Source organism: Desmodus rotundus, chromosome 11 (genome assembly GCF_022682495.2).
Source record: "Desmodus rotundus isolate HL8 chromosome 11, HLdesRot8A.1, whole genome shotgun sequence".
NCBI classification, from domain to species: domain Eukaryota; kingdom Metazoa; phylum Chordata; class Mammalia; order Chiroptera; family Phyllostomidae; genus Desmodus; species Desmodus rotundus.
Genome location: NC_071397.1, coordinates 85,925,451 through 85,986,398, shown reverse-complemented (window position 1 = coordinate 85,986,398; position 60,948 = coordinate 85,925,451). Strand labels below are relative to the sequence as shown.

The 60,948-nt window shown below is 37.1% G+C and overlaps 2 protein-coding genes across 3 annotated transcripts; both read right to left on the bottom strand.

The window, feature by feature from the left end:
- Positions 1 to 1,283: 1,283 nt before the first annotated feature.
- VTA1 (vesicle trafficking 1) lies at positions 1,284 to 44,904 on the bottom strand. 2 transcript variants are annotated; one of them, XM_045188847.2, is made up of 8 exons: positions 44,751 to 44,904; positions 30,647 to 30,741; positions 28,117 to 28,244; positions 27,470 to 27,551; positions 16,648 to 16,756; positions 13,809 to 13,982; positions 8,108 to 8,188; positions 1,284 to 1,788 (listed from the first exon to the last, which is right to left on the bottom strand). In XM_045188847.2, the coding sequence occupies exons 1-8, from the start codon at positions 44,860 to 44,862 to the stop codon at positions 1,643 to 1,645; spliced, it is 927 nt and encodes a 308-aa protein (XP_045044782.2). In that variant the 5' UTR covers positions 44,863 to 44,904; the 3' UTR covers positions 1,284 to 1,642. The 2 variants fall into 2 exon arrangements, with proteins under 2 accessions (XP_045044782.2, XP_024407689.2); XM_024551921.3 differs by having other exon boundaries at positions 27,476 to 27,551.
- Positions 44,905 to 49,179: 4,275 nt separating this feature from the next.
- On the bottom strand, positions 49,180 to 51,197 carry GJE1 (gap junction protein epsilon 1). Its single transcript, XM_024551678.2, is given in 6 exon segments — positions 49,180 to 49,223; positions 49,226 to 49,331; positions 49,333 to 49,569; positions 50,120 to 50,169; positions 50,172 to 50,301; positions 51,159 to 51,197. Coding segments are annotated over 6 exon segments (606 nt in total).
- Positions 51,198 to 60,948: the final 9,751 nt, after the last annotated feature.

Here is a 60,948-nt window from a genome sequence, read left to right as displayed (position 1 = left end):
TCCCTCCTAGTGTGCAGCACGTTAAGATTTGTGTTAAACCTTTTCCCTCTACAACACTAGTGGTCATTCCAGCCACTTTTCCACTGCAGCAAAGTTCTGAAGCAGTGGGTCAGGGCACTGGATTGCTACAATGTTGCAGGAGTTAGTAGTGACAGACACAAACATTTTTCAGGAGGCATGTTAATTGGGGCTTCTTTTTGCAATAATTGACAACAGTTTATTCTGTCTGAATACCCACTCTATCAAACTTATCCAATAGCATTACACTTATGCAAAGAAAAACTGACAAATGATTATGAATTAATAATTCATTTTCTTTCAGATAGGCTGTGAGATTAGGGGTCATCAAACTTTTTTTTAGAAGGCCAAATATTAAATATTTTAGGCTCGTAGGGAATATAATTCTGCAGTTGTAGAAAGCAGCCACAGATAAAATGAATGAATGAGTATGGTTTTGAGACAACAGAACTTTATTTACACAACAGATGGCCAATCCATGGACCATAGTTTGCTGACCCACAGGTTAAAGTACTTCAGTCTTTGTGGAATAAATGAAATGAACCAGGTAAATTACAGGTAAATTTGCCAAATTTATCTCTCTCATAATGAAAATTGTGTCTTACTACAGAAATATCATATTCCTGTAACTAAAAGTAATGACTTAAAAATATGACAATTCTACCATGCAAATCAAAACAGACATTTGGCTCTGTAAGTAAGTTGAACTAGTAAAGAATCCTTGTATTTATTTTTTTACACAGCACAAATGCAGGTGACAAAACTTATCAATGTAACAACTGAGAATCTAATTTCTTAGAGTCTTCTGCATCCTTCCTAGCTACACACTCTAGAGATTCCATTCCATAGCAGCAGAGGAGGATCTTAACTTACAGCACCAAGTTTCCAGGCATTACTAAGTGTTTTTCATTCTCTAACACATGCGGTCAAACTGCCGGGGGAGCGAACACCCATCCATCTTAAGCTTCAGTGGATAAGGGAAAGCAGATGGGAAATCAACATTATGCTTAAGTCTAAAAGTGATTCTACCTCTTTATCTTACTTCTTTCCATAAAAATTTAAACTTTTAATGTAGTAATATTTAACATGAATATAAACTGAATTTTGGACATAATCTCTTTTGGATTCATCTAACAGTTTAGGATGTTCATATTTGTTTTATAATTTGTGAGGAAAGCAAAAAACATGTCTCATCTAGAATATTCTGGCAATTTTTATTAAAAGTTAAATTTAGAATTTTATAGCAAAGTAATCTGTTTGTCCAAATTATAGATTAAAATATTCCTTAATTTATGTAAATCAGGATACAAAGTTCATTCCCAATACAGTTTATAGAACTGTACTTTCACTTTTCCAAGCAGGGTTCAATGGGCATTTTCAGGGCCTCGCTAACATCAGCCCTGTATACCCAGAGATGACTGGACCCACTGAAGGGCAAGGAGACTGGGTGAGGCTGCCGATGAATGCTTCCCAGGAATCTGAGATGCAGACACAGATTTCACTGTACAGTCCATGGAACTGAAGTCTTCCTTAAGACCGTGCCGGTGCTCCTGAAAGGCTGAAGGTACAGAGTAACGGACGTTAGTTCTTCAGGCCAAACGCATGGATCTGCTGCACGAAGGCTTTATTCTCTGCCTGTAGTCAGTAACTTGAGGGCTTTCTGTAGATTCTGCACAGCAGTGCTGACGTCTTCGTACTGCAAAGCGCTGCCAGCGTATTTGCAGTATTTCTGAGCTCTAGCAAAGTCCTCTGGTGTAAGACGGATATCCCCTGGGAGAGAAAGAATAATTAAGATATTAATAAGAATATAAAGTATTCTGTTTAGGCTGGGTAAACGCTTAAATTCAAGATTATCGAAAGTATTACAGGTCATGTAACAACATAAAAGGATTTTTTTAATTCCAGTTGTATTTAAATAAATTTTCTCATGCTATCATTTTTTTTTTTTAAACTAATATAAACCATACACCTGGCTGGTGTGGCTCAGTGGATTGAGTGCCAGCCTGAGAACCTAAGGGTCACCAGTTCAATTCTCAGTCAGGGCACATGCCTGGGCTGCGGGCCACGTCTCCAGTAGGGGGCGTGAGAGGCAACCACACATTGATGTTTCTCACCCTCTCTTTCCCTTCCCCCCCTCTAAAAATAAATAAATACATAAATCTTAAAAAAACCCTAATACAAGCAATATATATACCAATACATAATAATTTCTATGAGCAAGATTTTTCTTTCAGAAGTAATAAACCAGAAGGCTTTATATTTTGGCAAATTAATTACAAAAACACTCTAGAGGATGAGGATAGCAGCTCTGGCACTTATGCTAGCATCACGCTGCCTCTCTTTTGTCATGGAACCACACACACAGACTCAATCACTCACCCCTTATTAGAACTGGAAATATAACCCTCTATTTAAAAAAACCAACAAACTTTTTACATTTTTGTGCTACCCATATAAAAAACTCTAAGGTTTAACAGAGTTTTCATATCATTAAATTACACAGTTAGACAAGTAAACCACCCTTATAAATTACTTCTCCAAAATTTATTTTCTCCACAAGTTTTCCACTTACACATGTGTGATATGTACAGTCCCCAACAAAATAATCTGGGTAAACAAACTACACTAAACACATTTCACAGAATCTAAGATTTGCATATACTTCAATACATAATTCTAAAGATGAAAGTAAATACTGACTTTGTATTTTGTCCTCTGAAATACCATTTTCCTTAAAACTTTTCTGAGGATTCTAGAACTGATCAGAAGGCCAGGGGCATGGACTGTAAGGAACTGATAATATATTTTGTTACCCATTAAATCTAAAAAGAATTACCCTGCGGTTTCTGTGGACAATTTAGTCAGGACTACTTCAGTTTTTATTTTTTGCTTCAAAATACCTACAAGATTCTTAATGGTTTTTTCAACATATATTAAGAGGCTCTAGCTACCCAGGTAAGAGAGACACTGAGACACCTTTAAAATTTTAGTTCACCGTAACATTGCTCATTTGTGTTTTAATAGTCTACCCTCCTTTCTCAGGGCAATCTTTAAATATCTAAGGCATCCATCCAGAATTTACCGGACTTGCTGGAAGAAAGCCCTAATGTTCAGATCTAATCTTATTTTTACAGCATTAGCTTTAGCACTGTTTTGCTGACCTATCACTTATATATTATTTTAGTTTCATAAACTAAACTTATCCACTAATGATAAAACAACTTTAGAACAGAAATATTGACTTTTCTTATAAAATAAGTATTTCAGTATTTATAAAATATGGAAGGAAGTATTTTAACAAAAATATAATTACAGATATGTAATAAATATAATAGACATGCATGATAAGTTATGTAACTTAAAATAACTATATAATAACCAACTTATAATTTAGATAAAATATGTAAGTTATATAGACTTAGAGATATAAATTGTTTTCCACAATCAGAAATATAAAGAACTTAAGCCATGTCAAATAGTTACTTCTAGTATTTTGTAACAGTTCAGGCTTTCTTGTATTTAAAAAATATAATGTATGTCATTAAAATAAAGCATTTTAATTATAATTTTTAAATAAAAATAAAATGTCCCCTAATTATTTTTCATTTAAATTAGCATTTAACAACTAAAGAAAATGGAAAAGACATAGGAAGGGAAATCAGTTCAATTTCATTTTATCTGATTTTATATTCAAAATAGTAAATACTGATTCATGCACAAAAATAAAACTTGCTTTTTTCTATCATTAAAATTTACCAGAACCCATAATTGGAACCAGAAATAGATATTATGACCCTAAAAGGTGTGTAAAAGATTAGAAAGATTAACACAGTATGTCTTTTATGAGATCTGTGCTTTTAAGTTCCAGGTGGCTTCAGACAAGACTGTCTGTATCACGGACCTAATTCCACCCTTCTCAGGGCAGGACAAGACAGGGACAGAGGGCAGCCAGAGCTACAATCCAGTTCTCTACTACACTGGGAAGAGCGCCCTGGTCAACATCGGATCAAAGGTAACATTATTTGGTGTAAAGAGAAATCCCTGCGTGCTCAGTTGGCATAAGCATCCTTTTCCAAGGTTGACTTACCAAGTTTCCAGGGAATAACACTTAATCGTAAGTATTTCCAAAATGGGTCTTTAGAGATTCTTTCCTATCCAACTAGGCAGCTCTGGAAACTCGCGTTGAGGACCTTGGACAATCCGATCCTGATGTATTCTATTATTCTGTGACTTACAGGATGCACAGGCAAACCATCTGACCTGCCGTCGGTCTGGGAGGTAAATGCAGAGCACGGCACTGCAATCACACCTTGTACCCCGGCACTGCCAGACACGTCACTTAATGATGGCAACAGCAGTGGCGATGATCACAGGTAGAATTTTACTTCATCGGTTACTACGCTAAATGCTTTTCAGATATTCCATTTATTTCTCAGAAAACTTCACAAGGTAAGTTGCTGTTCATACTCTGATACGATATAGAGGTATACAAGGTAAAAACATGAATACTGTGCGTCAAATACTCACCCTTCCGATTTCATCCTCCTCTCCAGAGACAGGCAAAATTTTGTTACAGAAGTATTTAAAAGATATTAATAGTAATACACACATTATATGGGGGAGAACCAAGATGGCGGCGTAGGTAGACAAACTGCGCCTCCTCGCACAACCCGAACTGACAGAGAATCGAACAGCAAGGGGGACCAACACCAAGGAAATAGAAAATAAACATTCATCCAGACTGGTAGGAGGGGCGGAGACGGGCACCGGGGTGGAGAGGACTCCAGTGGCTGTGGCAGGACTGAGACTGGCGGAGTGTGGGACAAATGGCGCAGGCAGTCCGAGCACTAGCAGACCCTGCAGCCCCACATTTGCACAGATAAACCCAGAGGGCCAGACTCAGAGTGGCAGAGAACGGGGCAGGCAGAGCAGTGGGTAGCACCCCGAGGCACCACAGTCACCCACAGATATACCGGACAAACGGCGGGGAGCGGCGGGGAGCGAAGCAGACCTCGCAACCCAGGGCTCCAGCTCCGGGAAATAAAGCCTCAAACCTCTGATTGAAAACGCCCGTGGGGTTTGGGGCGGCAGCGGGAGAGACTCCCAGCCTCACAGGAGAGGTTGTTGGAGAGACCCACAGGGGCCTAGAGTGTGCACAGGCCCTCTTACTCGGGAACCAGCACCAGAGGGGCCCAGTTTGATTGTGGGTACTGAAGTGAAAGATTGAAAGACGGAGGAGAGTGAGGCAGGCGCCATTGCTCCCGCTCGGCCCCTCCCCCATGTACAGCGTCACAGCTCAGCGACCAGCGTTACCCCGCCCCGGTGAACACCTAAGGCTCCGCCCCTTAAAGTAACAGACGCGCAAAGACAAAAAAAAAAAAAAAAAAAAAAGGCCCAAATGACAGAACACTTCAAAGCTCCAGAAAAAATACAACTAAGCGACGAAGAGATAGCCAACCTATCGGATGCACAGTTCAAAGCACTGGTTATCAATATGCTCACCGACTTGGTTGAATCTATTCGAAAAACAGATGAAAAAATGAAGCCTATGCTAAGAGAAACAAAGGAAAATGTACAGGGAACCAATAATGATGAGAAGGAAACTGGGACTCAAATCAATGGTATGGACCAGAAGGAAGAAACAAACATCCAACCAGAAAAGAATGAAGAAACAAGAACTTGGAAAAAAGAGGAGAGGGTTAGGAACCTCCAGGACACCTTGAAACGTTCCAACATCCGAATTATAGGGGTGCCAGAAGGAGAAGAGGAAGAACAAAAAATTGAAAACTTATTTGAACAAATAATGAAGGAGAACTTCCCTAATCTGGCAAAGGAAATAGACTTCCGGGAAGTCCAGGAAGCTCAGAGAGTCCCAAAGAAGCTGGACCCAAGGAGGAACACAACAAGGCACATCATAATTACATTACCCAAGATTAAACGCAAGGACCTACATCCAAGATTACTGTATCCAGCAAAGCTTTCACTTAGAATGGAAGGGAAGATAAAGTGCTTCTCAGATAAGGTCAAGTTAAAGAAGTTCATCATCACCAAGCCCTTATTATATGAAATGTTAAAGGGAGTTACCTAAGAAAAAGAAGATCAAAAATAGGAACAGTAAAAATGACAGCAAACTCACAGTTATTAACGGCCACACATAAAACAAAAACGAGAGCAAACTAGGCAAACAACTAGAACATGAGGGTTGTCATTAAGGGAATGGGAGGGGGAGAGGTGGGGAAAGGTACAGAGAATAACTAGCATAGATGATAGGTGGAAAATAGACAGGGGGAAGGTAAAAATAGTGTAGGAAATGTAGAAGCCAAAGAACTTATTAGTATGACCTATGGACATGAACTATAGGGGGGGAATGTGGGAGGGAGGGGGGTGGGCAGGATGGAGTGGAGTGGGGGGGGAAATGGGACAACTGTAATAGCATAATAAATATATTAAAAAAAATAAAAAAAATTAAAAAAAAATACACACATTATGTGTGTAGTGTTAAAAGGCAGTTAAGTACAAAACGCTAAGCAGGAAAACGTAACAGGAAGGGAGTATCAGAAGTACTAGCGGCGGCAGTGACGGTGGAGATGGTGGTTACGAAACCACTAATTTTGTGGACTTTCTAGACTTTTCCTATGCATTTACACATACAGGAGAATACGGTTTTGTTTTAAATGTTTTCTTCCCCTAAACAGGGCCATACTATATAATGTCCTGCAAATTGCTTTTTTACTTACTATGTCTAGATCTTTTCACATGGAGTTACCACATTTGTTTAAATATGTGCACAGTATTCATTAGTACAGATAGGTCATAATTAATTAACCACTTTCCTGGTAATAAGCACTTAGATTGTTTTCTATTAGTATGAATGATGTTGACATAAATACCTTTTTAAATACATTTTATGCCCATGTCTAAGTATTTTTAAAGATAGATTCTAAAAAGTATAATAGGTGGGCCAAAAAAAGTTACATTTGTGATTCTGATAATGACATAATGCCTCTGAGAAAAGCTTTACAATTAACAGTCCCACCAACAGCACATAGAAGTCACTCCCTGTTTTCAATAACAATGCAGCTTACACATCTTTTAAAATCTTTTTGCATCTATTTAAGTGGATAGCCACCAACACAGTCCTTGGTGCATAGAGACACCACTACCTTCAGCAGAGAGTGCACTGCGCTCCATTTCAGACAAGCACAGATTTCCAGCCTCTTATCTTCCCTAACTTTCATTAAATTCCAGACCAACTACAGATCAATCTTCTTGCTGTCGTGCCAGTAAGCCAACTAGTAAAACACAATTCAGGCAGTTCATATTATGTTCATGATGGTATCAGCAAGGTAGATGTGATACCTCCTCCCATTCCCCTCCCAAAAGAGTTCTCTTCATCCCATGACTGAGAGGCAGGTAGCTTAATGTCCAGTTCCCACTCACACAGGGAACCGCAAAATCACGCGGGAAAACACACCTGCAGACACAGCAGCAGGACAGACCCAGTGACACGACTAAAAATAACAGAGCAAGGTTTCATTCTAAATAAAAAGAACTACATTCCCTCAGCCATATGAAGAAAACTGAGTAAAACCAAAATAAACACAACAATGGACTGGGTGAACAATAACACAAAAGTTGGAAAAGTGGGGAAGATTAACATCAACAAACCAGTCACCTAGCCTATGAACCAACCAATCTGCATAATTATCCTCAGAGATTTTTATTTTCAGTTATACTCAGTTCTTCTTGGATAATCTAATCACAGTGCAGATGAGAAATATCATGATCACAACACAGGGTAATAGTGAACTAATCTAAAGTTTCTTGATCTCTTTGACTACATGTTTGTTCCACTATAATACAGCAGTATAGAGAAAAGTAATGGGAAAAAAAAAGAAAAAGAAAAGAATATGTCTTTAGATTTAGGTATTTTGATAATATGAAACTATCTTGGTTTACTGGAGAATATAGTAAACATGGACATTCAAAGAAATGTTTCAAATTACCTAGACACTGCAAAGGTAAAATTACACAACCATATCCCAAACAAAAGATACATTATTTCTCATAAAACACACAGCTGACTTACCCTGGGAAATGGTACTGAAAAGCGCAGGATCAATGGCCGGAATCGTTTGTGGAGTAGGCTGGATGGTATTAGTTGTTACACCTGCAAATCAGAAAAACACAAATGGGTATTAAAATTTTACACCTCTTTAATTATATAGTAGGAAAGCACTTAAAGGATCACAGAGGAATCACATTACTTCACTTCCTTGAACCTTTAATGGTTTCTAATTTGATATAGTTATTTGATGTTGGGGACTGGTGTAGAAAATACGCAGGAAAACACATTTTGAGTGTTTACATAAATGTACTGGCTACACATTTCCTATTATGTATTTTGTTTGTCACATCTAAAGCTTCTCAATTAAAGCTCAAGTATCTGTAGAAGTAATGAGACTCCTCTCTTACCAATTAATTTCTTGGTCAATTAAATAATTTGGGGTCAAGGCAGGATACAATTATGACTTAATTTACCTTACAGGATAAATCTCATTTCAACCCCCTGCATTAAATTAAAAATTATACATTCCAAATTTCCAGTTAACACGTTTTTAAGATGGCATTTTTATATATCCAATAAGAAATTAGTTTTGACTTACTATTAGAACTTGTTATGACTGTCATATTTAGCAAATTACTAGCATTCTTGACTAATGCTAAGTGATATGGGTTGAAGATTACTAACCATTTAAAAAATTAACACACACTGTTGACTCTTCCCAGAGACTTAAATGATTTCATCAGCAAGACAGCAAATGAACAAAAAAGTTGATGGCTGTATATCAATGCGTTCAGGTAGAAAACAGGATTCATTTGCTCTTGAGCTAATAGGTTAAATTCAAATAGGCAATTCATAGTAAGAGTAAAATGGGAAAATAATGAAATAAAAAGAAGAAAATAGAAGGGAGCAAACAAATGGGCAAGTTTCTAGGAAAACCAAAACCTAGCCAATGAGCGTTCTAGCACGATGGTTTCAAAAAGGCGGACTTACATTCTAAACTACAGTCTGCAGTTCGAAGTTTTGACTTTGAAAGACTTACTACCAACCCAAAAGACAAAATGGCTTAAATATATACTATTTTATCTCATTTAATTTCGATTTAGGGCAAATTAGCTCCATTGTATACCTTTAGAACTATTAAGTCATAAAAATACTACTTTCTAACTAAAAATTGAAATAATAAAAAATATAGCTCTGGCTGGTATGGCTCAGTGGATTGAGCACTGGCATGGGAACCAAAGGCTCACGGTTTGACTCCCAGTGTAGGGCACAGGCCTGGGTTGTGGGCCAGGTCCCCGGTAGGGGGCGTGGAAGATGCAGCCACACTTTGGTGTTTCTCTCCCTCACTTTCTCCCTCCCTCCCCCTCTCTACAAATAAAATAAACAAATAAAATCTGTTAAAAAAATTAACAGTACAAAGGGATAAAGAGTCAAGTATAATTTTTAAATAGTAAAAAAAATGTATATGAACAGCCTACTTCTTATTCCTACTCAAGGCCACTTTAGGGCCATTTTATAATATAAAATTTACAAAATAGGTAGTCTGCATTTGATGAAAAATTCTGGTCACAGTCACTCAACTAAGAGTTGAACTAGCAACACCGGCTGCTCAACATGCCCCATACGGCAGGCAGAAGACACTGCGTTGGGTCTGTCTGGACACCCACGAGCGAGGCCGGTGCTGGTGGCGACCATCGTAGCATGTCGCCGGGGCCAAGCGTACTGGTACTGCTTCACCACAAGTGCATGAACACCAGCCAGATTCGCCAAACTCGCTTTCAATGTATTTTCATTATTTTTGGAGATGTCCCAATCTAGTTCTTCCCCTTCTCTTCTGATTTGGAAAGGTCTCATCTGTCAATTTGGAAATGGGCTGCAGCACCCTATACTGCAATAGGTTGGAGTGAAGATTCCTGGGGAGTTGGCAATGTTTTTATTTCTTTTATTTAACAAAAAAAAGTATTAAAAAGTAATTTTGGTTAATTTTAAAGTAGATGGTTACATATCCTATTAGATGGGATCAATAATACACACTTAAGATTTAAACACTGCAAGGTTTCTAATTAAGTACTAAATTGTTCTATTCACTAAACGGTGTTGAGAAAAATAGGTATTCGTTAGAAAACCAGAGAAGACTATCCAAAGAAAGTGAACTTAGACAGAACCCTGAAAGGTAGCAGCCATCGGGAGCGGCAGAGAAACAGGCAGGAGGACCTGCTATCTATTAGGAACACTCTAAGTACAGATAGAAGATAGGAGGATTCTGGTTGAGTAAAACTTCGGTACAATCGCGGAAAACAACATTGATACAAATGATCTGGCCAGAATATAAACAAGTTTGAAAGCTGTGTAGAACTCAAATGCAGTCCTGCTGACATTTAGAAAAACAACAGAAGTTTTTAATACACACATGAGATGAGCTGCATTTATAATTAAAAGGCTAGCATTAATTATAAAATTATTTAATCTATTCAGATTATTCACTGAAACCTTCCTCTATATTTACCAACTGTAGAAGTGAGTGTTTCAAGAGAAAGAGATCAGGACACCGTATTATTCCCATCTGCTCCTACGGTGGCTAAAGCACAGGAGCAAACTCATGGCCTCTTTAAACAATCGCTATCCCTGCTCTCACTGCACCCCCGTTACTTTCTTGTGGAAGAACTAAAAACCGTATATTAGTACATACTATTCTTTTCAGCTATCTTAAGGATTTCCCTTTGATAAAAGTGCATCCTGGACCTTTATATGAGAGAGAGTAAATCATTCTTCAAGTGAGTAAGAGGGGAAACATCTGCTATATTTATAAACTAAAAATCTTATTTCATTTTCTATTAGGCAACTATAAACTGATTTTTTAAAAACTGTTTTAAATAGAATAGAAAAAAACTCTGCTAGCTAAGAGAATATTCCAACATTTCAAATCAATCTTAGGGGGGAATATATATCAGAAAAGTAGGTTTTGATTTGAGAATATTAGCTCCTTAGAGCAGGGGTGTCAAACTCATTTTCACTGGGGGCCACACCAGCCTCACGGTTGCCTTCAAAGGGCCAGATGTAACTTCAGGACTGTGTGAATGTAACTGCTCCCTAACCAGGGGAAAGGAGCTCGGGCGCTGCCGCTGGGTAGAAACAAAGGGCCCGGCTGTATAAACCAAGGTGGAGGCCGGATTCGGCCCGTGGGCCTTGTGTTTGCCACCTGTGCCTTAGAGGAAGGAATGAAAAAGGAAGGTGCCAAAAACATGAAATCAGAGTGACTTGGGTTCAAACTCTAGTTCTGTTATTTACTAGGTTTAACTTTGTATTTCAATTTTCTTGGGATAATTGCCTAATTTCTTTACTTTTTTTAAGTTTGTAAATTAAGGACAACAAATATCTAATACAGATTCCATAAGAATATTTATAAAATAGCTATAATTATTTAAATGCTATGTCTGTAAAAGTGTATAAAGTAACAAGATTGGACCTTATCCCAAGAAAGGTCACATGTTTTTAGTTTTATTGCTCCACTCTGAGGAAAAAAAGAGAAGGAAAAAAATAAGGTCAGAACATGACTGGATGAAAATTAACTGTTCATGCCAGAAAATCTCCTAAGACCATCTCCTAATACCTATTTGCAGGTGATACATTTCCAAGCAGGAGACATTGTCTGTTAATCTGAATGTCTAAAACTACCAATATTCTATCACTTTTGATGGACAAAGAGCAATTTCATATGGTTCAAGCTGACAGAACCCTTTTATTAGAAGTATACGTTCCCTCACATATGTGCATAGAGGATACCTACATATAGAATAGGAATACAGGGCTACAGCACTAGTGTGCTCTAAGATACGTTGTCTGAAGCAATACCGCCAGGCAATCTTTTAAGGCCATATCCTATCCCCAGATGTGACACTTCCTTTGATTCACGAAATGATTTTAAGTGTTCATTAACCTGCTAATAAAGACCGTCTTTCTTTGGCACAGAAATAGGAAGGAAGAGACAAAAAAAGGAAAGGAAGTTAATTTGCTGATTTGCTATTTTATGTCAGGCATGGTACCAGACAATTTTCATTCTTTTCCCCTTTTAATAATCACAACCACCATGAGAAGTTAAGTATGATTGATTTCATTTTAGAAAGAGGAAAAACCGAGGTCAAAAGAAGGTGAATAACAAGTTGAGCTTGTGGGTCAGCAGGGGCAGAAACTAATATCCAACACTATTTGACTCCAAAATGCATTTTATTCCCACTTCACTCGTCTACAGGGACGCTTCTGTGCAGCTCTTGATTATTGTTTAACTTTAGTAGTATAACTCAAACAGTATTCCTTTAAGACCAATACCCCTAAGTAGCTGGTTTTGCTTATATCATTCTACAGAAATTTTCAATATTTCTAAAAGATAAAATATTTAAAGCAGTGTCCTATAAAATTTTACTTACAAAATAATTTGAATTGGTTTGCTTATTAATGCCATCACAGACAACAAAGTAATAAAATGGCAGAGTAAAATACACAGAATGACACCCATATACAGGATGACTCAAAAGAGAAGAGTGTTAAAGCTATTACTCATGCAAAAATAACCTGAATGGTTTGTATAAGCTGAGGCTGAAGGTCAATGAAGTAATGGGGTATTACAGAATAGAAATGGCAGAAATCAGGACTCAAAGGATGACTCGATTTAACGATTAAATGTTTTAAAATGTTTGTATAGTTTACTACTACATATTACCCTTATGCAGGAAGTTAAAATTTTAACAGTAAAAAATTTTAAAAAGCTAAAAGTTAAAGAGTGAAATTATGGTTTTAAATACCCTTCTATTGGGAAGTAGGAGTGATGCTATGTTAACAATACAAGTACATGGAAGAGCATCTCTTTGCAATTTGTAAAAATATCTTTACTGATACCAGTTTATCGGAGACTAGTTTTGTCAGATCTTTTTTCTATGAACACACAGACATACAGTCCTGAATTATTCCAAGATGGCAGATATCACATCCCTGTTTTTAGCCACATATTTGTAATCTTAAAAAATAAAAACAAAACCAAATCCTCTTTCACTGGCCTGTGCCCCCCCCTTCATCAATAACACGAGGGCAGAGCAGGGTCCCCCGTTAACGAGGGAGAAAAGTCGCATCTCGCTATCACAGCGAGACGCTGCCTGACATCCTGTAGGAAACCCCGCTCACCTCAGTGCTGCTCTTGCACAACAGTGAAGGGGAAGAACGGGAGTGGAAGAAGAAGAAATCAGCGCCACACATGCAAAGAATAGAAGCTATTCTTATTAATAAAACGTAAGGCATATAGTAATCAATATATGTACATGTTTATCCTTTCTCATGAAACTAAAATACAGTCAAACCTTGGATCTCAAACGTCTGCCACCTCAAACAATTTGGTTCTCAACCAAGTCCGTGGAAAAAATGTCTTGGCTGTCGAACAAAACTTTGGTTCTCGACCCAACAACCCTTTCATGCTAACATAGCATTTCTAATGGGAAAGAATGATTCGGCTTTTGAACAAACTGCTTCTCAAACAGCCTTCTGGAACAAATTAAGTTTGAGAACCGAAGTTCCACTGTACAACTGAGATTAAAATTTCAATGAAAAGAATTTAATGATTTTTTTCTGTGGGTCCCAATGGAACTTAAAGGCCTTATCATGAGGTGTGGAAGCGATAAGCAGTGCAGCTCTCCCTTCTGAACGGGCTCCACACTCGCCGAGCTCTGACCCCTACCTGTGCCGTGGGGCACTTCTGCCGGTGTATTCGCTGGCGCATGGGCCCCGGGAGGGATCTGGACCCCAGTGTAGCCACTCGGGGGCATGCTGCTGGGGTCGTAAGCCGAGGATGACGGCGGAGGTGGCTGAGAGGGCAGCGAGGCTGCCCCAACATCTTCGCTGTCTTCAACATCTATTAAAGAATATACATGCAAGGTCAAACTAGGTATTCGGAAATGAAAGTGCTGAATATTCTTATTTTGCTATACAGGCATGACAGGTCTTCAAATGCAAATCTATCTAATGCTGCGGATGAGCAGGCTCTACCTTTTAAAATACTAGTTTTAAGTATTTTCTAAACACTTGGTTATGACAGACAATATGATTATCACTTCTTTTAATTCTAATTCCAATTCTATAAAATCTTTGCATATAGTAAATTTTTCCTGAAAATGTATTTTTAAATCCATTCCTTAAACTTATAAAAATTGACATTTTTGGCAAAACATGTCACTTATGCATTACCCTGTCAGAAGTCTATCTTCCGAAGCTGCCTTTTCTATTCAATAGCCATTATTTATTCGCTATTAAATGACTATCTGTGGTTTGTTGTCCAAATTATTAAGTCAATCAACAACAACAAAAAGAAATGAAATTTCACATTCAGCAACCTACATAAAAAAGAATAAGAGACTTTGTTTTAAAATGTAGATTTTAAAAATATACTATATATCATTAGCTGAATTTGAAAACTATTTTGAGAAAATTAACTTTTGATAGTCTATTTAAAATGTCAATGAGTCACTTTTGGGAATCTTAGCACTTCAAAATAAAATAAATGCAAGCCAGAACTACAGATTTCTGAAATAGATTTGTTTCCTATTAAATTTTTAAATAATTTTTTGCCTGATCATCAACATATTACATGTTCAATATAGATAATTTTAAGATTAAAAAAAAAATTAAAATCTTAAAAATTTTTTATTAAAGATTACATTTATCTTTAGAGAGAGGGGAAGGGAAGGAGAAAGACAGGGACAGAAACATCCATCCGTTGCCTCTCGTACAAGCCCTGACTAGGGACCACACCCACAACCTAGGCATGTGCCAGGACCAGGTGCTGAACTGGTGACCTTGGCTCTGCAGCATGACTCAGCCACACCGGTCAGGACATCATGTCAAAAAATATTAGCAGATACAACAGGATATTTCATAATGATAAGGTTAGGTAATTAACAAAAAATAATTACAAAGGTGTATGTGCCTAACAAAGTTTCAGATAAAACAAAAACAGAACAAGTAAATCCTCACCATATTAACTAGTATATATTTTACAAGGCTTTACAGACATACATACATAAAGTAGCTCTGCACAAATGCAGAAGAGAGAGATCGTCAGGTAGGCAAGACTCAGGTAAAGAAAGAACAGCATTTGAGGAGGATGACGTAGTTTTAACTAAAGGAAGTGAATAGGTACTTTCTGGCTCCTCTGTGGTGGCAGTAAAGGGTTTCACTAGCTGCTAGGGAACTACACAGTGTTGTCCCCCACCCCAAAATTCATATGATGAATCCTTAATCCCCAGTGTGACTATCTGGAGACAGAATCTTTAAAAGGCAACTAAGGTTAAATGACCTCGTAAGGGTAGAGACCTGATCTGATAGGACTATGGCCTTATAAGAAAAAAGATTTCTCTGTCTCTCTCTCTCCAGCTTGTGGGAACAGAGAGAGAAGGTGGCTGTCTGAAAGCCAGGAGGCTTACTCGTACCAACAACCAACCAATCCCTGACAACCCCTGAACTTGGACTTTCCAGCCTCCAGAACTGGGAGGAAATAAATACATGCCTGTTCCTTAAACCACCACACTGATGGAGTTTTGTTATGGAAGCCTAAGCCAACTAAGACAACAGCAGACAGGAGTAAGAAATAAAATTGGTAACGAAGGACGGTGCCAAATTGTAGAGAGTCTTGCTTAGCAAGTTAAGCATCTTGGATCTTTTCTTGTGGACACTGATGTGCTCACAGTAGGACTTACATAAAACATTCCTGACTGTAGTCAGTACTAATGTAGGAAAAGAAGTATGTAAAACATTCTCAAATATTAAATGAAAAAGTGAGAAATTGTACTGTGGCAATTTACTTATAACCTTACTTACTTATAAATTCATAAAAAGCATCTCTGTAAAGATACACAAAAACCTAAAAAAGAAGTATTTAGTGACTGGGGTTACGGCAGGATCTGGGAACATGAGGAATATGGCGGAAATGAGAAATTCACTTATTTTTTATATACTCTATACATTTTGAACTATATGAGTGTATTATCCACCCCTTATCCATTAAAAAACTCAAATAGATACAGAAAATATAAATATAGTGTCCTTTGGTTTTTATCTTTTAAAAGATTTTATTTATTTTATTTTTAGAGAGGGGAAGGGAGGGAAAAGAAAGGGAGAGAAATTTCAGTGTGTGATTGCCTCTCACACACCCTCTACCTGGGACCTGGTCAGGCATGTGCCCTGACTGGGAATCGAACTGGCAACCCTTTGATTAGCAGGCCCACGTTCAATACACTGAGCCACACCAGCCAGGGCTGGAAATATTTTTTAAATTACAAATGGGGTGTCTGTTCCATGTAGGAATGAAATCTCATTAGAGGTGGGAGATAGGCAGCCATTTTGTTGACAAAGTTTGACATTAGAGGAATTTGCCCTGAAATTTATGATTTTATATCCAATTTTCATGAATTTTGGAACTGATGGGGGAAACAAAATAGTACAGTTCCTTCAGAAAACTTTAAATAAGAATATAATGCACAATTAAGATTCTACTAAATCATTTTACTTAGACAAATACATACCATTCTCTTCCTCAATTCCAACAGGCCCTGCTTGAGGAGTCTCTCCATTCTTTAAACAATTATGGATATATGTTGCCTTCCACCTTGCATACTTTCTGTGTTTCACATTCTGAAAGACATTTTTGTATCAGTTAGACTGCAGTAAAAAAAGTCAAGAAAATGTACATACATTTTTGATAACTGGTATCATAGTTTTTAAATAAAATGCATTTCTGCGCTGAACAGCTCTGAAAGAGGCTGGCACCCACCCCACCCAGCGCAGCATTCTACCAACTGTCCAGGGCTCGACAGGCTTCATGAAAAGCTATCTTCCTCAAAACACAAGCTTAGTTCTCTTCCGGTTCTGAGTTTCAGAAGTCGGCAATGGAAACATGGGAGCGTCTTTCGAGTAAAACTCGCAACTTTCACGCACAGGGAGAGAGAAAACTAGGCTAGACGAAATTCTAAAAGGAAATGTGAAAGACAGTAACAACAAACTGAACTACTTTCACTAGAGGGGAAAAAACTGATTTGCACAAATCTAGGAAAACTAAGATGATGCAGTGGTTAAAGCAAGCAAACGAACACTAGACAGAGTTGGGCAACCTGCACCTTTAACCTGCAGCGTACTGTCTACCAGCCCTGAGTCTCAATTACTTCAGGTCCAAAAGGGGGAAAATAATACCTCATGGAACTGTTGTAAGAACTGAAAAGATCAGTGAAGAATCTGCTAGTTGCTGCTGCTGCTTTCCTGCTTTTAAAATTTATGCTATATGCCATAAAATAAGATAAAAATTTGCTTAAAAAATACAAGAGTAAAACCACCAGAATTTTGGATGGAGTAGTGATCTTTAGTTCATCTAGTTACTGGACCTTTGTGATACTCTTGGACCAGCAGTACTGGTATCCACTGGGAGCTTGTCAGAAATGCAGAATCTTCGAGCCTGCATCAGAATCTGTACTGTAAGAAGACCCCCAGAGGATACACATGCACATTAGAGTTCGGGAGAACAGCTTTATTATGTTGAAAATGACTGTAATTTGCCTTTTGTAAAGATCCAGTCTCCTATGACTACAAATATAGCATACAGTTCAGATACTTAATTATTTTATGTGAGATTCTCTAGATACTACGGATAAGTACCACCCAGAAACGTAAAAAGTAACTCCCCAAATTACTGAATTTGTGCCATACTTAACTTCCCTTTTCTTGTCGAACAACCCTCTTATATATCCCATTTTAAAAAAGGTTCTCTACATTGATTCCCAATTTCCAGGTATGATTATAATTTGTTCTACTTCGCAAAGAAGCTTTTCAAATCAAGTATCCATACTTAAAGTCTTTACTTCATTCAGTTCACTCTAGGGAGAAGTTTCTCTTTATTCTTGTTTATTTGGGTATTTTTGTAAAAAAAAAAAAAAAAAAAATCAGAGCATTTCAATGTGCCCATGCCTTCCAATGCAGGGATCTCACACGTACTAGCCTCCTCCCCATTTAAGTCATCGGTTCACGTGAAAAGCCCCCGTTGTGAATTCCCCCAACAACCTACTCACACCGGTAAAACCAATGGACATCTCTCAGGCATCACATCACCAAAGTTCTCAGTAGCACACTGAACACTGAGCCATTCCAACATTTGTGAAACATTGTCTATTCCTGTTGTTTATGACACTCTCGTCTCCTGGTTTCCCTCCTATGTCCTTTCTTTACTAATCCTCTGACTCCAAATATTCTTGCATACCCTGTCCTAACAAAGATTTTAAACTGCTGGACTCAAGCTGTGCTGACTCACATAGAATTTCAAATAGGCACTGTATTCCACAGAATTAAATAATAGACAAGTCAAAGGAAATCCAAATTCCTAACTTCTTATAAAAAATGAAAGATCCAGAAACCTGGGGCCCCGTGTATTTGGTAATCATTACCTGAACTAAAGAGGCAGTCTCCTCCAGCGGATGCCATCCATTCACATTCGTTCCCTGTTCCAGTTCCCAAAGCCCATCAGCCGCATATCAGCCGCATATCACAAAGCATAGGGCCACTTTTGTTCTTTTCCTCCCAGTGGGCTCTTTACTGCCTACCAGACTCCTACAGCGTTAGCTCTTTCTTTAATAGGTAACCTTTACCATCTCAAACCTCTGCATTTACTCTTGCCTCTTCCTGGCATCTGTATAATTCATTCCCCTATTTTCTTCAAGGATTTGCTAAAATGTTGCCTCTTCAGTGAGGCCTTCCTCAACCACCTTATTTAAACTGACTCTTCTATCTCCACCTTGAGTTTCTCCACGACACTTAGTATTTGACATACTATATATTTTACTTATCAATTTGTTTATGTTCTATCTCCACCACAGCGCTATGATTCCCATGAAGGCAGGGGGTTTATGCATCATGGTATTACTGGTGCTTAGAACCATGCCTGATTTACAGTAAACAAATATTTGGTGAATAAATGGACTTCATGGTTTTCTTAAAAAAAAAAAAAAAAATCAGTGCCCCGTGAAGATGGCTGTCCTAAAACCATACAATGAAAAACACTTAACTGGAGTAAAACTTTTTTTTTTTGCCCCTAGAAATGTGACTGGTAGTCTTGAGCACAGTTTGACCTAGGCTTTCAGGGGAGGGTCAGTGGGTCAGTGGGCAGGGTTGAGGGTGGCTGTGAAACTCCCTGAATTATATGCAAGAAATGAAATATACATGTACATGGGAGAGAATCCATAGCTTTTATAACATTTCAAAGTAGTTAGTGATACAATAGAAATTAATAATCTCTAACTTGGTGGTAATAACACATTTATACTCTTAGCACCCCAATTCTGCCAAGTATATTAAGCAAACTACAAGGCCTCTATATAACTCCCAGGAACACTGGACATAATATAATGAAAAATGTTTGAAAAACACATATTCAGCAAGTTTATTATCATAATGATTCAAATACTCAAGTATGTATAATCACAAATTACATGTATTTCCTAATGGAGATTTATTCAGCATTTTTAGACTTTTATATTTTTCGAAGCAACTAAAATTTTATAAAGTAAGTTTTAAAAATTAGAGTAACACTATCAAAATACCCTAAACATAATACACAAATACATAAATTTAACTACACTATTTTTATAATAATATTTGGAATGTACATTTCAATTAACCAAAGATGGTGGAAACATTAACTGTTTAATACAAAAATCTACTGGGTAAGAAAAGGAACCAATGTTATCTTTTGAAACAAACAAAAAACCAACAAAAATCCCCCAGAGTTTTATGAAATAACATTCAGAGAAAAGTTTAAGAACAGTAAAAAATACTCCCATATACTTCTCATTGAAACCCCCCAATTGTTTACACTTTTGTTTTATCAATTTATCAATTTACATATACAGGGTGGGGCAAAAGCAGACATAGTTGTGAATACAACAAAGTTTAATCTTGTATTTATTAATTGTTGTATTATTTTCCATATGAACTGTAAAGCTACTTTTGCCCCACCTATACATATAAACATAGTACTTATGATAGAATAATAAGCAATCTGCTTAGTCACGCACAACCTTTTTTTTCTGTACCCATTAAGAGTAAGTGGGAAGTCACGGTGACCCTCATGCTTTCATTACCCATTTTCTAAGACCAAGGACAACCTCATACACAATGGTTATTAAGATCAGGAAATGTGACACTTAGGGAAGAATGCTATCTGATCCACCATCCCAATAAATTGTCAATTGTCCAAATAATGCTCTTGGAAGCTACTCCTCCCCTGGGTCTACTTTAAGAAGCGTGCATTATTGAGTTGACATGTCTTCTTAGTCTGTAATCTGGAACAGCCTTTGTTAGTGTTTCTGGACCCTGACATAAAAAATAAATAGCAGCCTAGTTGTAAAATGCCTATCAGTGTGGATTTGTCTGGTGTCTCCTCATCCACTGTTAGCAGGATCGGCACTGAGGACGCGTGCCTTTCTCAGCTGGTCCTGACACTGGTTGTGCCAGGTGTGATGCCTCAGTTACAGTGGTGTCCGACAGGCTTCTCCATTCTCCTCTAGCTCCCCCTTTAAAGTTAAAGAGCAATTTGAGGAAAGGTACTTAGAGACTACTGTAAATATCCTCTTCATCAAACTTTCAACTCACTAGTTTTAAACTCCACTAATGATTTCTAACTTCATCTTTACTGCTACACATATCAGTTAGAATTCTACTGTGAAGAACCTTCTGTTATTCCTTCATTTCATTTCATTGTGTGTTTCAGCAGAGACCCACAGATTCTTATTTTACTCAATGGTTACTGTCTATTAATACCATCCTTATTTTGATGCTCAAATTGTCCCTGACCTGGACAATGGAAACTCTTTCAGATTGGCTTCTGGATCCTTTTGACATGTTCCTGTGATTATGCGAACACTTCTTTAGTTTCCGGTACAAAAAGGTCCAACTTCATTTAGTACTTGTCCTGACACAGTCCTTTTTCAGTCCTTTCTACAAGAATCCTGGCTCCTTTAACAGGTGAGGGCATTAGAACCCCAAATCAGGCACTCCGGGTGCTCAGTGCTATTGACGCGTTCCTGCTTCCAGGTAGGTTCAGTGCAGAGATACAGGAACTGTGTGTCGTGGGCATGTGTACACACAGGTATGATATACACTGTACACACACAAATGCATGCATTACATATACACACATCTGTAGTATACATATATACCATCTATATACGTATATCAATTTTGCCCCATTTAATATGTTTAAAAGCAGAAATTATTATGGACATATCCAACCCAATACAATAAAATGTAGCATTTTCCCATCCTATATTTTAAGTTCTTTCTCCAGAAGTGGGAAACCTGGCTCTCAGTATTTACTCATTTGCTCAATTCTAGTAAACGGAATAGGCAGTTTTAGAATTGACAACCTAATACCACCAAGAAAAAGCAAACCTATAAACAACAGTTCAATATTTAACTTCTTTTGTAGTAAAACTGACATACTTTGATATGCATAAATCTTAAATGTATAATTTGATGAGCTTTGACAAATAGACATGCCTCTGTGAAGCATACTCCTATCAAAATATAATATTCCTGGCTCCCAAGAAAGTTCCCTTATATCCCTTTCCAGATCAATTTTCCCTTGACCCCGCCCTCAACAACCTAATTTTTTTCACTAGAATAAATCTGTCTTTGTATGAAAGGAATCACACAATCGGCATTCTTTTGAGTCTTCTTTTCCTCAGGATAATAACTACAAGACTCATGTTGTAGGGTATACAAGTAGTTCCCTTTTTACATTTTGGTAACAGCAACATTAATTTATCAGCTCTTCTGTAGGTGGGTATCTGGGCCGTTTCCAGCTTTGGGCTATTATGAATAAAGTTCCTATGAGTACTCTTGAACAAGTCTTTCTCTGGACATATGTTTTCATTTCTCTTGGATAAACACCAAGCAGGAATTACTGGGTAAAAGGGTAGGTGTATGTTTAACTTTACAAAAATCTGCCAAATCTTTTCCCAAAGTGGTTATAACGTTTAACATTTTTGCCAAGCAATGTATGAAAGCTCTTGTTTTCCCACATTCTAGCCAATATTTGATGTGGCCAGTCTATTCATTTTAGTTAATTTTGCTGTTTTTAAACTACTTATTCTACTGATGACTAAGGGGGGGGGGGTATTAAATCTCCAAGTATGACTATAAATTTATGTATATTTTTCTTTTATTTCTATCGATTTTTGTTCCATATAGTTTATAACGCTGCCATTCAGTGCATACACATTTTCAACTACAATATCTTCTTGATGAACTGAACTCTTCATCATTACAAAATGTGCCGCTTTACCTCTTGTAACACATCTTCTTAAAGTTTACTTTGTCTAATATTAATATGGTAACTTCGAATTTTGCTTACATAGTATTTGCATTGAATATTTTTTCCATTCTTTCATTTACAAAACATCTTGTAAACGATATAAAGTTAGAGCTTATTTTTTATCTGGTCTGAAAATCTCTATTTTTATATGGTAGTGCTAGCCCGAATTTACATTTATGGTACTTACTGATAGAGCTGTATTTGGGTCTAAAATTTTCCACGTGTTTTGTATTTGTCCCGTCTGTGTTTGGTTCTCTCCCCCCCTCACCTTGCCTTCTTCTGCGCTGAGCAAAAAGGAAAAAGGGCTCATGGCCACGGACAAGAGTGTGGTGATTGCTGTAGGGAGAGGGGTGTATGGGACTAAATGGTAACGGGAAAAAATACTATAAAAAGCAAATATATACATATAGGTATAATAATTTTTATTTAAATAGGTTTATATTTTTAAAAAAATATTTATAGTTAAAAAAATATATATATTTACCTACATACTATGTCCAATGTACTTCACTCCTCCCTATAAATCCAAGTTGTCACCTGGTATTATTTTCCTTCTGAAAAATTGAAAGACTGAAAAATTTTCTTTCTGCTCTTTAGTTCTTTAGATCTTTAGTGCACATGTGCTAGCAATGAATTAATCTGCCTGAAAATGTCTCAATTTACTTTGCTTTTTGAAGGATACCTTTGCTCTTCAGAGAATTCTAAGTTGACAGAGTTTATTTGCTTATTTTTTCTTTTAGTACTTTAATATGTCAGTGTCATCATCTTCCTGCAAACACTTTTTTAGAAAGTGAGAAGTCAACGGCCATCCTTCAAGTCATTGTCACCCTGTGTATAATGTACTGTTTTCCAAGACCGCTCTTTCAAGATTTTCTCTTCTATCGCTGCACCTCATTGGTTTGATGATGATGTTCTCAGATACAGTTTTCTTTGTATTTATTTTACTTGGGGTTCAATGAGCTTCTTGGATCCATAACTGTTTTTTTACCCAATTTAGGAAAATCTATGGTCACTATTTCTTCAAAATCTTTTCTTTTACATTTTATTTCTGTTCTCTTTTTTGGGACGCCAATCATACATGTTGGACCTCCATATAGTTAACAGCAATATATAGTGCAAATTTATTTGTAAGTAAATTCATCTAATATATAAGATTGAGCAGTTTTAAATAGTTTCCATTAAAATTTTCATGTGTTTGCTGATTTCCTCTCTAAACGCATTACACTAGAACATTATCCATCAACTAATAAACTTAAGAATGAAGAGTTTTGATGCATTTGCTGCTGCTAGGTACTTTGCTACAGGCGTTATATGCATTTTCTCATTTTATACACATTTTATACTTGATGAAGTAGGTATCACAATTTTCTTCATTTTACAGATGCAGGAACAGGCTTACAGAAGTCAAATAACTTATCCAGTTATGAAGGGGCATGTGGAATTCGAAGCCAATGCCTGTCGTGTTCTGAAGCACTTTGCACTGACACTGCACGCACAAACAGTCCATTTACAATTAAGTAACGTCAAGTGCAGGTGTATGTGCAGAACACACGCCTTTGTACTTAGATAAAACCCTCCCACTTTTTCATGGCTTTCTAGGATAGCAGTAAGATGGTGCATGATTCAGAACTTACAGTGTAAAGGGCACCTTAAACAGACTACCTCCTTCCAGATGGCTACGTGTCACACAATTACTCCAGTTGTGTTGCAGCCCTGTTTCTCCAGAAGCAAGAGTCCGGACTGGGATACAAACAGGATTCACTGGGGTCTTCCACAGAGGGATCTAGGTCAGTGCTAAACAAAATACGGTTCCAGAACAAGTGCTAGTCTGCATAGTGCTCACCAGTGTGTGATAAAATAATAGAGAAGTTGAGAGTATTTAGGAAACTTAGTGCAAACCAGGCTTGTATTTTGCATGTCTTTTTTAAGTTTCATCTTTCTAGTAATTCAATTATTACTTGTATTTTATAAAACAGTCAGTCTGCAACAGACTGCAAATTAAGGGGGACAAAGCTGGATCTTTATCTCAGGGTTTGAGAACTGTTCTGGCTACAGCATCTAGAGACAAGGTACTTACACTTTTCTGGCCCTCAGTTCTCTCACTGTACCTCGCAGTTGAAAAGATGACACCAAATATATTTAAAGCGTCTAAGTACAGTGCTGGATGGGTGGTAGGAGTGCATCCCTTCCCTGTATTTTATCACTACCAGACCACCTATCATTGTAGTTAGTTATTTTGCTTCTTTTTCCAAGTTAGAACACAAGGTCTGTGAGGGCGGGAACACATACCATATTCATTTGATTCTTTCAAATTAGCAGAAACTCAAGAGATATTATCTTTAATAAGTGATTTTCATATTCTTCCTACATTAGCAGTATTAAGCCTAAACCAAAAACTATAAAGGAAAAAAGGTAAAAATGATATGTGTTCCTTAAGACATTGCTAGAAATAATATAAATCTAAAATACAAAAGACAGCCTATCAATAATTGACAATAGAGTAACGAAGAGGTAAGAAAACAGTAAGAAAATGAAATATGTTTTGAACATTTCTTTCTCTACAATACAAAGTTAAAGTTTATTCTGGTGACTCTATAGCTAAAACTGGGACACTGAATCCAAAAAGCTACAGGAATGCTATAAGTTTGTATGACAACAAATTTAATTAAATACTGAGATGGAATTATATAAGGCACAGTTAAAAGAGTTCAATATGTATACCTCAAACAGAATAGGAAAGTTGAAAAACAGGACAGTGGCAGATAAAATACATATAAACAGTTAAAGACTAAAGATATTATAGACTTTATTTAGTTTTGTGGAACTTTGAGTAATGACATGAAATTAAAAGGGGAAAAAAATTCAGGAAATAGACCAAAATGCTGTGAGTAGTTGAGATCTACTACACTTTGGAAGAGTTATGAATGTTCTGTGTAAACAGGTCTGAACATTATTTCCATCTACAGATAGAAAAATGAAAAGCTAACCTATTAACAGCTTTTGAAATTCTAACTAGCCACTGTATTTACTCAGTGTGCAAACTGCACTCAACCTCAGGTCAATACATTTATTGTGTCCTATTCACAGAGTCAAGGCTCTGAAGGTGGAGGAGCTGAGAGAATGGGGAAATTCATAGAAGGTCCAGAACAATGTAGCTAAGACTCAAAGAGAAGGTAAAACTTAAAGCAAGCGAAAAGTACAAAGTTCCTGGAGGTGAAAGCTAGGGGGATGGTAAGCAGACTGGCCCGATAAACACGAAATACGATGAACTTACAATGGAAATGAAAAGTCCCTAGGTTCTTCAGAAAATGATGACAGTGAGAACAGGTTGCACAGAAAGAGAAGTGGAAAATAATTATGTAAATCACAGTAATCTAGCTGGTGAACCAGTGGCTTTTGCAGAAACAAACAAGTAAAAAAAAAAAATAACTCTATTTTTTTAAAAAGAATTTAATTAGGAGACCAAAAGTTTCATGTAGAAACGTCATAGAGAAGGCCTCAGGTGTTCAGTGTGCTCACTCCGACACTGACTATGCCAGCTTCGCCTTTCTTCTCCCTTTTTCCTGGTAGGGTTTGTCCTGACTTGACTTACTCTTCTAATCTGAGGTCCATTATTCTGTTTTGCGTGCCTGATACTTTCCAAACTAGACTGAACTATATAAAGCTTTCCATAATACCATGTTTAAATCACCACCACACCCTCCAGTCGCTAATGTAGTGCCCCATACTACCACATCAGAGTGAAAAGGAAATCCAGGTCAGTAGCAGGAGATGGGAGTAGAAAGGGAACTAAACAGTGTGGATCCACCAGGCCTTCAACACAGAACAGGCCACCCGTGGGGAAGCATTTCAGTTTCCCCACTCCAGGTCTCAGTTCCCTCTCCTACCACTCCGTCTCACACTGCACAGCAGTGGTTCTCGGTGGGCTCTGTGCTGCACACTAAAAGGAGTTTTGGAAATACCTGGGGGTGCTTTCTGGTTGCCTGAATGCTGGGGAATGCCGTGGAGGCAAGGGCCAGGGACGACTGGTGTTTTGAACAAAAGGAACAATCACAGAAAAAGCTGTCCCTCATTCAGCACAATTTTCAAATGTCCAGAACAACTCTGCCAACGCAAAAACCCAGCTTTCAACCACTGAGCCTTTATTTTACAAACAAACATGAAGAATTTTTTGTACAGTTTTGATAAATTGTTTTTCAAAAATGCAAGTATCTCACAGATTATATACTGTTTTGTTCGGAACTTTACTATGAGCTGTTCATCATTTTGAAAAATAATCGTATCCCCAAAAGCAATGTTTTTCAGATTTGAAATGACCCATCTAGCATGCCTTTATCGGTCTTACCACGGTGCTTTTCTTTCTCCCTACCTCCTTGCAGATGAGTCTCTCCCTTCTCAGAGGACAAATTTCCCTGCGACAGTGGAAACCACACTGAACTCCCAGCAATGTTCATCACTTAGCCTCGGGTTGCTCTTGTATAAAATGAGTACGCACTCTACTTACCTTAGAATGATTATGAGAAACACATCAATAAATAATTTGTGTAATATCATGTTCTGTATGTATTTTGCAACAGAAACAAATCATAAACAGTAGAAATGAAATAGAAAAAAGTCCTAAAAAAGCCTCTGCCTGCTCTGTGTTTACCAAATATCAGTGTAGAAACTTAACAGCATATAGGTTTAGTAATATTTAAACACTTAATAACATGAAACTCAAACTGTGTACTGCTCAATACAATCGTCACGCATTTGTTAAAGGGTAAAATACATACATGAATTTAAAGAACTTACTACAATAAGTATATATATTGTTAAAAAAATGTCAACTTTTACTTATGCTTTTTAAAATGTATAGCAAATTTAACATCCAACTTTCTGCTTACGTTACATTTCAGACAGGTATGCTGCTGCAAAGAAACACGGTCATAACACAACTGAACAACGGCAACAACACTAGTCTTCGGCTATTAGGACAATAAAGAACATACACTCACTTCGTCCGTGAGTTCTCCGAACACTGTTAAGACATCTATTAAAAGACTTGCAGTATAGAAGGACTTGATCATGTTTCTGCAAGAGAAAAGAGAGCTAGTCTAGTTTAAAGCAAAAACGTGAAGATGTAACTCCAATGTTTATAAAAGCATTCTGAAGTTAATATTTTAAATAAAATCAGATTTTAGGAATATAACGAAGCTCCTCCTATAACCTGTTATTGGGAGACAGTAACAAGACTCATATAAAAGTACATATGGTAGAGTGAGGCTTTAGAGTGAACACTGGTCTTAGATGATGTAATTATAGTATTCGCTAAGTGCACATAAAGCCACGAGCATTTCTTTACATTTAAGTATCATTACAATAATGACAAATCGTTTGAATTAGTGGAGTGGGAGTTCTGTTTTTGGCTAAAATCAACTCTTAAGATTTTGAGGAATGTAAAAGAATGGCCAGTTAAGAGTATATTTACTGAAAACATAAATTTGCTGTGGGTCAGAATCATCCTGAGACTCTAAAAGTAACTTTTAAAAATCTGAACCATTTAATTAGGAAGTCTGAAAGTGTGCAACCACAACTGGATAATTCTGGTATAGAGTAACTAAACTTACCACTTTCAGTTTTCTTTTGCTTTACTTACTTGTGAAATCGTGCAGCCCGGTCTTCATTATCTGCATACAAAAACATTTTCAAAGCGTAATTCTCCAAATGGGCACAACCGACTATTTCTTGACTAACTGCTTCATTATCACCCAACTGTTTCTTAAGCTAGAAGAAAATCAAATACAAAGCTTATAATTTTGGACTTACAGAAATACATACTTACGTACAAATTATCCCAGTAATCATTTTTAGTATATTATTTTCTATTTATTTCAGTAAAAGACTTATCAATGAATTCTTGCAAAGAAAAAAATTGCTCTGCCTCAGCCCAAAATATTTAAAACAAAACCTATGTTCACAAAATTTTAAGGGAACATGCATACGATAATCTGAAAGTATAATTTAGCCCTAAAAGTCAAAATAACCAAGAATAAAAAGATACCACATCCAAGTATTTACTTTAAAGCATCACACAGATTTCAAGATAATATATTCCAATGTACTATCAGTACCCTAAAATTGGAATTAGAAAAATTTTTTCCTAACCACATATAACTGAAAATTTTAATTTATTCCCATTTCAATTTTTTATTAAATTAAAAAATAGGATTAAAAGGAGCACTATATCCTAAAACAGTATCTCTCAGAGCACATGTGTAAAGAGAGATTTCTAAGTAAGGTATATGAGGTCTGTCCAGAAGGTATCCAGCCGTGTAAAATGAAAAAGAGGCATTTACTGAAGAAGGTACAAGATACAAGAAACATTGTACACAGGGCAATGATGTCTTAGTCCCCTTCAGAGTAGGCACCTTGGGGCCTCACACAGTTCTCCCAATTGCCAGCAGCTGCCTTGTTGCATTTTGCTGAATCTCATCAAAGGTCTGAAATCTCTTCCCTTTCAAAGGTGATTTTAGTTTTGGGAAAAGCCAGAAGCTGCAGAGCTTCAGTTCTGGGCTGTAGGGGGGCTGGGTCACCTGGGTGATTTGAAGTTTTGCCAAAAATCTCTGTATGAGACGTAATGCATGAGCTGGCACACTGTCGTGATGAAGCTGCCAACCACCAGTTAGCTGTGGCCTTCTGAGTCATCTGAACAGTTTCCAAGGAGGAATGTTCAAGCTTTATGCAAAATCTGATGCAGATTCATTGCTCTACTCACTCAGTCATTTTGAATGTGATGGCCACACAGTACATATGCTCACTCAATGGCATCTACCACCCCCACTGACTAGTACAGTGAAGTCATCATTGTTCACCCATGCACATTCCAGTCCACTCTCCTTGGCTGCCAGGTTACATCTATGTGCGATCTGTTCTCTTTGTATTAACAATGACTGGGCTTTTTCCGGACAGACCTCATAGATGACAAACTTAGAGAACTGGATTATGAGAGTTTTTAAAAACTAAGACAAACATAAACCTCAAATCAACACAATTTACAACTGTGTAAATTTCCAGTCAGTATACGCCTTCCTTATACATACTATAAAGTATTTAAAAAACAATACACTAAATTCCCACATTTTACTCAAACTGCCACACTGAAATAAATGACCTTCTGAAATATTAAGTCTTAGCACCATACTACTGTTTTAAAATTGCTTTTCTCAAAGACATTATAAAATAAAGTTATATTTAAAAAAGGCTTTAGAATTTTACTTCTTTTTTAAACTTAGGTATTTTTTAATGATTATTTTTTTACCCTTACCCAAGGACATACTCACTGAATTTAGAAAGAAGGGGGGATGGAAGGGAGGGAAGGGGGAACAGAGAGGGAAAGAAAAACATGGATGTGAGAGGAAAACATCAACTGGTTACCTCCGGTACATGCTCTGACCAAGACTGAACCCACATCCCAGACAGGTGTCCTGACCAGGAACTGAACCCACGACCCTTCAGTCCATGAGACGATGCTCCACCCAGGCCACACTGGCCAGGACAGGATTTTTCAAATTTCAACAAAATAAATATTCTCATAATTACAGCAGAATAAATTAATGTCCAAAAGGGATTTAATGTTGCTTAATGCAACTGGGCTTTGATCAGAGTAACGTTCAACATTTGTAAATAATCTGAGAAATTACACATTGGTATCTCTCCATAACCTGTGAAATTCAAGGTGACCAAGAACCAGAGAAAGAGAGGAAAGACAACTGATATCTATGTCACTGTTCCTTTCACTAAGTTCCTTTCACCGCCCCATTTCAATCATCCGCATCTGAATCTTATTTACAAATATAAAGAACAATAAATATTATTCTAGGATTGAAGGTTAGAACAGGTGCATCATTTATGAAGGGATGACTCAAAGGCCACCAATATCAATACGGAACAAGATATAATGGTATATGCAAAGATAATGGGACCTATTTTGAATTTTGCTTGTAACTCCCATGATTAAAAAAAAAGATTAAAAAGAAACAAACTGTGTCTATTTTTTCCTCAGCTATGATAACATAGCTGATTGCTGCCAAGGGAAAGAACTAAAATGACAACACATAAATACACAAATGAAGTAAAATAGCATTTTAAACACTAATCAGAAAATAAATGATCACAGTTTAACTTACAGCTTCTAACTGATCCATTAGCTTTGATAAAAATTTACGACATTCAGGAGTTTTACTATCAATCTTCATTCCAGTTTGCATCGCATATAAACGACCTATAAAAAAAGAAAAATGAATCTTATTTACAAATATAAAGAATAAATATTATTCCAAGAATGCAAAAAATTTATGATGTAGTAACAGATTTTTACCAAGCAAGGCATTTTCTTTTGGCATGTCGAAAGGAGACCAGGTCCTAAGCTGTCAGAGGGACCCGTGACTTAATTGGTAAGCTGGGTCACTCAGAAAAACCACCCCCACGTGCGAGACAACGTGCCAAGTGTCAGATAGGTGATGCCGATCAAAATACAACATGGGCTGGAATAGTGGGAACCGTGATTTGAGCAGAGGCTGATAAAAAGAATTGTTTGAATCATTTTTATATATGCCAATAAAAATATACTCTCTTTAAAAAAATTAATGAAAACATTAGAGATAAGGCTAAAGCTACAGACTTCTCTAACAGCTTTTTCAATGACAAGAGCTGTGAACAGTCTGGTGATAACTGTTGTTACCACCGCTGTGTACATGTTGTCTGTCACTTACCTCTTACACTCGACACTATGCACTGGAGGTCTGTTTGTGCCGCAGTTCTCCACGGTATGGACACAGCATTCTCACTAAAGTGTATTTGGGCAGCTCCCAGATTTTAATTATTACAAGTCACGTTTACATTTGAGAGTTCCCTAGAGCAAATACCGAGAAGTGGAATTCTTGGGTCATAGTATGTGTACCTTTTTCATTTTGAGAGCTACTCTTAAACTGTCCCCCCAAGCAGGTCACTGTACTACTATACAGTTATATCGTACATATAAAAGAACCCATTACCCCCAACTCATTAAAAACTGGTAACACTAAACTTCCTGCCAATTTTAGGGTTGAAAATGGTGTCTCATTATTTGGTTTTCCGTTTTCCTAACTACTAAATAGGTATTTACTGGATTGCCCTACATTCTCCTTTGTGAATTAGGAATATTTATCAAAATAAAAGAAAAAACTTCCACCAAATTTTCTATTGGGTTATTTGCTTTTTAACAAATTGGCTTGTGGTTGCACTTCCCACAGTATGAAGAAGGAACATAATGTTTTTTTTCCCCAAAAAGGAATCTTGTGAGCACTATCCTCACTCCCTGTTTTACTTTGCCCGTCATCATGCAATTTTCTTCTATTTATTTATCCTGTCTCTACTTCAACTAGAGTTTGAACTCCATGATGACTGCAATTTTACTACTTGGTTTGCATCGAGGCTAGTACTTGGTCTTCTCTAAACATTTTCTGAATAGATAAGAGAATAGCTCATTCTGCCCCACTGATTTAAATGCCACTTTTATAATTCATTATCATGTATTAAGTTTCCATGGGATAAAAGGGCCTCATTCTGTAACTTTTCATTCTGCTTCCTTAGCCTACCTGGTCTACTGGGTCTATATTGCTGTTTTATTTTTCTAGTTTATAACACAGCTTAGTAATTCAATGATGTCTACCCAATCATATCTTCTTTAAAAATGTATTAATATATACATAATGCTGTGTATATTGTGTGCTTTTTAATTTTAATAATTTTATCTTGAAGGAACTACTTTTTAATGCTTAAGCTTTTAGGGCTATCTCATTGAGTTTTAGAGTTTAAAGTTTAATTTATTTTTGTATTTATTCCCACAAATCTAATTTAGGGTTGACCCACCTAGGGATTAAGGAGAGAAGAAGAAATGGAGTTCCAGTGTGTCTATACGACTGTACAGAGGTGCACTGCCAGACGGTGCAAGAACACGGCGCTTTCATTTTGACTGCACGGCACCAGCCCTGGGTATCATCACTCTGACACAGACAGGCAGATGCTAACTTACAAAGCAGAAACAGCACTTATTTTAGTTTAAATACCCATTCTTTGATCACAAGTGTGACCAAATTTTCTCTTTTCTCTTTAGTCATACTTCTTAGCAAGTTATCTTGGTCTTTTCCCCATTTACCTATTGGGTTTTAAATATCAATTTCCCCACTCCCCAAGGCTTTCTAAAGCACGGTCGAATGCCCTCCCCCTTTTAAACCAGTCATATTTCTTTTGACTAGTTCAAGTTCTGTGCCTGTTTTAGTCAGCTCTTTTTTTCTTAACACTGACTCAATCCCCCAACACTTCTTTGTGAGCTGTTAGGTCTTTTCTTCCAGTATTTTTCTTGCATTTGTATTTTTAAAGTGCACCATGAGTTCTTTAGATAAATAAACATATAGGCTGTAAATACTACGTCATCTTTCAATTTGCCTGTTGTTTTAAAACACGCAGGCTTCAAATCTGTACTCAAAGCTACTATTTCTTTTCCCTATCATTTCTAAGCTTGGGAAATTCTTTTATCTCCAGGGGCTTAGTATTTAGTTATATGATTTTTCTAGTCATTCTTTTGGTTTAGTATTTCAAATTTAATTCTTTAATCTATTGTAATTTGCATTCCCCCCAAGTTATTGGCACCTGCCTCAAAAAATCACTTAATAACCCTTCCTAATGATTTGTGATTCTTTCTTTAATATGCATAATTTAACTTTTTGTTTCCTGTTTGGTTTTGCTGAGATCCCAGATCGAATATCTTACATGATAACATCTATAACTGAAAATATACTTTTTCTTCCGCCTAATTTAATCTTACTATGTCTTATTGTATTACCAATTTTCTAAGGAATTTTAAGTGCTATTTCTCTTATTTTTAAGAGGAAGGCTTTTAGTTAAGAGCATTGTTAAAATATAAATTGAGGCATACTGAAAAAATTAGGAATTACTGGAGCAAAAGTCAATTCAAATAGGGTAACGCCAAACTAACAGTGGTTGGGAGTGCTCCCCTGACACAAGCCAGGGGAAAGACTTATCTAGAAAAAGGGCAGAAGGAGAGAGACAGAATCATTTGATTGGCTATAGGTAAAACCTCCTTGGCTGCCTGTCCTTAGCATTCTGAATGGATTTCAGTTTGCGTACATAGGCTGCCATAGCATTAGAGTCACATCAGTCTAATGGCCTCCCTGTTTAATTCATTTCCTGCAAGGTTGCTCACACTTTCCCTAATAGAGCCACTGCCTTAAGCAGTTTTGAGGCTGAAGCCTTTGAGACCCACGTGACCGCAGGAATTGGCAAAACAATTGGCTAGGGTGTGGGAAATATATCAATAGGAATGCTAGTATTTTTCTTGGCTTTTAAAATTTTCTATTTTTTAAAAGATTTTATTTATTTATTTTTAGAAAGAAGGAAAGGGAAGGAGAAAGAGAAGGAGAAAAATATCAATGTGTGGTTGGGAGGCAACCATACCCCCCCTACTGGGGACCTGGCCTGCAACCCAAGCCTGTACCCTAACTGGGAATCAAACCTACGACCCCTTGGTTTGCAGGCTGGCACTCAATTCACTGAGCCACACAAGCCAGGGCTAAACTGTCTATTTTTCATATCTTGTATAATATATACAGTATTATCACACCAATACATAAATGTAATTTATAGATGATTTATATAATATATTGGAGATCTGTGATTAACTCATGTGACCAAAAGCTTAAGAATCAGTGTTCACTGCTTTCTCACTCCTTTTAAGTATAAATGATATTTTCTTGCCCCAACCTAGCCCATGCCTCTTCACCATGCTCCCATTCCTTCTACTGTATCCCCCAGAACTTTTGCTTCATAAGCATCTCCTCAGATTCCTTCTCTCTATCCGAACGAAAACCTGGATGTCACTTACAGAAATCATTTGCAGTCCTTTTGAGTAGTAAGTTGTAATTCTCTTACATTCCTTCCATCTCAGGATTGGCAAGTATGACTGGTTTTCTCTTTGTACTCCACAGCTACTTACATTCCAGCATTTTCTCAGTGTCTTCTAACATGCCAGTCTAGGGCTCATGCCACTCTCTTCCACTTTATCTTGTTATGCTTATAATTGCCCATGGACCTTGGTTCTTCCAACAAAATCTCTGTTCACACAGGTAACCAATACTTTCGACAGAGCCTGCAAGCTGCCTTTCCACATCCATTCCTCCCAGCTCCCCTACTAACAAGACATTCTTAGGGGGGTGTAATGTACCCAGCCAAAACAGGTCATTTCCCAATACTCCTCAAAGCAAACTATGGCCATGTAAATAAGACTAATATTATTTAACCGGACACTGTTGGGAGACACTTCTGGAAAGTCAACTTAAAATGGGAAATGATAGCAGGGGCGAGATTTCACTTATCCTTTCCCCTTTTTCTTCCCTGCTGCCTCGAACAAAAATGGGATGACTGAAGTCTAGTGGACATCCTGGACACAAGCAACCTTGGAAGAGGTAATCACATGCTTGTTTCTAGATTTGCAATGGGAAAGAATGTGAACCCCTAATGATTTCATGGAATTTGCATACTGACACTGGGTACTGCCAATATCAAACCTTCTTTTAAATGAGGAAGTAAATTACATTTTACTTAGTTACTTTTATTTTGGATAATCCGTGATTAGAAAGCAAATCGAATTCTTGTGCATACACAGTAACACGCTCTCTCTTCTTATTGACCCTGATCCCCAATAACTGTATGCCATCTCCCTTACATGTCATCATTCCATAATCAATCTACCATCACAGTCTTCCAAAATCAGTACATCAAGCAATCACTCTAAAAATATATCCTTTTTTTCCAACATTCAACTATGCCTATTACACCAGGCTCCAAGTTCACCGGTGTCTCCCTACTTCTTCGTGACCATCTTACCTCCTTTAATGTCCCTGTGCAACCAGCTCTGATTTCACAATATAATTTTCTGAGACATTACGCCCTATCTCCTCCGACCCCAAATCTCTTTTCACATCACTGTGGTTAAGCATGCTCACCCATGACGCCGTCTACGCTCTTCTCTATACCGACATGCAAGCGGCAGAGACCACTGGCACAACATTATTAAAAAGATCATAATTAACAAACAAGCTTGATACCTGCCTTCCCAATCTCCCAAATGACTATTTCAAACAACCTGAATCTCATTAAAACCTGACCCCAAAAGACACACAAAACTTAGGCCATTACTTATTTGCTGTCTGTATATAATAATGACCACCATGATAAAACATGGTGATGTTAAGTCCTGCACTCACATGAAATACAGTGCTGACAGTTTCACTTCACAGGCCCTTTTCCTTATTCTCTAACCATAGCAGTGAATACTATGCTAATCCTACCATCGGAAGTGTACACCAACTTTGGGATTAAGAGGCTCTCAGCCACAGTAACATAGCCCAGATAACATGAAATGAGATAGATTCCTAGATTTCCCTTGGCTTTAGTGGCAGCCACCTCAGAACTTAACCATTAAGCACACATGCAGAAAATTAATCTGAATTTTTTCATTACCATTTGCAAGCAATTTATCCTATGTGAAAAGTACAATTCTCAGTTTCAAATTTGTCACTCTTCTACTATTGCTTACAATAAAAATGGAGTCAGTCTGTCTGTCTACCTCCTTTGAAGCAAAAATCAAATTATTTCAACTTTGTTATAATCAAAACCACTATCATCCTCCCTCACAACACAAGCATAAACAAATATCAGCTTCTTGTTCTTTAAAAGTTAACCTCAACAGAGGTGGCTGATTCCCAAAATACACTGTAATGACAATATAGCTTACTGGTTTTTCCAAATGAACTTTTTTTCTTGGTTTACATGCACGTTTATTCTTTGCAATTGCAGGGACATTATTGTATACGGAAATTTTTTTTTCTAAAATATGTTTATTGATTTGAGAGAGAGAGAAACATCAATAGATTGCCTCCAACACGCACCCCAACCAGACATGGAACCAGCAGCCTGGGTAGGTATCCTGACTGGAATTGAACCCCCAACCTTTTGGTGTACAGGACGACATTCCAACCAAATGAGCCACACTGGCCAGGGCTGTACAGTAACACTTCTAATTAAAGAACTGGATCATCTCAGAATCAGAGATTTATGATAAAAATTGGCCTGGCCTTTACATTTTCAAGTCTTATGTAGTTTCTAAATCTTAAGTACAGAAAATGTATCACAAGATGCATTCTGTAATATTAGTAAAAGGGGAAAAACTTAAGTCTACTTATAAAAATTAATAAAGGTCTTTTTGCCATAAAGGATGGAAAAAGCAGATCACATTCATATAGAACTCTGTTCAAGACAAGCAACTCATTGTAGCAGCAGCAGCACGATGAAAAATTAATGTCTAACATGGAAATTACCCACCAAAACAGCATAAATGTGTAGCTAAAATCAACTGTAAGAAAATATACTGGATTCATTTCACCAAGGAAATGTGTTTATTTTTATGAATAAATATTATTTGAAGATGAGTAATGAGGCATATTTGCAAAAGGATTAAATGCTTTCCAACTCAATTTTAATTTAATGTGGGGCATTTGGAGACGAACATTTACTAATCCTGAAGGTATGTGCAATTCAAAGTTCCATAAAATCTAACTATTAACATTCAGAAACATCCTTATTCGTCCATGAGAAATAAAATATATGAAATGCATGATCTAAGTACACAAAATATATATATTAAGAGCAACTGTAAAGAGTGATAATAGGCTAATAAATGTGGCATTCAAATAGCAATCATTTTGGTACAGATTAATGTCTAAAGCAAATTTTATCCCAGTGAATAAAACTGAACATACTAGTCTATTTAGAATTATATTGTAAATATTCACTACCTGGTTAGTATTGTCTGTTGTGTAGGGACTTTTGAATCAAAAGCTAAAAAGAAAGCACTAATGAATGTCTACTAATAAAGAGTATTCAATCCTTCCTTCACTAAACCATTTTGTGACCTCATAATGTCATAATGTATACAAATTAGCAGCTTTAAGAAAACATTCTACTGAATTCCTAAGAAAAAACTGTGCTGGTACAGAGCAAATGCTAAGTAACAATTTCGTTGTTAAAACGAGACCACAGACCTTCACTCCGGCTGTGATGGAGCTGCCATGCCTTGGTGGACACGGACGTCCCTCCAACCAACTGGGCTGCCTGGCCAGCGCCATTACAAAGTATTTTAGGGAGACCGTGAATAAAATGAGGAGATAAATAGAACATACATGAAAGAATATAAATAAAATTTCTAGAGATGAAAAATGTAATACCTGAAATAAAAAATTTACTGGATAAGACTGATAGTAGTTTAAACACTAGAGAAGAAAAGACCAGAGAACTTCAGAATACAGCAATAGAAGTCACTCAAAGCAGTGAGAAAACGAACTGAAAACAAGAGGTTGGAGGTGTGGGAAAATAGCAAGTGTTTTTACACACGTGCAGCTTGATCCCCATCTAAAAGGGTGGGAAAATGTGGCCAAAAAAAAAAAAAAGTGTCCTAAAAAATAAATTGACAAAATATTTGCCCAGCAAAATTATCTTTCAAAAATAAAAATGAAATAAAAGTTTCTTTCACACAACAGAAGATGAAAAGAATTGTCGGCAAGCCTCATAAAAAATGATAGTTCTTTAAAATAAAAGAAAATGATAACCATGTTTAAAACTTGGAACTATGCAAAGCGATGAAGAGTGCTGAAAATGGCACTCTTATGCCATTTATGTGAAAATATTAAAAATTATATTCTCTAATTTTACACATTTCTTTAAAACGTTAAAAAAAGTATTTTAGGGTTTTTGGCATATGTATAAGTAAACAGTATGACAATTATAACCAAAGAATAAAAGAGGAGAAAAGAAAGTTCTTCACTTTATACGTGAGGTGGTCTATTATGATAATAGACTGTGATAAGTTAGTTGTACACACTACAGCAACCATTACAAAAATAAAATAAAGAATATTTAACAATCCCACCGTGGAAGTACAATGGAATCCAAGTGCTTCCAAACAGTAATAATGATTAACTGAGGTTAAAAAAACATTTAAAAACCAAAAAACCTTGCCAAGCCACAGAAAAATGACAAAATGCATGAGGCAGGAAATTAGCAGGCACTGAAGCTTATTCTATATAACCCTGTACTGCTCAGGAGTACTAAGCTTCCACTCTGAACAATCAAACATGAACTGTCATAAAATATGAACCTTTCCGAAACGGTTTGAACTTGCGCGGCACCAAAAGACAGTGACAGGTAAGAACAGGTTACCAGATTCCACCGCCCCCATTCCTTCAGTCTTAAGGACAGGTTAACAGACTCTTAATAATGGAATGATCTATTTACTCAAAAAAGGAGTAACTATTAAAATGAGTAATTTTACAAAATAAAATTCAAGTGTACATATATGTTTACTAAAACAAATATAAGATAAATGAATGTAATGCTAATGGATAAGTCAGCGGTTCAACTTTCTGTGTTTTTTAATTATTAAGCTGTCATCACTACAGTGAATTATCCTTAATTAGATAATAAAGATGATTAGGTAATAGGACTATGGGTTTTGATTAGTCTTACAGATTTAGAAATCAGCACAAAAGAAAAACTGTTTTTTTTTGTTTTGGGCTTAGTTAAGCTTGTCTGACTGGCTTTAAAAATCTAATTTCTGTGTGATTAACAACAACAATAAACAGGCACCTAATTATTAATCCTAATATCCATGTGGCTCACCACTACCAACAAAGAAATCTAGTATTTTTTAGTCTTTATTTTAACTCAACCACAATTTTACACTTGTCCAGAACTGAAATAAGCATACATATTTACAACTTCCTAAAAACTGTATTTTACCTTTTCCAATCATATAAACAAATGGTTCTTAAAGAACATTTATACAAGGTCACCGAAAGCCTATTAATTGTACAATGTCACCCCCTAGAGGAAACTTTAACAAATTAAATTGAAACTTTAGTTAAACAAATTTAAAAGAAAGGAATGTTTCCAGGTTTGGTTTTATCTACAACACCAAACCTGATAGAATCAAAACATTTATCATACAGTGTCCATGTTTAGTAGAAATTGAAAATTTTTCTGGTTTCATTAAAGAAAAAACAAAAAGGAGAAAAGAGACACATAGAGTTCGAGCCTGGCCTTCATTTCTACCCTCCACTTACTAGGAATCTCCCCATCACTGCCTTGGCTTTTTGTCCCCCTTTCATTTTCACCAGTTTAACAGCCCCTTTACCCTCGCTCTCTCTGCAACCGGTATTCTAAGTACCACCTGCTGTCGACAATTTCCCATTTAACCATTTCCCATCCTGCATGTGTCATTCAGGTCCTGGTCCTTCACTTACTGAGAGACCAGCCAGGAGGATCGAGAAGGTCAAATCAGACATACTAAAGGAGAGCATCGTTGGAACTGCTAAGAGCTACATAAATGATGTGGGGGGGGGAGGGGTTCTTTATTTAGTAACAACTACGTGGCCATTAATTCCCTCTAGGGACCACTGTTGTCTTTAAAATTCAGGTCCCATTAACAAACATTTCTTAAGTGCCTGTTCTTTATTTGTGTAAATCTCTCCAGTGGTGTGGCATGACCTGGCATAAAAAATGAATAAAGAGCACCCAGTAGGATGCAAGCCTTGAGACATTCATTTTTCAATCGTTATTTCAATAATCATTAATTATAAAGTAAAGCATCTTATAATGAGTTAAATTGCATATCTATGAATCGATATGACTTGTCAAAATGAAGCATAATAGTTTGGTTCTATTTCCACTTTATGAAAGTAACATTAAGAAAACTCATTCTCATAAAGTAGTGGATGAGCACAAAAGTTCTGTCAAAGCAAAAATCACTGAATTCTTGAAATTCCTTCTGGGCTACAGGCTAAAACCCATGTAATCACCAATCATTTAATATCTAGGCTAACAATTCAGTTCGGTCTCCCTCAATATTTGCTTTAAAACTAGAAAAGAATCTGTCACCCCATCAGTTCCGGTGAAGCATATAAAAAAAATTCTACAGAGTCCTCTTTTTTTATTCAGTCAGAGGCTTCTTGTTTATCCTAGGAACTAAGTCAGGATTGGGAAAACTGAAATACCGTGCATTTCAACATCCTCTGGCAAATAAATAAACAAGCAAACAAATAAATAACTCATCACTTGTTTTAAATGTATTTGTGAAAAAAACAAAAACATGTCAAGAGGTGAAGATACAGCTCGTTTACTTTAAGGAGAATGTCTACCTTATTACATAAATGGCAAAAATTGTTGTTAATGCCAAACCAATCAGCCAGAAAAATATGACTTAATTTTCCAACTCGAATAAATAAATACCTTAACGCATGTCCCCACATGCCTCTTGTCATCTGAATTCTAATTCTACAGTTTCAGTGAGCCAGAGCCTTACATGAGCTTGTCACTTGGATGGGAAAAGGCACTGGCCCCTTAAGCATTTCTTTTGCTATTTTTTCTCTTATCTCAAAAATGACATTCTTTAATAATGAAGAGAGAATTAAAAGGTAAGGTCATTTCATACAAACTCCTGGCATTTTGGGAATTCAGCACACTACAATGCTGGTGATTGTTTTTTTCAACCCTGAACATATATGTGTATGAGTGTAAGAGAATCTGAACAGAGAATTTTCCTTTGTGTCCCTCCTTGTCTTTGTCCCCAAAGCTAATCCTCCCCCGCCTGCCCTTCACATGACCCTGGTCCCAAACTGTCTCTCCTCATCCCTCTGGATAAAGTCAAAATGATCAAATAATAGCTGCAAATCTCAAAGAACAATTCCTCTATTTTCTGAGATTCATTCCTGACTAATTATTCCTGAAAGGAGACAAACTCCAGGTGACTCCCCATCCCCCTTATAAAACCACACCTCCTTCTTCCCCCAAGTTAGAATGTTCCTTTGACATCCTTTCTCAGGCCCAGCATTTTGAACAAAGGCTTATTATTCTTTGCTCTAATTTTCTTCCATACAACACAGGGAAAGACAGGAAGCTCTACCTAATACCTTAATTAATGGAGGCTTCACTAATACCAGTAATTTGAATTGTCCTGTTTGTCTGAACCCAGGAGGTTTTCCACCTTCTTCTCCAGGGCAATACACCTGTAAAAATACTCACAATGCATAGGAGTATGCCTTTCTTCTTTAAACTAGGAGAAGGGCAACTGCAAACAGGATGTAGGAAGAGAAGCAGCATACTACTTTGCTACTGTGACCTAAGGAGCCACGTGAGGAAACAAACATAGAAGTTGACAGTTGGGACAATAATTCCTGTGGTGTTATTTGCATATAGAAGTTTGAGGAGCTCTGGTTTAGTATGCTTAGAACACAAGTTACAAAGAAAGAAGTCTCCATTCATATCCACAAATACAGCAGCTCTAGGAATGATCAGACCGCACATATGAATATAAATACATGTAAAGCATTTAAAGAAATAAGAGTGTTTAAAAATATAGTAACAAAAGACTGTCAGAAATGGCTAGGCCAATTTCAAAAGAAAAATAACTGAACATCTAGAAGTAAGTATTAAGGTAGAAACTCGATAAATGGGTTATACAATAGGACACCTACATGGAGATGAACACAGACCTAAACAAATTACACCAAATGTAGCTCAGAGAGACAAAGGAATGGAAACTATGAAAGCATTAAGAGACAAAGAAATAAAGGAGAAAAGTACAACACATGTCTAATCACAATTTCAGTGGAGATTAGAGATGACAGAGGAAGAGCAATATGTCAAAGTCCCAAACAAGGTATTACTTACACAAAAGGAAATCAAGGACTAGAAAATGAGAATACAAATCATGGGAAAGAGCTTGATAAACTGGCTATATTTTAAAGTTAAGAATTTTGCACATAAAAGGACTTCCTAGAGTGAAAAGTTGACCTAGGAACATACAGAAGACATTTGCAATGTACACAACAAAGGAATAGTCTTCAGATTACTAAGAAAAATGGTGAAGTGGAAGAATGGTCAAAAGCAATAAACAGTATTTCAGTAAAGAATCACAAATGGTTAATTAACATATGAAAAGATGCTTGGTCTCATTAAGACTCAATGAATTGCAAATTTTGCTCCAATGAGACACTGTTTCATGCCCACCAGATTGGCAAAAATTAAAGTCCAATAACATCAAACATGGTGGGTACATTAATGTTCATTTTATTACTCCTTAAGACTGTATACACACGTTATATATGTTCTTTAATATGCATATGCTTCATAACAAAATATTTTTTAAGTGCCACCTGGATTTAGCAATAAAAATGTTCATTCATGACCCTGCTGAGAGCTGTTTCACTGAAATAATGGGCATGGAAACCAGACTTCAATGGGCTCAAAAGATTCTGAGATAAGGATATAAAAACAACTACAGACAGCTATTTCAAGTTAATCTCTGAGGTTGGGCAGACAGCACAGCAATTTTAGGGGAATGTCATAGTAAGAGCTTTTATTTATTTTTTTTACTTTTTAAATAAAGGAAACTGGGACAAGTTTAGAAAGCAACGGCAAACGGCGAGGGAGAGGATAATGACACAGGAAATAAAGGGTCCCTGGGTAGTTACAGAAGTATACAACACAGAGCCCATGAATAGAGATTAGTTCTAGGCAGGAACCACAGTTCCTATTACACTGTTATAAGAGACTACCTCTTTGTCCATATCATTTCTTTCTCCTCCTTGCTCTAACCACTGCAGTTACAATACCTTCCTTGATCCTCCTTCAAGCAGCCCCTGCCTCAGGACCTTTGAACTTGTTATTCCCTCTATGGGGAAAAGCTAATACTCTTTCCCAGATGAAGCAAAACCTACTTTTCATTCCCTTCAAGTCTTTGCTCAGATATGAACTCAGTGAAGCAGTTACCAGACCACTCTGAAGGTGAAATTCCCTCCTCACTCCCTACTGGTGCTCCCTAGTTTCTTTCCCTGCTTTATTTTTCTCCATAACGTTCTTATATCCTACATAATATACTCATTTTATTATTTAACCTCCCAACCCCATTGTATATACACCCCATGAATGCAGGAACTGCAGGTAGAAGCTCAATAAGCACACGCTGAATAACTAATGCCCCTTGCTTGAGATACCTGAATAACAAGTACAATGGAAATGACGATGTAAGATTTGAACAAAATGAGGTAAAGCCTAGAGAGTATTCTATTTACTGACTACAGAAGGGGTGACATTTGAGTTAGAACTTTGATCATGAGGAATTTGACAAGTGGAGCAAAAAAGGTAGACATTCCAAAAGGGTGAAGAACATGGAGGTCTGAAAGGGCCTTGCACATGTGACAATTGAAGATGGTACACCTGGAATACTGCAGGGATGACAGTGGATGACATGTTAGCTCATCTTGTAATAGCTAAGGACACATTAAGCTTAACGCTAAAATTCCTTTCAGAAGATTTATAGTTGCTGGGTTACTTATTTGCAATAAAGTTCGAGTACAGATTATAGAATAAAGGTGACATAACACTACTGGAACTACTCTCTTCACTACAAAGGAAAAAAGTTTGAACAAATTTAATCCGTGTTTTCCATCAACTGTAGATTATAACTATCAAAACCAATCAAAGTGAGAATACTGCCACCAAATGTTTCAACCCAGGTATTAAGCCTAAAAATTCTCACTGGTAGGACAGCTGTTTGGATATAGAGGTAGGAATGGTCAAATTCAAACATTTGTTTCGTTGAGAATACTCTACATTTTACCATTTATCAGTTTTTGAATTGGCTTGCATTTGTCATAATTAACCTGCCCACATTACTATGTTCACAAAATCAGTCTGTCGTCCTTTTGTCCACATCACTACTGCCTTTGGGACATTCACCTTCGATGATCCAACTCAATTACTCAACTACCCATGTTATTTTCAGGTTTCCCTGGTGGAGATGAGCAGCTCTTTTGTGTACATAAAGAAAAAAATATAGAAACACCTTAGGTCATTGTGTTTCAGTGTTCATAAGACTATGTAGTCAGTTTATGAATATTTAAGCCCAAGACCAGAGAGGCGGTGGACACCACGGTGCTTTCGGAGTTTTGCTTTTCTGGGATCTGCGATGGAGCAGAGAGCAGTTCGGGACCTCTAAGAAGGGCGGGGCAGAGGTTAGAGCGCAGGTCTAAAGGCAGGGGGCGGGGCCTGTCCCAAGAACCAGCGTGGTGGGTGGGCCCCAGCAGGTAAGGGAGGCCGCGGCAACTCGGAAAGACTCACAGTAATAGGCCACGACAGGGTCCCGCTTGTCATGCTCCTGAGCCGTCCTCAGATGATGCTGTATGCTCTTAAACTGGGGGGGGAGCGGAGGCAGCGGGGCAAGCGCAGCCATCTCCACTTCGACTCACCACTTCCTACTAGAGCGCCACCCGCACTTCCGCTTCCGTGGGGAGATCACGCGCAAGAGCGCGCAGGGCAAATCCCGCCCATTCTCCCGTTGCTCAGCAACAGCAAGTCAACTACGGACTCCTAGCAGGAACAATCTCAGAGTTCTTGGGTCCTGGCGGTTAAAGTCTGAGAGATACTAGCGCTCTCTGCTGGTAGGAAGGAGGGAAGTTTTGTTTTGGTTTGGTTTGGTTTTTGGTTTTTTGGTTGGTCACCAGGACTCCCACCAGTTTTGTGGCTAAAGGAAGGATAGAAAGGGAAAAACAAAAATAACATAATGTTTGTTGATTGGCAAAAAGGATAAAGTCGTGAATTGCCCTCGGCTATATTCAAGAATTGTTGCTTCCAATTCCTCAGATAGATTAACAGCATCTATCAGAAGCTTTTCTAATCTTAGAAACTGTACATTCAGTTCTTGCATAAGAGATGATATGTTTAAATTTTTAAATTACTCCTTTTATATTGACACATAGGATAAAATAACCAGCAAATTTTTTCAACGTGAAAATTGAAATTTCGTTCTGAATTGGACAGTGTATGCTTTAGTGAATAAACAATTTGTAACTCATGTACTTTTGGAAAATGATGAGCAATTTTGCGAAGTGTTTGGACATCCATTATCTTGTCAATGTACAGAGAAGGTGCCCAGGTATACTTCTTGCTCAGTGCTACTGACTCATAACATTTTGGCATCAATTTTTCCTTCTAGCATCAATGACTTCAATTCTTGTTCTTTCTTCTCTATCTCATACTATCATCTTTCACTTATGTCTATGAATAGCCTTCATTATTTCTTTATTTTGTTTTAGTCTACATTTTTGAGAGTTCATCTTAAAATGATTTATATTGAAATCACATCATTTCCAAGAAACAAGATCTCAAGCTCTGAAATTTTCCTCTGTTCACAGTTCTCTAATCAATACTAAACTGTCTCAACCCCCGAAGGAGCTGCTTTATGTCCTTATTTTGTCCCCACTCCTTGCCCTGTTTCTATTTTTGTTTGCAGAGTACACCACCTTACTCTGGGACCTTTTTTTTTTTTCCCACCCAGCAAGAAACTGAGTTCTGTATTCTCGCCAATCTCTGCAACATGTTTACTACCACTTGAGGATGTATTTGCTATGAAGTGAATATTTGTGCTCCCCACCACCAAATTCATATGTAGAAACCTAATGCCCATTGTAATTATATCAGGAGGGGCGACTTTTGGGAGGTGATGCATTTCTGTTGTTTATAAGCGTGGCATTCTGTTATAGCAGCCTGAACGAACAAAGACATTATGATTTCTTCCTCTTACAGCCACTATCCTGACTTGCTGGTCAGAAATTGCTGAGTTGATAGAGAAGTTAATGAAGCAACGCGGAGTTGGATAACCGTAAGTCTTTTCTCTGTTCTTGTATTTCTTATTTATTCTCTTGTATCACTGCCTGATTCTTAACTGTTGTTGTCCATAAAGATCATCTCAGAAGTTTTTTAAAAAGATTCATATCTAGGTCCCACCGCCAGAAATTCAAATTCAGTTATCTGGGTTGGATCCTAAATGTCAGGATTTTGAAAATGTCTTCAAGAAATTTTAATGGCATATCTAGGGTTAAGGAAAAGTGCCCTAGGGAATCACCGGTATGCACCTGATTCTTCAAGCCTTCTCAACTCTTTCCAAGCCAGACCCTCTGCCCTGATTGCCTTGGTCAGAGGCTGTACTCACTGCTATGGAGATTAAGGTCACCAAATAGGAATTATTTCACCTTACGTCTGTGACAAAAAAAGTAATAATAACTAGCCAGCATTTATTGAGCATCTATTATGTAACATGCATTTTCTAGGTGCTTTATATCAACTTGTTTAATCTTTATTACAACCCTATAAGGAAGTTAGTATTATCATTTTCATCATTTTACAGATGAGAGAAATGAGAAATAGAATTTACGTGACTTTTACCAGGTCACAGCCAGTAAGCATGAGTGTTCAACATTAAAATCCAGGTACTTTCATTTCAGAGCCTGTCAACCTAACCACTACTACTTGACTTTAATGGCTCTCTAGACCAGTATATTCTTCTTGTGTTTTGTCTTTGCTCCCTTGCATCATCCTTTGTCTGAAAAAAAAACAAACAAAAGCAAAACCAACTGTTCGTTCTTTCTGGAAGAGCTGCACCTTTTTGTTATTTTCCTAATCTCTCCCTTTAGGAACAGAGGTTGCTCAAGGTCCCTTTCTCAGTTGCGTACATTCTAGGAGTGGAGGGGGAAAATATCCAATTGATTACAATCATTAGAATTGGATATTTCTCCATCTGCTAACACAGCTCTTTTTTCCCTAAGCATAGTACTCCCCTCAGTAGAGGATAATTGGTAGGAGGGGAAAAAGTAACAGAGATGTTGTGAGCATAACAGTACATTGAGATTGTGCTACGAATCAACAACATTAGGCTAGTTTATCTTGTTGATGTTTTATAATGAAGAATTTACTATGATACTTTACTATGATGAAAGACCTAAACTCTCCTCCATCCAGCTCCAATTAACTGTTGAAAAATCTAGCATGACCCTTTAGGATGGAGCTGGAATCTTGGCTAGTGAGGGGAAGGCAGAGGTAGGGGGTGGGGGCAACCAGGGAAAGAAGAAAAGGGAGAGAGACCACCAGACTGACAAATGTTTTGATGGAAAGAGCTAACTGTTTCGCACCACTCCCTGGACTCCAGTGTACGTGTGATCATTTCTCAGTGGAACTGTCTGTTCTTAATGTGGTCACAGCTATTTTGGTGCCAAATGGCAGGGCTCAAACACAGGTAATGCATATCTATTGCTGTATCTTTTGGGTACACTGTGGAGGGTAGAAACTTGGGTTCCAGGATCTTGAGGCTCATGTCTCTTAGTTTAGCAAGCCTGAAAATAGAGATAGTTTTTCCTTAAAAATTTCTGGAGAAGACTGAAAGAGAAGACCTTGCTGACCTGGCCAGGCCTATTGACATATCCATGGCTGGGGCAGGTCTGGAGGTGAAAATTACAGTTTATTTTTTATGAACATCGTGTTTTTCCAGCGCCATTGAGTTATGTTGGTAAATTAAAAAAACACAACTATATGTTTGTAGAACTATTTCTGGTCTTTCTTGTGTTCCTGTAGTCAACATACCTTTCCTATACCAATTCACACTGTTTCAAAGAAAGTAAGTTGGATTTTTCTCCCGTGTTCTCATGTGGAGAAACCCTCACTAATTTAAAAATCTTAGATCTAAAAATTCACAACATCAAACAGAGGCTGAATAATACTGAGGAAAAGACTGGAAACCTCAGTATTTGACTGACTACTTATTTCTCTAAGAAAGTACCAGTACAAGGCTGTCATTCATAAAGTTCTTAAGTGACATCAAGTGAGGATGGTTATTAGTAATGCAGGCAGATAAAAAAAGTGTATTAAATTGATTTAAATTGTCTTTGAAATAATTTCATGGCTATTTAGAAAGTCTAACTTATTGTAAATATAATTTTCCATGTCAGTAATCTTGACTACAGAAGTGATAGTTATACCTATGAGCACAGAGGTTTTATTTTTTCAACAAGAAACAAGAAAATCTCCCACGATATTTTTCATAATATTTTAAAATTTATTTGGAGACTCTATTACCATACCATTTAATATTTAAATTTTTAAGAAAACAGTAGAATATAATATTAAAAATGTAATTGCTCCATTTCTTCAAGTTAGTGATCAAATATAGAATGACTCTTTTAATAACTAACTTACAACGTTTGTGCTTAAATAAGTTATACTTTACCTGAGTGCAAATATACTGATGTCCTCAGAGTTCAAGCTGCGTGGTTCAGTGGAAAGGGAAATGGCTTTAGAATTAGGAGATCTGGTTTCTAGTATGGTTGTATGAATTTGGGCCCATGTATTAACCTCCCTGAGTCTCAATTTTCCACTCTGTATGAAAGGGATAATAAAAGTTTCTCTGGCCACACAATACTATGGTGTATTAAGATACTGTATATGAGAGATCTCTGTGAAAGTATTATTTAAACATGAGTTAACATTAGTTCTATGTTTATTTTCTAATGCATGACAAAATTAAAATTGAATGAAATGTTTGTTCAAGAATCCCTTAGAACTTAGCATTATATTTTATATTAGACATAAATTTTAGACACGCTAAGTTTTAAGAATAAACATTTATATTTGCAATTGAGATACTCACTGAATAAGGTAAAAATAAATTTAAATGATGGCTAAATAACTGTGGCATGACAGTAGGCAATCAACCCTTGGGTCACTGCTTAATTAGAAAGCATAATCTAAATATGATCTCAAAAACTCAACAACACATAATATCATGGTAATTACAGTAAATGTATACACTGCAAGGAGAAAACTGGTATTCTCAAAGTGTTCTGGCACCATGCATTTTATAATGGTAAGTTTTTTCCCCAAGAGATCCAGTATCACACAGGTAGAGAGGTTTGACTTGGAAATGAAAGAGGTGAATTTGAAGCCAAAATAATATCACCTCTAGACTAATTCTTAATAAAACAGATGGGATATAAATTAGTGTAGATGGGCTTTTGAAGAAGGCATTCTTGATGATGCTTTTACCTGCAGTGTGAAGATGGAAAGTAGCACCAGGAACCAGAACAACCACTAGTTGTAAAGCCCAGAACACCTAAAGTATGTTAGACATATCTAATATAGCTAATATCTATATATCAACATATAACCAAAAATACTCTAAAAAAATCACTGATTTTCTAGAGAAGTCAACTTAAAAATTCCAAGTTTTATAAGTCTTAGAAGCAATAAAAATAATATAATGAAGATAGTAATGCTTAGCATATCTCTTAATAAAATGTTTAAAACTTTAAACATCTTAGTAATTGTGAAAATGTAGTCATATTTTACTATCATCACCTACCAATTACTAATAATGATGAAGTACTTTATTTTAGTAGCTACCTAATTTCCATTTTCTAATTACAGGCCTGCAGTGTAATTAGACTGATAACATGAATAGATAATAGAATGTTGGATTTGGAAGAAATTCTCAACCAACTCAAATTAACTTACCGGAAATAAACAGCTAGTTAAAAAGTAGTAATAATGCTAGAAATAATATCTGTTAAGGTATTCTTTATCTTATTATGATATTAACTTACATTTAAAAGAAGATTTTATCTGGTGTGGAGTCAGGTTGATGGGCACACAAGGAAACCTACTTGTGGAGTGATTGGCCTGAACTGGTTGTAGCACAAGCGGTTTATTTCCTCTCGTCTGGATCACCACCGAAGTGCAAAGCCTCATGTCCATAGACCGCAGAGCCTAGTACTGGAAGAAAGAACATTTGGATGGATCCCAAGAAAAGGGTGTGGAATTGACTGATCACAGTTGGAGGCTTCACCTATTATAGTTTTAGGAGAAAAAATCTTTTGAAAACAAACATTAAAGGAGGATATTTTATAGAAATTTTTGCATTGTCACATTAAAAAAATTAAGATTCATGAAGTTTTGAGGCAAGAAAGAACCTTAGAGATCTTCAAGCCCAATGCAAATCCTGCATTATGAGATTCCTCACCCTTTTTACTCTGAAAATGTAAATACAACGGTTAGATAGTGTCATGATGCTGATCAAATGTATAATTTTGGAGATACTTAAAAAGGTTGAAATTCATTGGATATCCCTAATCCTTTTGTAATAAAAATAAGAAAATCTTAGAATACTTAGGGCCTTTTTTGGAAAAGTAAAAAAAAAAAATCCAATATTAAAGTCATACATACTATCTTAACAACCAAATAATGTTTATTTATTTGTCATTACAGTCTGTTTTCTACTTTTTTTTTTATTGAATTGTGAGAGAGTGAGTTACTTTAAAACACCAGGAGCTAAAAACACTTCCTGAAATATTCTAGTTGTAGTTTTAAATTCAGAATATTTTGAAGTATATGGCTGATATTTATACAAGGTCTGGCACAAATTATGCCCCTTTTTTATCACCAAATCTTTTATTACAAAATCATAAGCATGCAATTCTGTAATATAACAAGGTCATGCTGAAGCACACCACATGACATTTTAGGTGAAATGTTCAAATTAAAACTGTGAATTATTACACCCATATTATTACCCTACCAACCACACTCAAGCAGGCGTTACTTCCACTGGACCCTCTATTGTTCTCCCTATGAGGAGGAATTTATTCATCAACATTCACAAAAATATACAGACAGGACTCATACAATTTCTTTTATAGTACTTACACATCCTTCACAGAAGTTTTTGATGTAGTTTAGAGACATGTCCCAGGAGAAGGTATCCTGGCATCCCTGGAGGTTAATTCTTGACCCGCCTTGTCAGCTTGCTTCTGCTGGGATCAAACTCAGGTTGTGACCTGACTTTTACAGCAGGAATCACTTACGCCTGCACATTTCTCTCCCTTCCTCCTTTTCTGTCTCTCTCTCTCTCTTTTTTTTTTTTTTCATAGATCTCTGGGGCCCCAGTCAACGTTCTTATCTCTGTCCCAAAACAGAACAAAAACAAGGAAACAAAAGCCTAGGGCACGTGGTCAATCAACCTCACAGTCAGCAAGACCAGCCCCCAGCCTGGCAGGGGCGTTGGCAAAGGAAGGGGCAGCGGGTCGAGGGTTCTGAGCCTGGGATGGCTCTCAATTATCTGAGAATTGCCTACGTGGAAATCAGCAAACTTTAGCTTAGAGTTTTCTCAAAAATGTCATCACCTATTTCTTTTGCTTCAATTTACATGTGTTTGAATAAAAATGTACATGGGAAATATTCCTGATTCTTTCTTGTTTAATTCCATAGAATGGAACTAATTTCTGAGAAGTTAAAAAAATTGTAACATAGGCTATGATAGTTATTGTGTTATTGAATATTATTGATGTGTTGCTGTATTTGTCTTTCGGCTAAATACTTAGCACAGACATGGAAAAATCTGCAGTTAGAGCTCTGTTCTAAGGAAAAAAGGTAGGGTACTGCTAATCTACCCTAGGATGAAACCAGGATCTAGCACAAATCACGTGAACAATTCTTCCTCTCCTTCTTTTGTCCTTCATTAGATATACATCATTCACTAGACACTGTTATGGGTGCTGATGGTTGGCAGGGATCAAGAAGGACAAGTAGTTGCCTTCAGATGGATACATCTGCTTAATATCTTCCATCCACCCAGAATGTTACACAGCCAATGGAGGATCAAATCTGCGTTCTTCACCTGCCTTTCTCATCTTTGTTATGTTTGTGATCTGTGTGAGTTGTGACCACAGGCAACGTCATTGTGCTCCTCAGAAGAAGTGGCTGCATAACATAAGTCACTGTAACCTACGGGTAAGGGACAGTGGCCTTGTTGAATCAGTGTTGTTCTGGATGGGAAAAAAAAATGAGCAAGGTAATAATCCTTCAGAGCTTTCGGATAAGAGAGTTTGAGTATTTCTCCTCTCCTCAGAAACAGAATTACGGGTTTGCTGTGTGCTGAGTTCTTCGAAGGGGCATCTAAAAGCCCAAACAAACACTGGCATGGGGAGGATTCTGCTTTGACTTCTGCTATTGTACAGCAATAAATATTTTTGTGTGGACAAATAGATACTAGTGTCAAGCATGTAAAAAAATCATCAGTCTTCCTGTGTTCTTTCAGAGACAAAATAAACTTGAATCATAATTGCACATGTAGAAGAGAAAAATGTAGTAGTATTTTCATTGTTGGTATCTGTGATGGACCAAGTAAATCATACCAGTCTTCCCCTTACAGGTTGTGACCCAGCTGAGTTGTAAGACAAAGTAATATGGCAGAGAGAAGCCAAAATATCACCCAATTATTCTCTTATTACCTCAAAGATTATGTTGGAGGGTAGACTTGGCTTATCTCTTTGGGAAAGTGTTATTAGATGTGGTAAAGTGCTAAGAAATAAATGATGTATGCCCAGCTTTACCTTCTAAAATGTAAGGTAACCTCAGCACAGAAGTTAGCAGTTAATAGTGAGGCTGGCCTGACGTGTATGGCAACAACCTGAGCTTCTTTAAATGCTAACAGTTGCAACGTCTAAAAGCAGAAAAAGAGGGCCATTGCTAACGTGCAAGCATTTTGAAGTCCTCTGCTTGTTTCATGTTTGCTAATGTTTCATTAGGCAAAGCAAGTTAGTGCCAACTCAGATATAAGAAGTAGCGTCTACCTTTTAATGGACTTGCAGGCACGTGGCAGGGGTATGGGTGCAGGACTAAAAACATCGTAGCTTTTTTCATATCTTACCACATGCAGGGTGTCCTCTGATCACATACATTCATATCTCCCCCACATGTCTTCACCCTCATCCCAGGATGTCAGAACTCTCATCTAATGATAATATCAGGGTTAAAGTTCAGGATATTGTTATTTGCATCACGTGCCAGTCTGGATATGAGTCAGATGAGGCTCCCTGTAATCCAGACTCTCATGAAACAGAAGGAAAATTTATCTTCCACACAAGATCAATGTATGATGGTGATACAGTGGTGGGATGACTTCACTAGATACTTTCACTCCGAAAATGGAAGAGCAGGAAGCACGCTTGTGTCATTAGTTCATAATAATTCTGAAATCTTCCAGGAAAGATATTGCCAGTTCCTCCTACTCTGGAGGGAGGGGGGTAATCCATGAATAAGCCACAGTGCTCTTCCCTAAGAGCTTTCTCTAGTCTACTATACTCTACTAGAGCAGATAGGGAAATAAATTAAAAAAAAACTTTCTTATGATAAAAATCTAATAAGATATTATGCTTATTGAGTGATTTTATATGCTAATAAGTGTTTTAAATAAATTATCTCCCTGAATTCTTACAACTCTCGAAGTAAGTTCTATTATGCAGGTGAGGTTTAGGGAGGGGTTAAGTAATTTATCCAAAGTCACAATTAGTAAGTGGCAAAACCAGGCAGTGACAGATAGTGAATGGGATGCTTGTTGTTAACTGGTAAGCTATAGGGCCCGTGACAATTTTGTTAGGTTGTTTGCTGGGGTCCTAAAACATGGGAAGTTAAGGGGAGATAAGCTCAGACTTTCTTCTGTGAAGAGCTCAGGGGGTTATCGGGGTACACAGCAGCTGGCCAGTGCTGCAGAACTTGGTCCTTACCCCGTACTCCTGGCCAGGTCTCATGTGGAGAGGAAGGGCCAAGCAGAGAACTAACTGAATGTCATACATGCCAGCGCAGTGCTTGGGAAGCATGAAAGACTTCACAGAAGTGAATTCAGCTAATGGTTCTTCCTCATTTGGCATCAGTGTGAGGAAGGAGGAGCATATGGTATCTAAGGTCACAGGTTCTGGAATCAGAGAAACTGTGTTTGAAACGTGGTTTTACCTCTTGGCTTGATCTGAGATCTGAAGAAGATTATTTACCATCTCTGACCTGTCTCTCCAGTGGGGGATGACAATAGTATTTACCTCATAGGGTTGCTGTATGGGGATTATTAAAGCATTTGAGGGAACCTTCCTCCTGTTGTTAATGAGAGCCTGAACCATCTGTTACTTTATTTTAATTTTCCATTTTTATGTAGACTACAGACAATTTAAAAATTAATATTCTTTCTTAAGCAAAGGTGAGTCACCACTTCTTCAATGTAAAGAACTTCTGTGTTGGCTAGAATGTGAACAATTTATGTCTTTTTATGGCCTCTCTTATTTCTATCTCTGTTTAATCTTTTGGGGAAGGGGTGTCCCTTCCTACAGGGTCTATAAAGATGCCAAGACACGAACTTTTGTTCAGCGAGGACTAGTGGGTCTGAGCCCCAGGGATGCTTCAAGGAAATTTAATCATTCAAACTGCTTCTCCCTACATCATAACAACAGAGAGATGCAAATTAAAATCACAATGAGATTTCACTTCGCATCTGTCAGAATGGCTATCATTACTAAATCAACAAATAAGTATTGGCAAGGATGTGGAGAAAAGGGAACCCTAGTGCACTGTTGGTGGAAATGCAGACTGGTGTAGCCACCATGGAAAACAGTATGGAATTTCCTAAAAAAAACGAAAAATGGAACTGCCTTTCAACCCAGTGATTCCACTGATGGGAAGAATATACCCTAAGAATCCTAAAACACCAATTCCAAAGAACCTATGCACCCCTACGTTCATATCAGTGTTGTTTACAATAGTGAAGTGCTGAAAACAGCCTGAGTGCCCATCAGTAAATGAGAGGCTCAAAAATCTGTGGTACATTTACACAATGGAATAGTATGCATCAGAAAGAAGGAACTCCTACCTTTTGAGACAGCACAGCTGGAACTGGAGAATATGATGCTAAGTGAAATAAGCCAGTCAGTTAAAGATAAATACCATATGATCTCACCTATAAGAGGAATATAATGAACAGAATAAACTAGCAAGCAAAATAGAGCCAGAGGCATAGATACATGGAAACAGACTGATAGCGGCCAGAGAGGTGGGAGGAGGGGGATCATGGTGGAAAGAAGGAGAAGGGACTAGTCAAAGAACATGTATGAATGACCCATGGACATGGACAACAGTGTGGGGATTGACTGTGGGAGTGGGCTGTGGGCTGAGTGGAAGAGGGTAAAGGGGGGCAAAATTAGGACAACTGTAATAGAATAACAATAAAAAAAGAAAAGAAAAGAAATACAAATGGCTAAAATGAAAAGAGAAAAAAAAACCCTACTTCTGTTTTCTCAGTCCCAAAGATTTAAAAAATGACCAGGATATCTCCATCAATTTCTTGAGTAAGTGGCCTAAAAGTTGAGGCAACCACATCAGCTTGCTTGCTTAAACTTGCAAAAAGCTTTTAATTTCAGATAGGGGAAAGAAGGCAAGCTCAGGTCCACCACCACTACTGTGAACACACACACACACACACACACACTCTCACACTCACACTCTTCCAGTACTACTCTTAACCCTGAAAGTCACAGGTAGTTTTTGAATAGATATTCTTGGTGCCCTAAAATTTCTGAGATTAAAAACAGTTAAGACTTGTGGCCCAACTCAGAATGAGGATAAACCCATAATTTTGTGCAGAACCCAAGACAGGATTGGTTACAATAAATGTATGGAAACACTACACATGATGGCTAATACATGAAAATCAATCCATAAATGTTATCTATTATATAATCCACAAATGTTATCTAAATGTTTTCTACAATGTGTTCTAATTAGTACTTTAAAATATAGTTTCATGTATTGCTTTTAGAGCTGTAATTCTTTATGTGTCTGTGCTTACTCATTCATTTTTTTCATCCACACAATAAATATTCAGCACCTACAGAACCAGTGGCCCAGCTGCTCTGTAAGGTGCCGTGAATGTGTGAGAATAATGTAGCCCCTGTCTGCATGGAGCTTACAGAAAAGCCTATGTGCCTGCATGTATGTATGTATGTATGTATGTATGTGTGTATGTATGCATATAAGTATGCATATGGTTGACACATACTATTGAGAATTTGCTTAAAATGAGCATTTATATTTAATCCTTCAGAATACAGTCACAGACTATTTTGGCTGATTTTACATTTGGCCAAACAGGGAAATGATCTCTATATAAATCTCCTCTTTAACATTCTTTGATTTTTTTCAGAACTTTGCATCGTTTCAGTAATTTACCTTCTCCTTCATGAGATAGCCGATGAGTGTGTGAATGGGATGGAACAGATATCAAGTTAGGTACTCAAAATAGTGTGTTTCACAGAAGGGCAGCTGAGATAAGGCAATCTGGAAAGCTGCCTCAAGTCATAAATCAAAATCCTTAGCCAATTCTCATCTCACTGAAATCTCTGACCTGCCAAAATTGTGTTTGTCTTTCAGCATGAATAATTTATATTTTCTGGAATGCAATAGCGTACTGCTTAGAAAAAGGGTCAATACCCAATGATGTTATTTTAACAAATGATATCATAGTCTGGGTTGCATTTCCATTTCTCCAAAAGAAATAGCCTGGATTCTACAACCTGTAAATAATTTCACAATTCTATGGTTTTATGATTCTAAGTATTATAGCCCCACCGGGAGCTATTGTACAAGTTCTGAAATTTATTGTCAGTAATTTGTATCATGACAGTAATTGCTTGAACTAATGGTAAAATCAAAGGCCTCATTTTCCTTTATGAGTAAGTTTGTATTTCGAATGTTTCTAAACTACACGATTTCTACTTACAGAATTCATTTGCCTTGTTTCTTTCTGAGATAGTCTGTCCACGTAGCCATGTTCCACAAGAGAACACAGTCTGTAAGCCCAGAAGACCTGAGTTGTGTCTTACTCTGCTGTGTAAGCATTCTGCGTCGACTCTGTGACTTTAAGCTTTTCCTCCTGTAAAAGGGGGGAAATTATTCTTACCTAAAAGAGATATTGTAATTAAATAAAAGAATATGTTAAATAACATCTAGCACAGCACCTGATATATAGCTGGTTTCTCAATAAATATGATTTTCCTTCTTGTTTTAAAGGCTAGATTCATTCTATCAAGTTTGAGAGGAAGTATACCAAGTAGGTTAAAAACTTGGGTTGCAAATCAGCAAACCTATTTGAACCATTGCTTGTTATGAAAATGCCTCCAGAAAATAACCTAATAATTCTAAGCTTTGGTTTTTCTCACCTGCTTGGGATTTGTTGAACTTTCTGAACCTGTGAATTTGTTTTCAACAAATTTTAGGGGTGGGGGGAAATCAGCCATTATTTCTCCAAATATTTTTTCTGTCCCTTCCCCTTTTGTTCTGGGACTCCAATTACATACAGGCTAGACTGCCTGGTCTGGTCCCGGATGTACCTGATCCTATCTAAATTTTTTTCATTGTATTTCATTATACGTAGTTATTATGCTAATTCCACTGATCTTTTCCTCTACAAGATTTCATTGGAAATGGATCTTATTTATGGCACTTTTTATTTTTGGTACTTTAATCTCTGGGTCAGGGCTTAGTGCAACCATTGCCCATGGATCTCACGCCTTCTGGAAAACACTGTTTTTTGCAACAGAGTCGTGCCTATTTATGTATGTATTGTCTATGGTGGCTTTTGTGCTAAGAAGTCAGAGTCAAATAGTTGCAATAGAGACCATATGGCCCGTGACTCTGAAATATTTACTAACTGGCCCTTTAAGAAAAATTTTGCCAAACTTTCTAGAGCCAAGCCATCTCTAGAAGTTGAATTTGGGTCTTTTTTAATGTTCCATTTCTCTAATCACCATGTAAATATTTTCCTCTACCCTACTTCCATCATTTCTGTCTTTTTTTTTTTTTTGGTGTCTAATTGTAATGATCAATTTTCTTCTCATTATAGGTTATTTTTTTAACCTGATAACCTGTTTTTTTTCAACCTGATAATTTTTGACTGAATGCCTGACATTTTGTTGGTTGCTGTATTTTATTGTCTTTCTTTTAATAGTGTTAAAATTTGCTCTAGCATACAGACAGGTTACTGGAATCAGTAAGATACCTTTGCGGCTTGATTTTTTTAAGCATCGTTCAGGTAGGTTTAGATGAGCTTGGAGTAAAGGATCACAGATGTAGGATCACAGCTAAAGTAATGTGCTTCTGAGTATTCTTCAGGGTGTGCATTGTATCACAAGGTCTTTCCGCTCGGGTGTATGGACACAGACTACTCTCAGCCTAGTTTATATTTCAGACCTTTATGGGCGCTTCTTTCCCTGGCGTTGGGATGTTTTCCTCATGCATGAGCTGATCAGTATATAGTCAAAGGTTCAGTGGATGCCCTGCAGACCTTTGGGGTTCCCTCTGGCTCCCACCTCTGTAGCACTCTGCCTCTCAAATTCTATCCATCTCTGTCCCCTTAAACACTGACTATACCCTTCAATATGCTCAGTTTTTCTGGTTATTTCAATGGATTTCAAGGAGTTAGTGAGCATTATGCACTGTAGCTAGATCCTTTAGATTTACTGGTTGGAGGGTTATACTTATCTTTCTGAAAAATATTGAATTTTTAAAATTGCAGTTGCCTAGTTTTATTTTTTGTTTTCTGTGAAACAAGTATCTGTAGGGAGAGAAACACTAGACAGCAAATGGTTTCTGTGAAAATATTTCATATAGAGTTAAACTCAGATGCTCAGGCTTAATACTATTCCTTTTTCTGTGCTTATTCCTGACTTCACCCTAATTTCTACAATGTAAGTTCTATAAGTCACCAATTTGTTGTAATTTTTCAATGTTGGACATAATGAGAAAGTATAAATGCTTTTGTTGCCTGCCTCAGTGTGGGGAAAATTAATGACTGTTTTATGTTTGGCAAAGCAGAACACTCAAACTGCTTCTTAACTTCAGTATACGTTGAATCATATTTTGTATTATCGATACACATAGCATTCCTTTAATTTATGAAATGTACATAGAATTGAACTTCAGTATACATAATTAGTCTTATATGCATAAACTCCAGATTACTGAATTAAAACTCTGTGCTCAATTTCTGGGCTATCATTAGAACTTCCGTTCCTTATTCCCTCTGTGACAAGTTACCAGGGAAAATTCATTGCTTTGAATAATAATGAGCTTGAGACAAATTTAGCCCTAGAAAGCTGATTAATGTATTCCCCCATTATGAACACCTAATATAAAACCACCTTTGCTCCCTTTTACAAGGAAAGCTTAATGTCCATTTTTCTATGAATTTCTACTTATTAAGAATTAAGATGTGTTAATTTATCTTTAAAATGTTAATACAGATCTTGGTATGCAAATGTACTGGAGCTGGTGAAATAGGAAACCATATGTGAAATGATTGTATTAATATGCTACTGACTATAATTTGAGCTTTATGAGTCATACGAACTAAAACTGTCACATATCTCTGATCATTTCAGAAGGAATGATTTTTCCAGCTTTATGTGTTAGGGGTATACAGTTTTCAAGGTGTTGTGAAAGGTCTTGTGAATCTCTTGTGACCTTTAGTGACCTTATCATCACAGGCATTCTTGTGATGGGTGGAAAACAATCCCAGTATTCATACTATTGAGATACAAACAATTTAAGATGAATTCATGTGCTGTAAGTTTCTAACAACACTTTTTATCTCTAAAATGTGTATAGGACTCCCTAACTTATTTTGGGTGAGGTGGCAGGTCTCTGACACTATTAATCATGGTGTTAGAAGTTAATTTGTTAAAAGCAATTTTGGGGTTATTTGGTTAACAGTGAATAAAATTCACAGTAACAATAGTCTGAAAGATGATTTGCCAATAGGTCGGTTAAAAATATGTAACACCGAATTGCGAATGGGAACTTGAATGGATAAGAAAATAAAAGAGTGTCTAGACAATGCATGGCTGAACATTGCTCATCAATGTCACATGCCACCGATCTCGTGAAACAGCGGCACCCTGCGGAATGTGTTCCCTCGAGTTGGTTGGCAGAACGATTAGGACCTGACTGGTATCACAGATGTAATATAGAGATCTTGCGCTGACTCCAACCAGGTCAGAACTCAGAAGCATTAGAGTTTCCATGTGTATTAAACACCCACGAGGGTTTCGTGAGTGTTAGTGAAAGTATGGCTTGAGGATGAGTCCTTCAGCCATGACTCTAAACATGCAACTCCTTGAAGACCTTTATCTGTGTCCACACAAGATTTTAATAACGCCGAACATCCCTTTGTAGACAATTATTCTTTGTACAGCTTCTTAGAGTGACTGTGGGCTGAAGATATATTCTTGTGTGGGTGTGGGGGTATGTGTTTGAGTTGGTTTGTCTTTCTTGTGGGATTAAGAGAATGCAGAGGAGAATGGGTATTAAAGTTCTTTCTTTGATTGAATAATTCTATTAAATTACAATTCAAGGGCTTTAAATAATTTTCACTGCCATTATCCCTATGTCAAATTCCAAAAGATCTTAGTGTTTCAACTTGGTGTCCACATGGATACATAGTAGAGCTGAGAACTTTGAAAGAACTAGTGTTTACAGGAAGACAGAGCAAAACATCATTTCTAGTATAAATCATCCCTTCTCTTCATTTCCACTACTTTTAACACTAGCACAGCTCAGGTCTGGTATAATAGTCTCTCAATTGTCTTCTTATTGCCATATTACCTGCTCAAAAACTTTG

Bases quoted from the DNA above. Each gene is read 5' to 3' on its own strand.
- VTA1 (XM_045188847.2), bottom strand. From the start codon at position 44,862: ATGGCTGCGCTTGCCCCGCTGCCTCCGCTCCCCCCCCAGTTTAAGAGC. The intron at 27,552-28,116 runs GTAAGTAAAGCA...TTTCTCTTGCAG, and splicing joins CGGGCTGCACGATTTCACAA to AAACATGATCAAGTCCTTCT. The intron at 16,757-27,469 runs GTATGTTCTTTA...AATGTCTTTCAG, and splicing joins AACTCACGGACGAAGTGAGT to AATGTGAAACACAGAAAGTA.